The sequence below is a fragment of the Thamnophis sirtalis genome, unplaced genomic scaffold (genome assembly GCF_051295495.1).
Source record: "Thamnophis sirtalis isolate CommonGarterSnake01/CBP01778 unplaced genomic scaffold, rThaSir2_p1.2 scaffold_12, whole genome shotgun sequence".
Lineage (NCBI taxonomy): Eukaryota > Metazoa > Chordata > Lepidosauria > Squamata > Natricidae > Thamnophis > Thamnophis sirtalis.
Genome location: NW_028261392.1, coordinates 57,257,932 through 57,330,020, shown reverse-complemented (window position 1 = coordinate 57,330,020; position 72,089 = coordinate 57,257,932). Strand labels below are relative to the sequence as shown.

Genomic DNA, 72,089 nt, shown 5'->3' with positions numbered 1-72,089 from the left:
ATAATCTGCATGAATTCTTGAAGAAAAATGTATTCCTACTCCATCCACTTCAAAGCTTGCTTATTCAATTTCATATTCAAATTTCCCCATGTTCCAGGTTGGAGTGAATTTCACAATTGGCTTAAAATAAAATAAAAAATCTTGCTTTTGCTGTTTTCACAGCTGAGCAGAAATAGTTTTGGTTCCATCTACGATAGCACATCATGTTGATTTACTTGAGAAGTTGTCCAACAACATATTCTGTCAACCAGAAATCATCCTTGATTTCCTGAAAGAGCCGGGGAAGAAATCATATATCAGATGTTTATAGAACTGCTGATATAGCAATAAATATTAAAAAGAGATAAGAATCAGCATTCAGTATTGAATATTCATATCTTCAGGACTACCTCATTCAACCAGAATTAATCTGTCCAATACAAACTATATTGGGGGGGGGGATCATAGCTCCCTCTATGATCCCTTGGAATGGCTGAGGCTAGGAAGAGATACTTCTCTCTTGGGACAAGCCACAAGAAGACAGCTTGCCCCAAGAGTGCAGATCTTCTAGACCAGGGATGGGTTCCTGCCAGTTCTAACCTCTTCTATAGAAGAGATTCCACAAATCTACCGTGCCGTTTAGAACCGGTTCCAGCTCCCTCCCCCCGCCCGTCCGCACATCATCAAGAAGAAGAGCGAAAGGAGGAATTCTGGGAGTTGAAGTCCACAAGTCTTAAAGCTGTCAAGTTTGAACACCCCTGGGGTTTTTTTTCTAAAGGGTTAGGGGTGCAAGGGTCTTGTAACTTGACAGCTTTAAGACTTGCGTGCTTCAAATGCCAGAGTTTCCGAGCAAACACTTTGGCTGCTAAGCAAGAGCATTGTTAAGTGAGTTTCACCACATTTTACAAGTTGGCCATGCCCACCCAGGTACATGGCTGGCAAGCCACTCCCACCCAATCACATGGCCGGCCAGCCACTCCCACAAAGCAGGCCATACCTACAGAAGAGGTTCTAAAAAAATTTGAAACCCACCACTGTTCTAGACGTTGGTCAAAATCAAACTTTCAGAAAATTTTTGGGTAATTAATTAATATAGTTTCAGTAAAGTGTTTTTAAATAGTTTTTATTACAAGATTTTAAACAGAAAAAAGGAACAAAGTTGTGTGTGAGAGAGAGGGGGGGAGAGGGAGGGAGGGAGGGAGGGAGGGAGAGAGAGAGAGAGAGAGGGGGGGGGGAGGAATTAAATCATCTTCTCAGCAGTTGTACATAGAAATCTAACCAAACCTCTACCCATAAGATTTCATCCTAACTTCCTTCTTTCTATAGCCTTTTTAATCATCAAACCCATAAGCCACAAAATCATTTTCTTTCTTCCACAAAAAGTCTATGGGGGCGGGGGGGTTCCAGGCTATTGATTAATGTCAATAATTAAAGAAGCCAGTTTGTCCATCCCAGTAAATTCTTTCACTTCCACCACTTATTCCTCCATAGTTGGTAATGTCAAATCTTTCCACACAGAATTGCTTTTTTTTATTGAAATCGATGGTAATGGTTTTTATGATTTTACCTTTTTAATTTGTTTTGTTGTATTGCTGACATTTTTAGGTATGTAAACTGTCTTTAAAAAGTTTTTAGAAAGTCAGTGGTTTAAAAATGTGTTAAATAAAATTTTGCACTGTAAGGAAAGAATACAACCAATTCAGAAACTCCCTGAAATGTCTATTTTAAACTCATCAACTTTTTCCCTTTGAAGTTTTCTCTTATTCTCTACACATCTTCCTGCCAGACATATTGCAAGTCTTCTCATTTCTTACAGTATCTTCCACCTTCATCTTTCCTTGCAGGTCTTCCAGAGAAGGCAGAATGGGTTGACTGATTTCTTTCGTAAATGGGCAGACTATCGCATTGGCTTTGGAAACCTGGAGGATGAGTTCTGGCTGGGTAACAAATCACTAACTTCGTTTGCCATTTACAATGCCTGTGGAGAAATTAGATACCTGCTCATCATAGTCACTGAAAACATGGACACATCTTCTCTCTGTGCCCACTTCCAATTGTTTTTTTTAATCATTGTTCTCTCTGCCTCAACAAATAATCTTGTTGATTTAGCAGTTAGACTTATATACCGCTTCATAGGGCTTTCAGCCCCCTCTAAGCGGTTTACAGAGTCAGCGTATTGCCCCCAACAACAATCCGGGTCCTCATTTTACCCACCTCGGAAGGATGGAAGGCTGAGTCAACCCTGAGCCGGTGAGATTTGAACAGCCGAACTGCAGAACTGCAGTCAGCTGAAGTAGCCTGCAGTGCTGCATTTAACCACTGCGCCACCTCGGCTCTGCCAGATTTATTCATTTTTTTTGTTTTTATTTTTATTAATGACAAACCGCATGCTATGAAAACACATAGAATGGCTTCTTCCTTATTTTTTCAGGTAATGTGGCAATCCAAATTGCCCATTTGCTTCCATAGAATGTGTTCATCAAATTCTTTGTTCAGATGACATGGAATCATTGTCTTATGCACGTATGCTTTTCATTATATCACATGCGGTCACACAGCATTATAGTATCTGTTGAAAGAAAAAGCCTACGCCAAGGCATTATTGTGCATTGTGTTTATATTCCTTCCAACCGGCAATGTAGAGGAAGCACAATATACTTCCTAGCCCTAGGTCAAAGGTAAAGGTTCCCCTCACACTTATGTGCTAGTCGTTCCCGACTCTAGGGTACGGTGCTCATCTCCGTTTCAAAGCCGAAGAGCCAGCGCTGTCCGAAGACGTCTCCGTGGTCACGGGACCAGCATGACTAGATGCCAAAGGTGCCCGGAATGGTGTTACCTTCCCACCAAAGGTGGTCCCGATTTTTCTACTTGCATTTTTTATGTGCTTTCAGAATGCTAGGTTGGCAGAATTCCTAGCCTTACCTTAGTGTATTATAAGGAAATATCAAAGGGCATAATTAAAGGGCATCCTTTACTATAGAGAATTCTATTCTTCTGTGACAGACTTTGAATTTGAATTTAATTTGAATTTACTTTATTTGTATGCCGCCCTTTTCCCTGAGGGGACTCAGGGCAGCTCACAATTCAAGGGAAGGGAACAAAACAAACAAAATTACAAAACATAAAGACCATACACAGCTAAAAAACACAACAATCATACCATTCGGAGTGGGGCTGCAAGTCTTTAGCCCCAGGCCTGTCAGAACAGCCAGGTTTTAAGGGCTTTGCGGAAGGCCTGGAGGGTGGTGAGGGTACGAATCTCCATGGGGAGTTCGTTCCAGAGGGTCGGAGCAGCCACAGAGAAGGCCCTCCTCCGGGTAGTCGCCAGTCGACACTGGGCGGCTGATGGAATTCGGAGGAGGCCTAGTCTGTGGGATCTTATTGGTCTAGTGGAGGTAATTGGCAGTAGGCGGTCTCTCAAGTACCCAGATCCAATACCATGAAGGGCTTTGTACTACATTAAACACAACACAACACAACATGCCCCCCAAAAAAGTCTGTGTTGAGAAGATTCTAATCCCTAATCTAGCTCACTCTGTAAAAGTAAAGATTTTCTCAAACTGAGTCTGACTCAAGGTAGTTACACAAATATGACTATATAAATTTCTGGTCAGTAATGCACAAGCGCCCCCCGCCTTCCCAAATTCCCAGTCTACCCTGCAGCCTTTGGATGTCCTAGTGATTTCCTTTTCAGGTCTTAAACCAACTGCCTTAGAAACAATCAAGATCAAGTAGATGCTGCCATCTACTGCACACAAATGTTCAGTTTCAATTTAGCCTAATACATATGCCTGGATATACAGAGGAGAATTTAAGACTATTCCTCTTCCATAAAACAAAAGAATCAATTTGGGAAACTTATTTAATCATGAAAGGTAGCCCTAACTCTCCTTTTTACCAACAATCATAATTTTTAAATTATGACCACTGTATTCTGGATGGGCATTTTGGTAAAAAATTGAACTTCATTTTTCATTTCATTGTCTCCTTTAGACCTGTAGAAGGAAATTATTAAGGAGTTGAATTATTCCTTTTCTATGCCTAGAACAGCGGAAAAGAGATTTTGCTGATTGCGTTTCTACCTTTAGTTGAGGTAGCAGGGTTTTGGTCTTTAATTTACTATCAAATTTCTTTGTTTCTCCCTAGAAGATTAAAACACATGGCTCTTTGACCTCTCCCTCACCATATCTCATCCATTCCCAGAAAAAAAAAACATCATCTGGAAATCCATCTGAGAGGGAAAACATTGGGAGAGAGATTAATAGCCTCTGTCTATTCCTTTAAGGGGCAGGATGCGAGAATCACTAAATAATTTTTCAGGATAGTCGTGAATTTTAGTGAGGGAAACATACAAAACAGATTATTGGAATAAAATGGTTCAAGATAAGTGTGATGATGTTCATTAAATAGTCTCTGCACCCAGTGGTGGGATTCAGCCAGTTCGCACCAGTTTTTTATTTTTTCATTTTCATAACATATAACCACATGCATACTATTACATAGCCAACATCGTATTATATTATTAAATGTTTACATCAATTCGTCTTACCATCAACTCCCCAAAACAATTAAACAATTATTGGCTCTTCTGCTCTCCACACACCATATTTGTACCTTATCCATCACTTTCTTCTCCCTCTCTCCTCCCCCTCCCTACCTCCTTTCTTCCCTTTGTCACCCTTCTTTCTCTACTTCCCCTTCCTCTCTCCTTCTCCTCTCTCCCCTTTCCATTCCTTCTTTCCCTCCTCCTCTTCCCCCCCCTCTCCTATCCCTCTCTTCTTCCCTTACCTCTCTCCTCTACTTCGCACTCTTCATCTCATTGACTTGGTGTATTTCAGCCTCTGAGCGAGCTCTATTTTATGTTGGTGGTATTTATAAATCCTTTTCAATATACATATTTAATTTTAACATTTATCTTCCTCCTTTTTTAAAAGAGAAGAAAAAAAGTACATATATAGTAATTGTGTTTTTAAACCACCATCCCCAGCCTATTTTTGGCCGAGATATAGACCTGGTTACAATTCCCAGCTATTCTCATCATTATATTTATATAATTATGCATCCTTACACGCCCCAAATTTGTGATTCTGTCTTTAAATCTCAATAATTTCCCATTGTAAGTATATTTCATGTTCCCTCTCCATTTTTCCATATCTTGGCTTAGGTTACCCGTAATTGTCTTTAAATAGCAATCCTTGCTGTTCAATGTTCATTACAATTCCCTTAATCTACTATATAGAATAATAAGCAGTACACATCTCACTTTGTTCATCATCTTAGAAGTTGTATATATGTCCATGTTTTGTATATTTTAACCCATGCTTAATTGTCCTTCCATTGTTATATTCAATCAATTAGCAACTAAGTTTAATTATCATGTATAAACGTGCATCACAAACCTCTGCTTTACAATCTCCCCATAACAGTTTCATATTTTTCCATATTCCATATATTTTAACCTTTATTTAATTATCTTTCCATTATCTTATTCAAACCATTAGCAACTCAATTTTATTGTCATGTTTCGGAGTAAACCACATATCTCAGCTTTATATTTCCCCATATAATAATTTATAATTGTCTGGTTTTTCCCTAGAAAGTCTTTTGTCCCACTTCTCTATTACTGTCTTCTCCCTTTTCTTTGTTTTGACACATCCACCCTCTTCAATTTTCCCCAAGCCACTGTCAGACCCAAATAAATCTTTTATATTTTCCTTTGTTGGGGTGAAACCCCCTTCTTCAGTTTTCCCTATGCCACCGTCAACCTCCGTAAGATCTTTTGTCTGCTTTTTATTTCCTTTTGATGGGATACATCCCCCCTTTTCAATTTTGCCTGTCGAACCCAATGAAGTTTTTTGTCTGCTTTTTATTTCCCACCATTTCTACCCCTTCATTATCCCTCCCCACTTCTTCCTTCACTTCTTCCTTCAGTTTCTGCTTCTCTGAGTTCAGAATTCTATTTGGTTTCTGCATATTTTTTTATAATTTCACGTAGTTCTTCAAATTCCCACCTTTTCATAATGTCCAGTTCCAAATGTACAGTTTAATTATACAGTTCTTATTTCAGAGTTCTGGTCTACCTTAAATTTAGCTAGTTCAACTGATGTGGAGAAGAGCAGCGGGAACCATCTTAGTCTTTTGTTTTTTCTTAATGTCCAGTTCCAAAATTGCAGTTAGTTATACAGTTCTTATTTCAAAGTTCTGGTCCACCTTAAATTTAGCTAATTCAGCTAATGTGAAGCGGAAGAGAAGTGAGAGCCATCTTAATCTTTTGCAAAGAAAAAAAAACTTCGCATTTTCCCAGTTCTTGATTTTATTATTTTTTTCCCTTGTTACTTCTCATTGGTTATAGTTTCTCAGAATATATTAATTGGAACAAACTTGCATACATTCAAACACGGGTATGTTTCTCTTCGCCTTCTTTTCCAAGTTCTGATTTATAGCAATTGGTTAATTAAAACTTATCACACTGGCAAGATTAGTTTAACAATTATGAATGAGAAAATAGTTTTTTCTTGATTTTTTTCCCCTTGTTACATTCCACCTCTCATTAATTAGAGTTACTTAAGATATATTAGAAGAAATTCAGACAAAGCAAATCTCCTCGATATGTTTCTATTTCAAATCCAAAACCAAATTTAGAGTTTGTATTTGAGTGGGTTTGTCACTTCTCTACTTTCTCCTTTTCTGTCCAAAATGTTTCAAGCAAATGGCTTTTTTGAGGCTAGTGATTCAACCCTCCATTTTTCCCTTTCTTTCTTTCTTTCTTTCTTTCTTTCTTTTTGCCAAAATCCAGATCTGTCCATTAATATTATTTATACTCTCAAGATTCTCTGCCTTTTCCAAGTTTTGATTTATGACTGTGGGTTAATTAGATCTTCTTACCAGTCTTTCATCTCGTCCCTGTACGCTCCTGCTCAGTTGCTTTGGCTGGAAGCCAGCTTCTTGTGCAGCCATGTTGCCATGCTGCTGCCTCTACTCTGATTCAGAGGGCAAATCTCCAACCTGCGAGGAAACTGTTGCCTCCCTCTGGGTCTGATGAGACGCTGCCCCTTCTTTGCCCCCCCTCTCGGAATAGGTTTGTCAGACAGGGTTCATGTGAGGCTCTTCAGAGCTCAAACCCCCCATGTCTGTTCAGCTGGAAAATTTCTGGTCGACTCCAGTTGTTGGAAGAAGTTATTAAGACAGAGAACCGGTTGTTAAATTGTTTGAATCCCACCACTGCCTGCACCCCAAGGATTTCATGATCTTGGAAAATTCCTGGATATGCATGCTGATCAGTTCCCCATATAAGATGAGGATACCAATAGTAGTTGGGTGAAAACAGCTTGACAGCCAGCATAAAGCGCTTTCCATAATCATCGTAAAAGGTTTCTGGCTAAAGAAATATCCTATCCCTTCCTCAAAAGGCTAGGTAGGACAATGGATCAGTGTTGTTGTTGTTTTTAATAGTCATTCTATTGTAAATGCAGCCTTCACACCCATACAGCAAGTTCATCTAGTTGTCTTTGGAAGAAAAGGCTTCCAAATCAGATAGTCAACATAGTAACCTGCTATAAAAATATTGTAGAGACTTATTTGGATCTTTCAAAGGAAACTAGTATCTTTAGCACAACCAATGAAATATGTTTACATTTTATTGGTTTTTATTTTTATAAATTCTTTCCTGAATACAATATAATAAATGGGTAAGATGAGCCGAGGTGGCGCAGTGGTTAGAGTGCAGCACTGCAGGCTACTTCAGCTGACTGCAGTTCTGCAGTTCGGCTGTTCAAATCTCACTGGCTCAAGGTTGACTCAGCCTTCCATCCTTCCGAGGTGGGTAAAATGAGGACCCGGATTGTTGTTGGGGGCAATATGCTGACTCTGTAAACCGCTTAGAGAGGGCTGAAAGCCCTATGAAGCGGTATATAAGTCTAACTGCTATTGCTATTGCTATAAAATATAGCCAAATAGACAGAAATAACTGCAGTGAAAAGCCAAGACTACATTTGAGGATGTTTCAAAGGGGAGGAATAATTTCTGAGGTCCATTATTTAGAACCTTCCATCATATGGCTATAATCACCCAAAATTGGAACAGTGGAGAATGGAGAGATTTCTTTTTTACAAGTATGCCTAGGGTAGATATCCATTCTACTCTCAATCCAAATTCCATGCCACCTGAAATATGAATTCCATTATTCATTGTTTGAAGAGACACGGTGGCTCAGTAGCTAAAATGCTGAGCTTGTTGATCAGAAAGGTCAGCAGTTCAGCAGTTCGAATCCCTAGTGCCACGTAATGGAGTGAGCTCCTGTTACTTGTCCCAGCTTCTGCCAACCTAGCAGTTCGAAAGCATGTAAAAATACAAGTAGAAAAATAGGGACCACTTTGGTGGGAAGGTAACATTGTTCTGTGCACCTTCGGCATTTAGTCATGCCGGCCACATGACCACAGAGACGTCTTCAGACAGCACTGGCTCTTCAGCTTTGAAACGGAGATGAGCACCACCACCCTAGAGTCAGAATGACTAGCACATATGTGCGTGGGGAACAGTCACCTTGTTATTCATTATTTACAGATTTCTAGATACAAGATCTTATAAAATCTCTGTTTATGTTCTGTTTGTATTCCCTGCAGGGCTAGATAACATGCACAAGATTACATCACAAGGGCGCTATGAACTGCGGATAGATATGAAAGATGGTCAAGTAGCCACGTATGCCTATTATGACAAGTTTTCCATTGGAGATGCCAGGAGTCTCTACAAGCTCCGGATAGGGGACTATAATGGCACTGCTGGTATGTTTTTAAGAATTACTCCTCCCCTCCCAGGCTATCTCAACAGATCTTCTTCTCATAGAGCAGGGAGAATGAAGGCTGGGGGAGAGATGATGGAACCAATCCATGTGCTTTCACCCTTAGAACCATTTCCTTGACATCCCTCCCAGTTATTCCCCTCTTCGGAATAACAGAATGACACAGTTGGAATGGACTTTGGAAGTCTTCTAGTCCAATCCCCTACTCAAGCAGGAAACCCTACAGCAGTGTTTCTCAACCTTGGCTACTTGAAGATGTCTGGACTTCAATTCCCAGAATTCCCCAGCCAGCATTCCCAGAATTCTGGGAGTTGAAGTCCAGACATCTTCAAGTGGCCAAGTTTGAGAAACACTGCCCTATAGCATTTCAAACAAAGACTATCCAATCTCCTCTTTAAAATCTCTAGTGTTTGAAGCACCCACAACTTATGGAGGCAAATCGTTCCACTGATTAATTGTCCTATCTATCAGGAAATTTGGGTTTTAGTTCCCATCCATTGCTTTTCCTTCTCCCTTCAGGTGCTTTGGAGAATAGGTTGAACCCCCCGGTCTTCTGTGTGGCAGCCCCTTAGTTATTGGAACACTGATATCATGTCACCTTTAGTTCTTCTTTTCTCTAGACTACGCATACCCAATTCCTGCAACTGTTCTTCATATGTTTTAGTCGCCCTTAATCATCTTTGTTGCTCTTCTCTTTAAAAAAAAAAACAGGCTTGGGGGGAAAGGGGAAGGGCAGATTTGGAGCTGAGACTGAGAGAGTGGGGAAGGGGGGAATTGGGGAGAGGAAAAGCAGATGCACTGGTGGTCACCCTGAAGGATGCTGCTGTCAACCCCCTTTTTTTCCTGCTTTCAACTCCTTATGGTGGAGTGGGAGCAAATGGGCCGATCCCAGGAATCCCCAAGGAATCCTTCATTGACCAGGCAGGAAAATGCCACTAGACCAACTAGGAATTATTTCTGGCTGAGTAAATATCCCTAGATAAATTTGCAACCCCTTTTGAAATGAAGCCACCAAAGAGCCTCAAGCCCATCGATTCTCCTTCCAGCCCATTTGACAAGGCCGGAGGTGCAGGACCAGTACCTGGATGTCAGTAGAGCAACTGGTCCTTGCAGGTTCCACCACAAAACCGCGTTCGACTAAAGCGCGCTTGACGAAACCGCGTAGCTGACGTCATCACAGGGCGACAACAGCACGGAGACAGAAGCACGCTGTAAACGCTAAACCTAAAATTAACCCCTAAACCTAAACCTAACCCCCCTAAACCTAATCCTAAACCTAACCCTTAACCTAACCCTTAACCTAACCCTAAACCTAACCCTAAACCTAACCCTTAACCTAACCCTAAACCTAATCCTAACCCTTAACCTAACCCTAAACCTAACCCTAACCCTAACCCTTAACCTAACCCTAAACCTAACCCTAACCCTTAACCTAACCCTAAACCTAACCCTAACCCTTAACCTAACCCTAAACCTAACCCTAAAGCTAACCCTACACCTAACCCTTATCTTAAGTTGAATCGGCTTGCTTTCAAAACGCTATTTAAAACGCCCTTCTTTCTCCGCGCTCGCTGTTGTCGCCCTGTTGATGACGTCAGTGATGCGGTTTAATTGGGCGCGCTTTAGTCGAGTGCGGTTTTGTCGTGCCACGGTCCTTGAAATGGGCATGCCTGGAAGAAATGGCAGCAGTGACAGGCCTTCTCTTATCCCGCTTTTGGCCTGGATCCATGAAGGGAGTACCAGGTGTGTCAGGTTGGCCAATGGGCTGCTGCTCAGTTCAGCCTCAAGGACTTCTAATTTGAGAAGATTCAAACTGTTTAGTCCTCGCGGCTACGACTGACAGCCAGCAACAGCCAGTCCGCGCCTGATTGGCTAAGGCGCAGCATGGCTGAGCATGGGCTGTCAGACGCGTACCTATTGGCCTCCCTGCTTGACACTCCGTATAAATAGCTGTCAAGCAGGGCGGAGTCCCGATCTACCGCTAGCCTGTCTACTGTTCGGAACTGTTTAATAAAGAGCTGTTAACTTTACCTCAGGAGCCTCCTGCCTCGTTCTTCCTCGGTCCACTTCACAAACTTAAAGCCTTTTGCAGTAAGGCCCGCTGCAATTCTCTTGTCCCTCGGTTGTCCTGTGTTGAACTGTCCTGCAGCAAGTTGTCCTAGGATAGCCAATAGTTGTACTGGATAGCCAGGATGCAGAAGTTGTCTGCATATAAAATTGATTCCATAATCAATTTCTATAAAACAAATTCTATAGAAACTAATAGAGAATTTTTTAGTTTTCAAAAGTTTAATCAGTTGTTCTAGTATCTCAGTTGTCTCAAAAGCTGAAAATGCTATTCATTTAACAGTGCAGTCCTTTGGGATTCTGAAAACCAGCATAAAATATGCATACGTATTGGAGCAAGGCGTGTATGGGAGGATGTAGCCACCAACTCTGAAAACTATTGTTTTATGTCAAAATGTTCGGCTGTCCTCTCTTCCTACAAAAATAAATAGCCAAGTGTTTTCTGTTTACAGTACAGCCCTTTTTACATGCAACAGTTCATTCTTAAGATCCTGATGTTGCCACATCAGGATCAATTTCCACAGCTGCACAGAGGATCAACCCTGTTTATATGGGCTGATACTCTGTTCATCATAGTACAATACCTGAGCCATATAACAATCTGATTTCAGCTGCCAAGAGGCAGAAAAACTATTTAGCATAGAAATAGTTGTGACACAGAAGGATAAGAAAGGTATAGAGTTAGAGTATGTTCCCAGGAGATTTAAGAAGCTCCATTTTGTCCTCTTTGATGTAAATGTTTTGTAAAACTTGGCAGTCATTTCTAACTGTGTTATGTCACCCTTCAAAATATTACAGTCATCTCTAGTCTTCTTAAGACTTATATGCATACAGAAAATGATAAAAATATATTAGCTGTACTTATTATTGTATGATTCACACATATAAGTACATCACTTAGCAAACATGGTTTGATGATGGTCACCTGAGCACATGAAACAAAACAGTGCAGTGAAGACATTTAAATTCTTAGCTCCGGAATCAGAGCTTTCTTATAGTTCTTGGATATGATTGTAGTTCTCAGGAAACCAGCATGAGTATATCAATCTTTTGTTGTCTCCTAAAGAGAAAGATGGGAAAAATTAAAGTAATGCCTTATTTTGCAGGGGATTCACTCAGCTATCATCAGGGACGTCCATTTTCCACCAAAGACAGGGACAATGATGTTGCCGTTACAAACTGTGCTATGTCATACAAAGGGGCCTGGTGGTACAAAAACTGTCATCGAACTAACCTCAATGGTAAATATGGTGAATCCCGACACAGCCAGGTAAGAGCAGGATCGATACAGTACTGTTTGCAAGAAATCGCCTATTCTTCTGGAAAGAGTATACGAGTGAGTGAGAAGCCAGATAATTCGTCATGTAGATATGACTAGTTCCAGGGATCAACTAGTAGCCAAACTAGTAGTTACCTAGTTTGGGTAATGAAACATCAGCAAGAAAACAAGCTCAGAGATCACCAAGAACCCCACATAACTAATAACAAATGGCAGCTTACATTTTCACCAAATGCCAAAAGCTTTTTAAACAACAACAACAATAATAGCAGATAATCTCTACGGGGAAGAGAGAGACACATCTGGATCTCACCCCGGTCTACATAATTTTCTTCCAGCCCAAATATCTACTGATGGTGCCACTGCAGCAAAGTATATTTTTATAGGCTACTTAACAGTTTGAAAGCAACATGGCATAAAGTTCAAACCCCAGTGTGGAAAAAAATGCTTAGTATGGTCAGGGTTCATCTTTTCCCCATGCCTGGGATTTGTTACTAATACTATTGTTGTTGCTATACTTATTCCCTAAACGTTACATAAGGTTTTATATTTAGAGCTTTAGGAAACTATTTTAAAATAAAACAGAAAAGATTATACTTTAAAAACAGAGAATGAGGCAACAGTTTGGAAGAGTTAGAATTCTGCACTACATTAAACCAGAGTCCAGGTAAAATATAAATTTGAATATTCAAAACCTTTTTGCCATAAAAGGATATCCCTTGTAGAAAATTAAACACAGCAGGGGGAAAAAGTCTCACTGTTTTAAATGCAGCATTAGTCTGCATGTTGATGAGATTTATATGGAGATAAAAATTAGAAAGTTTAGTGTTTCAAGATTAAATGTGATTATGGCTAGAATGTTTATAACTTGTTTTGCTTACTTAATTCCGGTTCTTGCAAAATAATACAATTATATTCATTCTGGAGTGCAACTAAAATATCAAGCCCAAATTATATTTTATCCACCTCAGATAGCTATCCTTATTTTCTACTGACCGAGAGATTATATACAATAAATGAAAATATAATCTCTTTATCTGCAGCTTTTGTTTAACACCTCATTGTTCACAATATTTATTTCCAAATGTTAGATACTACATAAGTGGTGCTACCACAGCCATAAGGTTAAGGATAGCTAGACAAGTTTGATAAAAGTTTTGTTATTATTATAAACTGTTCCCACTCAAATTATTGGGACATTTTGGCTTGAAAGTGTGTGATATATTGGCATCTCATAACTGGAAAGAAATGCTGTGCAAATGGTTCCAAGCATATTGATCCCTTTTATTCTCTTTGGCCTTCAGGGAATTAACTGGTACCATTGGAAAGGACATGAGTTCTCCATCCCTTTTGTGGAAATGAAGATGCGGCCGTATAACCATCGCAACTCCCTGGGGAGGAAACGTCGATCAGTACAACTGTGAAATGGCAGGAATCCTTGTGGACATGCCGTCCTTTTTCTGTCACGCATTTGCATTTTATAATATGAAAAGAGCAAAAGTAAAACTGAGGTAGAAGCCCGCTCCATGCTGAGGGCTGAGGAACACCATGATACCCCAGAGGGCTGACTAACTTTGATAAAAAGAACAACCATAATGCTTGCTATCATTCCTAGGAACCTATTGGGCTCCTGCCCAGCCCCACTTCTTTGGGTTTTCATTCCATTCCTTCTTGAAATTATTAGTCAATGGCTTCATTTAAGGTCTTTGTCTTAACCCAATTTCTGCTGTTGGTTATGGCCGCTAGTTCTGAGCAGCAAAAATTCAAGTGACCACTAGATGGCAGAAAGAATTAGCATTTTCTCTCCGTCTTTTTTTTTTTTTGTCACCCAGATTTTTGCAATCTAGATCTGTTGGCCCAGTTCAGCCCTGTTATAGATGCTTTCTTTTATATGCCAACCTGTTTTACTGGAGGATACTGAGGGGGAGGAGCTTTTAAAGAGATTTGGACCCATGCAGCTATATGATTGAAGCCTGTAGAGTCAGAATAAGGCCATCTGCCAGGAAGAGAAGACAAATTATAGCTATTTATTTCAACTCTTATCGATCCCATCTTGCACTGAGCAGGTAACAAGGCAGTGGTGGGTTTCAAAAATTGTTCGAACCTACTCTGTGGGTGTGGCCTCCTTTGTGGGAGTGGCTTGCCGCCCATGTGACCGGATGGGAGTGGCTTGCCGCCCATGTGACCGGATAGGAAGATGCCGACGACACTTGTCAGAACCACCTTAAATTACCTCACACACAGCACTGGCATGCATAAGAATAGGATGCAAACTTGTTTTTTAAAAGGCATCTTTGGTTTGCGTTAAAACAACTTCAACACACGCAATATTCTGATTGCACCACAAACGCAGTAGTCATCCTTACCTTTCACAGAGGCACTGAGTTTTATAAATACGAGCATGATAGTGTAGAATAATCATATTCAAGGATCAGTGGTGGGTTTCAAAAAATTTTGGAACCTTTTCTGTAGGTGTGGCCTACTTTCCGGGTCCACTGGTGGAACCTCTTCTAACCGGTTCGGTAGATTTGACGAACCGGTTCTACCGAATAGGTGCGAACTGGTAGGAACTCACCTCTGCAACAAGGATATGCATACAGCCCCATACACACACATACATACTCAAACAAACATATGCATATACATGTACACAAACATATATATACATACACATAAACAAACATATATAATTCCTAAAACAGTAATCTTCACATTCACAAATTAGCTTATAGATGCGAATGCTGCAGACATACACACTCTGAACTCTATTTGGAAGCAAAGTCCTCACTTCTAGACTATTCTCCCTCCATATTGTTTTGCCTTATTTATGGGAGTAAAGTTAAGGAAAGGGATTGGTGGATTACCCTGTCTTTGTTTCCCTTCCCACCCAATGTCATCACCAATTAATCTTCCTAGAAAGGATGGAATGGATTGGGGCAATTTTAGATGGATGCCTAAAACAGTATGTTGAGCCATCAATCAAGTTCTCTGCCTATCAAATGGTTGGTGTTAAAGAGACTGGAATGGGGTAAAGCAGACAGGTGTTTTCCCGGTGTTCCTCATAACTCCCTCCTCTGTGTCTACGAAATGTGGCATTTCTAGTTCTAGAACGCAAGTCTAGCACTCTTCTGAAAGAGCCCTAACCCATGCTCAAAAATAGCCCAGCTGATGCATTAAAAAGCAAAATAGCAATAGCAATAGCAGTTAGACTTATATACCGCTTCATGGGGCTTTCAGCCCTCTCTAAGCAGTTTACAGAGTCAGCATTTTGCCCCCAACAATCCGGGTCCTCATTTTACCCACCTCGGAAGGATGGAAGGCTGAGTCAACCTTGACCCTGGTGAGATCTGAACAGCCGAACTGCAGAACTGCAGTCAGCTGAAGTAGCCTGCAGTGCTGCACAAAAGGGGCAGTGCTGGCAGCGCATGGCCAATACGTACACTTTTGGCATCATGGCAGGCACTGAAAACCAGGTGGTAGTTGGGCCTACAGAGGACACGCAACTGGAATTGACCCACATATAAATAACAGCACGTAACCCAGCACTGCCAAATCAGGAATGGAGTGGGCAGAATTACACAGCCATCCCCCACTGCCACCAAGAGTTACTGCAGTGGAATGTTGCACACATGGCTACAAGAATTGCAACTGCGCTATATTAGTCCTCAAAGGGCGTGGCAACAAGTGTAGCACGTGTGCAAGCCCTCAGAAATAATAAAAGTAGCAAATAAATAAATAAATAAATAAATAAATAAGTGTAGCAGGTGTGCAAGTCCTCAGAAATTAAAAAAAAGTAGCAAACTGTAAAATACACAATCACTTTAAATCTCTTTTTTTTTTTTGTAGATTCAAGGGGGAAAGTCTGTAATGTATCCAGTGGTGACCATTGCTAGCAGAAATCTGTTTCCCACTTTATGCTGATCTTCTATGCGGCACAGGACTAATTTTCACCCAAGAGACCCATGCTATAAAAGAGGCTCAGCACTCTTGCAGATAAGCACCAAACCATATTTACAAGGAGCCACTTGGCCAGCACTATAGAAAGTGCCAAAATGACACTATGGAAGGATGTTAGCACTGGAGCCAAACTGGCCATAGATGGCAGTGCTAAGCAACTATAAAAGAAGGGCATTGCTCACAGCAGCCTATAGTGATTAGTAGGGGTTGGAGTGATCCCATCTCTTGATCTCAGTAACCAAATGGTCAGTGAAGGATGCCAGTGGGTACCCATGACAGAAACTGTTAGGAGAACAGAGAGGTCTACTTTAACACCAGACGGGCAAAATAAGGCAGAAAAAAATGGAGAAGCTAAGGTATGTGCATGTGATGACTAGGAGGAAATAGCAATAGCAATAGCAATAGCAGTTAGACTTATATACCGCTTCATAGGGCTTTCAGCCCTCTCTAAGCGGTTTACAGAGTCGGCATATCGCCCCCACAATCCAGGTCCTCATTTTACCCACCTCGGAAGGATGGAAGGCTGAGTCAACCCTGAGCCGGTGAGATTTGAACCGCCGAGCTGCAGAACTAGCAGTCAGCTGAAGTGGCTGCAGTACTGCACCCCCTAACCACTGCGCCACCTCGGATGGCAGGACTTAAGAAGGCAAATTCTTTATATAATTACTTCCAACTATTATAATTACACCACATGATCACCAAAAGACAAATGTTGTCCTCCTTTGTTGGGGAATATTGTTCACCCTTGAGAATAATCTCTGGAACCCAAATGTAGCTGTGTTTTGTTTTTTTCTTTAAGAAAGATCAGCAAGTGGAAATAGGAGTTAAGAGTTTATCGGAACCAGCTTTCCAAGTCAAACGTTTCCAAGTCAAGTCTCTCTAGGCTTCATTCAGCCCATGGCAGTTGCAGCCTCAGTCACAAAAAAAAACCCCTCCATTTTGTGTTTTTCTAAAAAATAATAATAATAATAATTCCCATACTATAAATAATAAAAATCTTAACATAGATGTCTATATTTTCTATCATGGTCCCCAACCTGTCTTCCTTCATAACACCAAGTTGGGGCGGGGGGGGGGGGAGAATCCACACATGTATGTGTTACACAGAAAACAAGCATGATGAATTGGAGCTTATCTTGCCCCAGAGCCTTGGGTATGTATGAGTTCTGTGGGTTGGTTAGGCATGAAGGCACATTCAAGCGAAACCATGTTTGTAGGTTGTACAAGTTTCAATAAAACATAAGTCTAATTAGATGGGCAGACCTTAATCTACTTACTCTTCTATCTGCATGTGCTGACCAGTTCCCTGAATTGATTCTTGCCCCTACACTTAACAAGTTACTATATCTCCTCCATAACTGCAAAAGTGATCGATTAGCTCACAAACCATTGTATAAATCACTGTGTATGTAAACCCAAACAGAAGTATCTGATCCCTCTTAACAGGAGTTTGTACTAAAGATCGTAACTGCAGAGTGAACCAACACAAGTTAGTGACATTTTCAGGAAAAAAATTAACAGAATATGCATCTATAGATGATCTTTAGAAATCAAATAACAGGATTTTAATTAAATAAATAAGCAGGGACATGGGAAACATTTAAATTAACAGCAAAGACACTGAAGGTTAGTGAATGGATATGTTATTTTGATTTGACTGTGAGTTTATTACTGTTGGGAAACAGCAGAGCAGGTAAAAAAAGTCTCTATTGGGGAAGAAAGGAAAGAAGGAAGGAAGGAAGGAAGGAAGGAAGGAAGGAAGGAAGGAAGGAAGGAAGGAAGGAAGGAAGGAAGGAAGGAGTGGTGGGTTTCAAAAATTGTTGGAACCTACTCTGTGGGTGTGGCCTCCTTTGTGGGAGTGGCTTGCCGCCCATGTGACTGGATATGAAATTATGAATTAGTACTTAGATCGGTCCAAGTAGCTATTCAGAAACTCTGGCATTGAAGCATGCAAGTCTTAAAGCTGTCAAGTTACAAGATCCTTGCCAGTGGTGGGTTTCAAAAAAATTTGGAACCTCTTCTGTAGGTGTGGCCTGCTTTCCGGGTCCACTGGTGGAACCTCTTCTAACCGGTTCGGTAGATTTGATGAATCGGTTCTACCGAATAGGTGCGAACTGGTAGGAACCCACCTCTGGAAGGAAGGATCTTTTAAAAGAATAGAATAACACACAACAACTATCTAGTGATACAATCAAGGATATGGCATGGAATCAAGGAAGGAACTTTAGATTAGCCAACCTACTTTATGAGTCACTAGGTTTGCATAACTGACAATAAACAAGGAAGAACAGTGAATCTATCATACACATTGTTTTAGGGACATTTGTTCTAAAGTGAAGAAAAAAAATAGAAACATAATCTAATTTACAGAAAGTTTTTAAGTATCCTGTCTGCCCAGCAAGTTTTAGATTTCGATGGAATATTGTATTCCTTTGGGGTATGTTGTCACATTCTTCTTCTTTCTCCTCCTCTCCCTCCTCTATTAAATCAATAAGTATGATTAGACTGGATTCTTTCCAATGGTTAGGTTTTACCAAGAGCTAGAAATCTTAGAAGTGTAGTCATAGTATGTAGAAAGTTCCCAGCAAGGGTTTTTGTTTGTTCGTTTGTTTTGCCAAAGTCAATACTATTAAGTCTTATAAATTTAAAACTTTCACATATTTGGTGAAATCTTTAATACGGCTCCAACACGTTGGTGTTAAAGGATTTTTTTTTCCTTCCAAAGTCATTCACTGTAATTTGCATATTATAATATTTTGCCACTTTTTCCATTTGTTTTTCAAATTTGTTCAACTATCTCCTTGGATTGCTACATTTATAGAGTATTTATTCTTCTTAATAATAATAGTGTGCTGCCTTTCAAGAATGTACTGGTCCGTATTTTCAAATTCACACAATCCTGTCTTCATTTTCTAAGGCTTTTTCAAGTTTTTGATCCCATAGCTTTTGTGAAACCAAATGCTTTACCTAAATTCCAATGCCAATTTTTTTGCCACTAATAAGATATTCTTTGATCTTACATAGTTAGTATTTGTTACCATTTGAAATATGTTCAGTTTTGGCATTAATGTTTGCTTGTATACTTTGTTTTTGAGCTGCCATGATTATTGTTCAATTTCTTTTTAATAGCTGTAGCAATAGCAGTTAGACTTATATACCGCTTCATAGGGCTTTCAGCCCTCTCTAAGCGGTTTACAGAGTCAGCATATCGCCCCCAACAACAATCCGGGTCCTCATTTTACCCACCTCAGAAGGATGGAAGGCTGAGTCAACCCTGAGCCGGTGAGATTTGAACAGCCGAACTGCAGAACTGCAGTCAGCTGAAGTAGCCTGCAGTGCTGCATTTAACCACTGCGCCACCTGTGCCCTTTAAGGATTTTAGGCACTCCCAAATCAAATTTTGGTTTTATTTTCTTTTAGCATCATATTGAGTATGAAGAGGTTTACATTTCCAGGCATTAATTAGGTTTTACAAACTTCTACCAGTAGTGCTTTCTTTTTGTGCCTATTATAGTCATCCAGGCCGTATTTCTCTTCTATCCTTGCATGCTTGACTTGGAATAATTCTCTCCCACTTTTACTTCTGGTGAAGTAGAACCTACCAATTTCACCTCCTGGGTGGAAAGCATGGTCATTAATTTCTTGGTTTGTTTTTTTTATCAAGTATGTCTAATTCAGCTTGGGCCCAATCAATGATACCCACACTATATTGAATAACAGGAACAGCCCAAGTGTTTATGGCTTTAATTATATTCCCCACGCTTAATTTTGTTTTCCATTTTTAAAATTGGTTTGATATAATCAAAATTGGTATTCTTTTTTAACTTGCTCATGTAGTAAGTCGGAAGCTTCCCATTAATCCTTAATAAACCTTCTTCTGGTATCAATTGTTCCATGGCATTTCATTCATTAGCTGTAATCAGTCTTCTTTAACTATTTTGCCACAATCCTGGGAAAGGTGAGAATAATAAGAAAAGAAGAACCATCAGCAAGATGAATGGACTTGATTTCAGTGACAGTGTGTGAGACCTTGAAAGGCTAAACTGGGTCCATCTATGTGGTTGCTAATAATTGGCACTAAGTTAATGGTACATTATCAATTATTCAGTTTTAACTTTGCCAGTAAACTTCGCTGTTGGCTACTCAATTTATTTCATGCATTCATCAAGATTTTAATGTTTTACTAATCCCAAAAATTTCTAGGCATTTTCTAGTCCACGTACATGGAAGTGAGCCAAGTGCTTTTTCATAGTCTAACCAAGCAATAAAAAAAACTTCTTCTCTTTTAAGTTTTTAATTAATCATCTTGTCAATTAATCTTTGGTCTTGCATGCCTTGTGAATTTTTAAAAGTCCTATTTTGCTCAAAAGATACAGCGCAACTTAAATCTCCTGGAAGCAAGTGATAGGCCTGTAGTGGTCAGATTTAGTGCCTTTCACTTTAGTTTTCCTCACATTAGAAAGATTCTTCTCACTGTCATCTATTCTTCATTCTTTACAGAAGCTTATTTAGTTAGCTATGTTGCTAATCTGGAATGTAGGTTTGCAAGGTATTTAATCCCAAAACTGTATTTATCCCTCCCTGGATTCACTCTGAATTTCTATTATTTTAGTTTGCCGTTAAAGAATTCAGTTATATAATGCCATCTTTCATTTGTTTTCCTTCAAATGTGTTCTTCATTTTTTATTACTCCTTCTGCCTTATTATATTCTGCTGTATTTCCCCATGAAACTTTCCTAAACAAAATAGCTTTCCAGCTGAACCAGTCTTGTAGTTGTTTCAAATTTTTGCCCAATCACTATCAAGATTTTTTTTTCAAAATAAATAAAAATTCTTTCAAACAAAACATTTTGCTTGAACTGTTTAATTCTATTTTATAATGCTCACTTTTCTGAGCTATTGCCATAATTTGTTTCTTCACTTCTAAAACTTCTATAATGGTCTCAAGACCAATATTTTACTGCTCTAGAGGATTATGGTTTTTTAAGGCTGCACTATTTCAAATTCGTCAAGTGACTTAAATCTCTTTTTTTTGTATATGTTTTATTTGCAGTTTTCCTTTAACAACCAACATATTTTGTGGACAGTGTAATGACTGGGTCAATATATTTCTACACCAGTGGTGGGATTCAGCCAGTTCGCACCTATTCGGGAGAACCGGTTCTTAACTTTCTAAGAAGTTCAGAGAACCAGTTTTTGGAAGAAATCTTCTTTTGTTTTGTTTTTTCGCTTTATAGGGCTAATCCTGTAAGGAAGGCAGGAAGGAAACATTCTGGTGTTGTTTCTAGCTTAATCTTTATTCCCCTGTTTACAGAAACTGCCTCTCTGGTTAACCCTTATTATATTGTCATAGCTAAGGCGAAGCACCCATCAACCTGAGTAATGTTGAGTTAGCTACGCCCACTCAGTCACATGACCACTAAGCCCCACCTACCCACCTGGTCATTAGGACAAAGAACTGGTTGTTAAATTATTTGAATCCCACCACTGTTCTACACAGTGCTAACCATAATAATACATTTGCATATACATAGCTTTTATCTTCCAATTTCTAACCCTAATATGCTCATTATAATTATAATATATTCTTTTATTTATCAATATGTATAATACTATTTTCCCAATTTGTACTCCCCCTCCCCACTTGTTGGGGTTCTTCCATATCTCTCAATTTCAAATAGCCTTCAAGGTGTTGTTTGCTTTCTCTCCTTTCATCCCTTTCACTCAGATTTCCTACATTGCATTAATCTTCTTCCTCCAGTAGATGGCTCCCCTGCTCCCAATTCCGGCATTTAACAAACTGTAAAAGTCAAAACAGCTGACTGTCAACCATTCAGGGAAGTTAAAAATAGAGTTTAGAAAAGCAATTTCTCCCAATAATCACTTTTCACAATGTTATTCAACTTTTTCCAGCTTTTCTGTGTTTTAAAACATCATTTAATTATTTATTTTGGTCTGAATCTTTAATCTTTAGTCTTTCTCTTTAATTTTTAGTCTTTAATCCAATCGCCACTTTCTTACTATTTGGAGATTGTTTTTTTGTTATTTTTAACTTGGGTTAAATCTTTGGGGTAGAAGTTGGAAGCTATCTCACCCGGTTTCACTGCTCTGTCTATGCACTGCTTCAGCACAAGATCTTAGTGTCCCAGTTGTCCCAGCTTGTGACAGACCAAAATGGCCGTCATTCCTGCTGCCATTCGGGAGAGCTTTCTTCAGATCAACAAGGAAATTGTGGTTTCCTCGTGATCGATGAACCGCCTCTCCTTTTTTCACCACCCCTCCAGGGCGGCTTGATCCTGTAGGGCCTCCCAGCAAGCAGTTGTCAGCTGCATTTCACAGAGACTGATGAAACGGCGCTATTTTCCAGCTGTTCCCGCCGCTACGTCAACCGGAAGTCCCCAAGTGACTTAAATCTTCTGAAATTTTGTTTTATTTTTCTTTACTTTTTGTTCAAGTCAGATTTTCCTTTTTAATTTCCTTCACTAAATATCCTGGTTTATGGAATTCTGGAATAATGTCAGTTTATTTTTCTCTGTCATACTTTATGCTTGAATCATATTGCTTAGAGCAAGAGCCAAGGTGGCGCAGTGGTTAAATGCAGCACTGCAGGCTACTGCTAGATCAGCAGGTCAGCGGTTCAAATCTCACCGGCTCAGGGTTGACTCAGCCTTCCATCCTTCCGAGGTGGGTAAAATGAGGACCCAGATTGTTGGGGGCAATATGCTGACTCTCTGTAAACCGCTTAGAGAGGCCTGAAAGGCCTATGAAGCGGTATATAAGTCTACTGCTATTACCATTATCTTATAAAATAAAGTGAAATCATTCCTTTTTATTTGCATTCAATGTGAAAATTGTTTTTTTTTTTTTATTCTCACCAATTCATTCAGTTAAGTAAAATCCTTCCAATTGTTCAATTATTTAGTGTACTTCTCGGTCAAAGTATTCTTCTAAATTTTCTTCAACTGAATTTTCTATCATGCCTTCGGAGAATAAATTTGCCACTCTGTGGTTTTCATTCAGTTCCACAAAAATTTTCTTTATTATCTGCTCAATTGCTCCTAGTTCTACTTCTGAGACAAGTTTGCTCTAAAAGTTTGCTTTTAATAAATGATCACCTAATGGTATTGATCCATTGTTTTTGTTCCGTTTTATTTGAATTCAGGAATCGTTGCTTCCACAGTTCAACTATTCACTTTAGGAATGTTTAATAGTTAACTTTGAAAAGTAATAATATTCCATGATGAACTGGTATTCCCATTTATCTCTGTTTTTCTTTTGCCATCCAATTGCATTCCATTCCCGTATTTTAATAGCAATAGCAATAGCAATAGCAGTTAGACTTATATACCGCTTCATAGGGCTTTCAGCCCTCTCTAAGCGGTTTACAGAGTCAGCATATCGCCCCCACAGTCTGGGTCCTCATTTCACCCACCTCGGAAGGCTGAGTCAACCTTGAGCCGGTGAGATTAGAACCGCTGAACTGCAGATAACAGTCAGCTGAAGTGGCCTACAGTACTGCACCCTAACCACTGCGCCACCTCGGCTCCTCCTAATGCCCTAGAAGAGTGGACAAGTCCCCTAGCACATTTAACAGTGGACTCCCAAGAGCCTTAATGGCCAGCACAGTCTTTTTTGACCTGGGTGATGACAAACTAGCACAGAAATCAGTTTCTCTTGTTTTTAACTTTATTAATGGGTTTTGAAGATACTTAGTCAGGTTTCTTAAATCATAACTCTCTGGCTTGTTTGAAAATTATGGCAGCACAGCTACCTTTAGCATAGTCTTCGGCATCAAAGCATGTAACATCCCCACTGTGAGAAGGTGACTTCCAGGGGGGCTTACTACTACTACTACTACTACTACTACTACTACTACTACTACTACTACTACTACTACTTACAGACTATGCATAGAACATCGAGAGGAATCACTAGAGCAATGAGGATTAATAATTTCACCCATCTTCCCATAAAAGTACCCAATGACAAAAGACGACCAAAGCTTTGTATCCTTAATAGTTGTGTAAAACTAGGAATTACAGCAGTCCTCAATTTATCTAAAATTCTATCTTCAGCACAATTCTTTAAGGTCCAGAGAGCCAGTCATGTCTTGCATCAGACCCCTCCCATTTCAGTTGTTTCTTGAAGTGAGACATACTTCTATTATTTCAGCTGAGGCAGATGTTGGATATAACATCAAATTCCACACAAAGGAAAACATGTATGACACAAAGGAGATGAGACACAATGCTTTAGGTTGTTTGTACTAATTTTGCTTGCGATAGTACATGAAACTGGCATCCACTAGTATCCTAAGGCAGTGGTCTCCAACCTTGGCAACTTTAAGACCCGTGGACTTCAACTCCCAGAGTTCCTCAGCCAGCAGCTGGCTGAGGAACTCTGGGAGTTGAAGTCCACAGTTCTTAAAGTTGCCAAGGTTGGAGACCACTGTCCTAAGGCGCACCCATAATATCACTCCATAGTCCATACAGATTACTTTCCTCTTAAAGACACAAGTTTGCTTAATTGATCCTTCTTTGTACACGTTAATCCGGTAGCGCTGGCTTGGATAAGGAGGATTTTTTAATAAAGAAAAAAAAAACCCTTCTAAATGCATGTTTATGTATAAAATGAAGGAGTGTGACTTTTATAAAAGTCCTTGCAATAAGCTGTAGGTGGATCGTATCTTTTCCTATTCTTTATTCCTCAACCTCCTAACAGGCAGAATGGGCCAAAATTATTAAATTAAGAAATGCCCTCTTCTAGCCAAAAAGGAACTCTTTGTGATAAACCACTGTGGCTTTGGAGTTTTCTGAGAATGCTGAAAACGATACCCCCTTTTCATTTTTGTGTCCCTGCCTTGGCATTTCCCCCTTTTTTTCCCCCTGTTCAGGGATTCCATTAGGTGTTCTGCTGGTGATTTTCTTTCACCCTTAGATCCACATGCCATGTAATCCAGTAATACTGCCTAAAAGGAGGATGAGTGCAACATTGGTTCAGGTATTGTTGTGTCTGCGAGGAAAGATAGATGGGATGGGAGGAAGATGGGGGAACTAGGATTGGATCCGGCTGAGATACTGAACTGTCTAACGGTTCTTATATTTGGGCTAGCACCTCTCGCCAGAAGAGTTTTAAAAAGATTTTTAAAACATGGGCCCTCTCCTCGTGACCCGTCAAAACCGCGGACCACAAAAGCGCGATCGACAAAATCGCGCATTTGACGTCATCACAGCGCGACGAAAAAGATCGAAAAATTGAAATAAAAATTAATAAAAATTAAATTACAGCAAGCCGATTCACATAAAGGTAAGGGTTAGGTTTAGGTTTAGGGTTAGGTTAAGAGTTAGGGTTACCTTTAGAGCGTTAGCGTTACGTTTAGCGTTAGGTTTAGGGTTAGGTTTAGGGTTAGGTTTAGGGTTAGGTTAAGGGTTAGGCTTAGGGTTAGGTTTAGGGTTAGGTTTGGGGGGGGTTAGGGTAAGGTTTTCGCTTTATTTTTACATTTTTCGATCTTTTTCGTCGCGCTGTGATGACGTCACATACGCGCTTTTGTCGACCACGATTTTGTCATCCACGGTTTTGTGGTGGAACCCCTCTCCTTGGTATATGTGTAATTCTAGAACTGAACTTATTCTCTGACAGAAGAAGAAAGTGAGGTGAAAGCTCCCTCAGAAACATCACAATGTTCAAAAAAAATGATAATAAAGGTTATCTTATATTGCAATCTGGAAAATAAAAAGAGTAAGAGCAAAATGTCACAAACCTCACACTTTGCCGGATGCTTTTACAACAATATTATGAGTGGCTTGGAGTCAAACGGAGTCACAGGATAGTACGCAAAGGCTACAAATAAATCAGAAAAGCATTGGAGATGTGGGGAGGGGGGGAACAATGCCACTTTTAAAATCCTAAATAACCTACAGAAAATAATAATTTCAGAAGTAGACAAGATCAGGAAAATTAGAGAGGAACCGACTAGCCCAACTAAATTGTCTTGGTTAAATGTTCATGATTTTTTTTTACTTTTTAACTTTGTTCTGAGATACTGAACTGTCTAACAGTTCTTATATTTCGGCTAGCATCTCTTGCCAGAAGAGTTTTAAAAAGATTTTTAAAACATGGGCCCTCTCCTTGGCATGTATGTGTAATTCTAAAACTGAACTTATTCTCTGACAGAAGAAGAAAATGAGGTGAAAAGCTCCCTCAGAAAGACCCCAAAGACTAAACCTTACCTGTGAAAAAGAATGAGGGGGAAGAGGGGAAAAAAGCAATTGCCGTCCCAATGATCCCATAACGGAACCGTAGCTTACAGAATGGGATATATACGCTTGTTAACCACTGTTAACTAGTATTTTTAGTCCTGATTGCTCTTAGGCTCTGTATAGTTCCTTTTTTAATGCATTTTCTATTCGTTAATAAAAGATTCCAAAGGAGAAACTTTGGCGTGTTCTCATTAATGTGTTTGGTCTGATGGTGGGAAAGGGTGGTCCTCTGAGCTTGCTCAATTTTAATTCAGGTCACTTCAGTAAGTGTAGTCAGTACTGAGGGACGTAGGTTGCAGTCACAGCTTCTAGAGAGCTGCACACTAGCAACCTATTTCTATATGAAATTAATTTGCTCACGATCGCTAGACCATAGCAAAAAGTTAGGGACTTCTATATCTCTCTGCTGCCATCTTGTAGTTAGCTAGATTTTTGCAATCCAGATCTGGTAGCAAGAGCTCATACAACACCTCACTTTCTTTCTCATCACTACTATCACTACTTGTGACCCAGTGGTGGGATTCAAATAATTTAACAACCGGTTCTCTGCCCTAATGACTATCTGGGTAGGTGGCGCTCGGTGGTCATGTGACTGGGTGGGCGTGGCCAACTCAAGGTCACTCAGGTCGATGGGCGCTTCGCCTTAGCTGTTACAATGTCATAAGGGTTAACCGGAGAAACAGTTTCTGTAAGCAGGACAATAAAGATTAGGCTAGAAACAACACCAGAATGTTTCCTTCCTGCCTTCCTTACAGGATTAGCCCTGTAAAGTGGGAAAAAACAAAAGGAGATTTCTTCCAACAATCGGTTCTCTGAACTACTTAGAAAGTTACCAACCGGTTCTCTCGAATAGGTGCGAACTGGCTGAATCCCACCACTGTTGTGACCAAAAAAAACTCAGTATACATCAAGAGCATAGTCTTGCATGGAAGATGACCAGTGTGTGAGCCTTTGAATCTCAATATATCAATCTTATATATCAAACTTAAGAAATTTACTGTGTTACTTGACCACAAATCTTTATGAGAAGAAAGCACCAGTAAAATAAAATATGAAGATATTGTCCATATTTTTGAGATACTGAAGACCCAGTGTTCTCTGTAAATCAAGATACAACAAAGAAAATAGGAAAGTTAGAGCAAACAAATTCAAAGTAAGAGCAAATTCAGAACAATAGCAAAATCAGAACCAAGCTTTACAAATTTTCAGCAGGGAAGAGAACCAAAAGATTTTAATTCTTACTTGTTCATCATAATGTTCAAAAAAATGATAATAAAGGTTATCTCACATTACAATCTGGGAAACAAAAAGAGTAAGATCAAAATGCCACAAACCTCACACTTTGCCGGATGCTTTTGCAACAATATTATGAGTGGCTTGGAGTCAAATGGAGTCATAGGATACTACACAAAGACTACAAATAAATCAGAAAAGCATTGTAGATGTGGGGAGGGGGGGTGACAATGCCACTTTTAAAATCCTAAATAACCTACAGAAAATAATAATTTCAGAAGTAGACAAGATCAGGAAAATTAGAGGGCCCAACTAAATTGTCTTGGTTAAGTGTTCATGATTTTTCACTTTTTAACTTTGATCTGAGACCAAAGAGCCAGAAATATTTGCAAAGAGCCAGAAATATTTGCAAAGAATATGGCTAAAGAAGCAGCATTTGTCAGATATCTAAAATAATTGTAAGCAGATAATTTTGGGGGTGGAACATACCCTGTGAAATGGAAATTGCCTAAAAAACTACAATAGTTCCTTCTCGGAATTTCACAGATCTCTCTGTGAAATATGGCAGCAAAGGTAAGGATTTGACCTAAAATGTAGCTTTGAGCCATAGGGAGGACTTGGATTCAGAAAGAGTTATGCCAGCTAGCACACTATGCTAGGCATACCTCGCTGCAGCTGGTGCAGCCAGAGCATGTTTTCAGTAGCGCCTCTCGGTTTTATTTTATCAATTTTTAGTACTCCCATTGGATCCATTTTTTATTTATTTAACATTTTTCGGTGGAAATAACAGCGTAGACCATAACACAGACAAAAGTTTTTGTTGCTGCTGAGGATTAAAAAGGCATGGGAAAAAGAAAGAAACGCCATGGCACCAGCCCAGGATCTTTCCCTCCAGTGAAAACAGCAAAACAACCAAGAATTGAGGAGCGCTTTGTTGGCAAGAGATCTGTAAGTAAAACTAACCCCCCCCCCGGCCGCCCCTCCCCGATTTCCAACAATCTGGGGAGATTAGAATGAGACCTGCAAAAAGATTTGGCAAAAGAGCAGATACTAGACTTTCCCGATCTGGTGGGTGGGGGGGAGAACAAACTGAAAGCCAGCTCTTCTCACAAACAACTAGTCCAATTACATCATAAATGGAGTCTGAGTTAAAGGCTAAAAAGGTAAAGAACAACAGATAATTCAGAGTACAGAGAGTTTACCTTGGGAAAATTCAACGGAGTAACAGCACACCTCAGAAGAAGCACAGATCAACCCAACAAACACTCAAGCCCAGAAGCTGAATTCAAGTAAATATAGGGCACCATTTAAGTACCAACATAAAATAATAGATGCAAGCAACTAGATACATACTTGTTGTGGCCCAGCAGGAGCCGTTGGAGATGCCACCAGATTCCGACAGCGAGTGGCTCTGAGTCGGCTCTGGAGGATGTGGAGGACTCTGGATAGGGTTCCAACTCCGAGCAGGGCGCAGAGAGGCTGGTTGGCCACCAGGAGGTGCCTGAGCCTTGGACCAGTGGGGAGGAGACAAGGGAGTGTGATTCGGGCGTCATGCATTGGAGTAGTGGGGAGGAGGAGCCAAGGGAGTTGTTCCTGGATGCCCAGCACTGAAGAGCTAATAGCCGTAAGGAACAGTTGCACAGTTACAGGAGATAATTGCACTCAGCTGGTGGTAATTAGGCTCCTCTCAAGTCTATAAAAGGAATGATTGTGCACACGCCCTTTTGCAGGAGTCAACGTATTCACTTGAACTGGAGAACTCTTGGGGCTAGCTTGGCAGGCTGGATTGCTGCCAAGACCTGACTGTGCTGGATTGCTGCCAAGGCCTGGACTGTGCTGGATTGCTGCCAAGGTCCTGTCTGTGTGTCAATAAATCCTTGCAGTATCTTTGTCTCGGCGTGCTTTGGTGTAGGACGAGGGGGGTCAGAACACATACTGTACACATGTATAACTGGACTCAGATTGTTTCATTGAAAGCGGTGGAGAATCTTATCTCCATGCAACAAGGTGTTATGAAATGGGATCTAATCCAGGAGTAGCAAGTCAATGAGCCAACACTTTACATGGCAAGGAGAGGCCTATGAAAAGAAGCAGGAATTAGCAAAGAGAAGAGATGATGGACTATCACCTCTTCAAGGACTATAAACAAATGGGTTTCTATAAATAACCATTACTGTTTAACTGAATGTCTCCACTCAGTTTGTACTGAATAAACAGTATAACATTATAAGCATCACCCAGTTTGGAGTTTTGGAAATACTTGAATGTAAAATATAAGCCAAACTCGATTCTGAAGCATACGAGTTTGAGCTTAAGATGCTTCCACATCCCGCCAAAAATATTTCTAAAGCCGACTTTTAGCAAGTCTGTTGAATGGCTTTCTAATATAGAATAGGATGGTTATAATGCAGTAGGACAGCTGAGATTGTCAGGCTGGTACCTCCTCTCTTAGAACAGTGGTCTCCAACCTTGGCAACTTTAAGACTTGTGGACTTCAACTCCCAGAGTTCCTCAGCCAGCTGGCTGAGGAACTCTGGGAGTTGAAGTCCACAAGTCTTAAAGTTGCCAAGGTTGGAGACCACTGTCTTAGAAGACTCTGTGTCTTCATACCTTGGCCTGCCTCCTGCTTTGGGTTAGTGCAGTGGTGGGTTTCAAAAATAGTTCGAACCTAATCTGTGGGTGTGGCCTCCTTTGTGGGAGTGGCTTGCCACCCATGTGACCGGATGGGAGTGGCTTGCCGCCCATGTGACCGGATATGAAGATGCCGATAATACTTGTCAGAACCACCTCAAATTACCTCACACACAGCACTGGCATGCATAAGAATATGATGTAAACTTGTTTTTTAAAAGGCATCTTTGGTTTGCGTAAAAACAACTTCAACACACGCAATGTTCTGATTGCACCACAAACGCAGTAGTCATCCTTACCTTTCACAGAGGCACTGAGTTTTATAAATATGAGCATGATAGTGCAGAATAATCATATCCAAGGACCAGTGGTGGGTTTCATAAAATGTTGGGACCTCTTCTGTAGGTGTGGCCTGCTTTCCGGGTCCACTGGTGGAACCTCTTCTAACCGGTTCGGTAGATTTGACGAACCGGTTCTACCGAATAGGTGCGAACTGGTAGGAACCAATCTCTGCCATAATTATAACCACAATTCTGTGTTCAATTAGAATCATAAATTGAGGATTATCTGTACAGAAAAGTACAGTATTTTATTCCCAATACTAGTTTTTCTAGTTTTTTGCTGTTTGAAGTTGGTAACTCTAATTTCAAAGGAAGCAACCATAGAAATAAGTGGAAGCTTTTATTTTAGAGCTAATATCAGATTTGAAGGAATAAGAAAGAAAGGGTTTAACCTCAATTGTGATTGGATGGTCTTTTTTTCTCCCTTTCCCCTTAATCAGCTGGGAGGTAAACAATGATTATTTCTCAGGACTTTGAAACCTCCAGAAGTTGGCACAGTCTGGTTTCAGAATGCTTTCTGAGGAGATTGGGGCAGAGAAACATTGTGGTCTGGAAATATCTTTACTACACATATCTAAATCAGTATGTACGCTATTGGGTGGTCCTGTAACAATATCATTTGGGATCATTCTTAGCAAGTTGTACAGATACCATCAATTATTTAGAATAACTCTCACAATAAATAAATCAGTGAATCCCATTTCCAGCAGAGTTAAAGATGTAGGTTGTGTGGATTTGACATAGCACCTCTTCACTAAACTTTTATTGATAATCTTGGATGACATAAATATATTGAAGGCCAATGGCTAAGCACAACTGTAGAACCATTTGGCTATTACACAAATGAGGTTTTGTGAAGGCCTCTCATAGCATTCACAGACTGGACTGTGGAGCATCTGTTAAACAGACATTTTTTGGGAGCAGTATGAAACACTGAAAAAATGAGAATTTAATTGTGTGCATACTTGAAGTTGCCTTACTTTTATTGCAAAGAGGAGCTGAACATATTGCTAAAGTCCTAATTGGCTTCCCTATTTCCCAGAGGAGTTGTAAATTCTAGGAACATCTTTCCTTGTTGAGAGGTTCTTTTAATAATATACAGTATTTGGCTCAAGTTGTCCTGATTGTCAGAAGAATAAGTAAACTTCGGGTTTCTTCTTCATAATTTCTCCTCCTTGCACCATGGTTTGAAATGGAAAAGTGAAATTCCCATCTGCTAATTAAACTCTTTTCTTTAAAAAAATCTGGGTGTATGTGAGAGAAATGTGGGCAAATGGCCCAGAGATCTCCTGAAATAGGGACAGCACAAGATAGCTTTGCAATGTGCCAATCTTTTAAGCAATCTCTTGTGGTTTTATTTATGTCTTATTGTTTTTAATTGTGATTTAATATGTGTTTTATTGTCTTGTTTTATTGCATGCTACCCAGAGTTGCAATTGGGAGATAGGCAGCTAAATAAATTTGATAAATAAATACATGGGAATTTCTTGGGAGGATGCTCAGAAGGATTGGTGTGGAACAACCACTTTGATGAGTGGACATTATGATGCTTTGATGAAAGAAATGTCCTTCTGGGTTCGGCTCCAAGTGGGGGAAAAGACACTGGAGACATGGAGGCTGCTTGGAAAGATGGTTTATTGGTGGACAGGACCACATGGCTTGAGCCTTGAACAGAAAAGGGGATCACATGCTTCAATGTTGGTGGAGAAGAGAAGGGCTGAAGGAGGGGCTTGCTAGGCTTTTTATACCCTGTTTAGTCCACCTCTCTGTTTCCTGTTCCTGTGTAAGAAATGTATTCTGATTGGTTGTCAGACTCCCAGAGGCTACTCTCTAGGCTGTAATGAGTTCTTAGATGCCTTGTGGTCAGTTGAGTAAAGTTCCAATATTATCATGCCTTTCTGCTGTAGCTACTGGTGAAGTCTTTATTATGTAAAGTGACTAGCCTGGCCGTGTCAATGGCCCATTAACAAAGTGGGGATGGGCAGGAAGCTACAGGGAACTATTCTGTCTTTTAAAACATGCTTCTTTTCACATCCAGAGAAACATTCTGCCTTTTCAATATTTCCTAGGATATTTCATTTTTCTGGGAGTGGGCTGGATGATAACTTCCCATAGCTTATTGGGGCAGTCATTTTGTGAATGAACAAGCCCAGCCCTTCGACCACGCTAGGAGTGTGCTTATGACATACTCTTAAAATAGAAAAACTTCTGTTGTTTAAAAGGATGCCTGGTTTCTGCAAAAAAAGAAAAAAAAGGATTCCACTCTTCAGTGTCATCTTATCTTTTTGTATGTATACATATATACGTGTGTGTGTGTGTGTGTGTGTGTGTGTGTGTGTGTGTAAACCAACATGTTTGAATCACAGTATTACTTTATATTTTGCATGTTGATTGGGGAACCTGTAGCGGAAAATTTGAGTAGTTCGGAGAAGCGGAAAATACCTCCTCTGGACTGGCCCCAGAGTGAGGTGGGAATGGAGATTTTGCAGTATCCTTCCCCTACTATGCCCACCAAGCCACGCCCACAGAACTGGTAGTAAAATAAAATTGAATTTCACCTCTGGTCTTGATCAACAAACATGTTTTCAATACCTATTCTGAAAGTTAAGTTGCTATGCTGTCCATTTGCTTCAGCGAGTAGGCAGGAACAAGAAGTAAAGAGGAGTAGGACCAAATAGTGAAAAGCAGGAGCTTGAAGTACACACTCTGAAGACAACATTCACCAAACAGTTGCCATCCAAATAGGTTCAGGTCTAAGGGCACCAGATCAGGATTGGCTTGAGTAGTGGCGTTATAGTCTGCGGTTCCCTCTAAGTTATAAAGGACATGGTTCTTTTTGCTACTAGGAAAAAAAAAACCAGAGATAAATTGGTAAACTCCTGGTGCCAGATAAAAAAATATTCTAATATTACTCAATATTTATATACCACTTTCAGGCAACCTTCTGGTCTTTTCTCAAAGGTCAACACAATTTTTCTTAATAATCACTGCAAGAAAAAGTTTGGTATACATAACATCACTGGTGTTAATTATTTTTGTCTTTTGCCTCTTGAGTCATGGAAATGGCTGAAAAGTCCCTGCAGTTTTCTTGGTAAAAATCTTACCAAGAAGGTAAGATTTTGCCTTCTTTCTAGGACTGAGAGAGTAACTGGCTCTAGGTTATCTAGCTGGCTTTGTGCCTGTCTGTCTCTGTCTCTGTCTCTCCACCACCACCACCCCGCCCCTTCTGTGTAAATTGGAAAGAAGTACCTGCTTGCCTGAATGGCTGGATGAAGACCAAGAAACTAAACAATAGCAATAGCAATAGCAGTTAGACTTATGTACCGCTTCATAGGGCTTTCAGCCCTTTCTAAGCGGTTTACAGAGTCAGCATATCGCCCCCAACAGCATGCCAGTGCTGTGTGTGAGGTAATTTAAGGTGGTTCTGACAAGTGTCGTCGGCATCTTCATATCCGCGGCAAGCCACTCCCATCCGGTCACATGGGCGGCAAGCCACTCCCACAAAGGAGGCCACACCCACAGAGTAGGTTCGAACAATTTTTGAAACCCACCACTGAATTATGGACATACGTTGAAGCATCATGTGACCAGACCCAATTTGTAAATATTTTTTACAGCAATCATTAAGTGATTGCCATGCTCTTTAAGTGAATCAATTTTCCCCAACTGGCATTTTTTTTTTGCAAGAACTAGAAGTAAAAGCAAAAGCAAAAAAGTCACAAATCACAGTTACATGACCGTGGAACATTGCAAATCACCGTAACGGTAAGCTGGTTACCAAATGCCCAAAATGCTATCAAGAATCCACATCGGAGGGGATGGCCATCATAACTTTGAAAATAGATCATAAATAGTTTGTGAGGGACCACATAACTTTGAATGATCATTAAGCTCATTCTCACAAGGTCTAAAACCCTCAAATCTCATGAGTTCCATCCATAAATTTGCCCCAATTCAAACATTTTAAGTAAAACAAACCCCCTGTATTCTGCATTTCTATACTGCAAAGTGTGTGTGTATGTGTTTGTCTGTTTGTGTTTGCCTGTTTGTCTGTGTGTGTGTGTGTGTGTCCTGCTTTTTCTTTTTTTTTTAACTAAACTCCCAATTCCCAATATTTTCTTTCTTGTTTGAAAAAATAGCACTGGGGAAAGTTATTCAGAACCGCAGTTCTTTATAATAATATCATGTTAGTTTACATGATTTTAAAAAAATTGTTTCTCTGTGGTATTTTCTGCCATGACTTCAAAGAGAAAGACAGGAAGCAGTTTTCATACTTTATAAGGAGTTGTATCCTGTATTTTGTAATGGTTACTCTTGGTTGCTAGCTGCAGTATTTGTTTTTGTTCTTCTGAAAAGTTACGTTAACTTTCCCCGGAAATATCTTCCTTTTCTGTGACCAGAAGCTGCCCTTTATTTAAAGGAAGAGCATGTGTGAATACTTTTCTGCAACAAGGAAGCCTGAAGCAACTCCGGGGGATGCTTTCTGCTTTCCCATTGACTACGGGGTGATTCCTAGTCACCCTTCCTCACTTCCACTTCTGATTCTCCAGAAGTTCTTTGCCTACAGGCCTTTTTTTGCCAGCCCTGATATCCTCATCAAAAAAGCAGGGCCTGGAGGATTTCCTCAGGAAGGAATTATGTAGCTGAGCCAAGAAATTATAAAGGGAAGATTACACCATAGAAGCTACTGAAAGTAACTCCAGTGTCCTAAAGCACCAAGATTGCTCAGGCAAAATAAATACTAAGAGCAAGAGAAGAGAAAGCAAATGAAAGCAATGGGGGCCACTACTTGGATCTCCTTTCCACCAAGTGTCAGTCACATCCCCCATCTAGAGTTCGGCCCTGGTGTCTTGACTGAAGATCCAGTTGCCAAAAATTTCTAAGGAATTGGAAAATTGAGGAGGAGGAACAAGATAGAAACCTGTTTTGACCCCCCTCGTCCCACACCAAAGCACGCCAAGACAAAGATACTTCAAGAATTTATTAACACAGAGACAGGACCTTGGCCGCAATCCAGCACAGACTAACCTTGGCAGCAATTCAGCCTGCCAAGCTAGCCACGAGAGTTCTCCAACTTGAGTGAATATGTTGACTCCTGCAAAGGGCATGTGCACAACTATTCCTTTTATAGTCTTGAGAAGAGCCTAATTACCACCAGCTGAGTGCAATTATCTCGTGTAACTGCATAACTGCTCCTTACGCGTATTAACTCTTCGTTGCCGGGCATCCAGGAACAACTCCCTTGGCTCCTCCCCACTGCTCCAATGCAGGACATCAGGATCACACTCCCTTGTCTCTTCCCAACTGGTCCAAGGCTCAGGAGCCTCCTGGTGGCCAACCAGGCTCTCTGCGCTTTGCTCGGAGTCGGTACCCTGTCCAGGGTCCTCCACCTCCTCCAGAGCCGACTCATAGGGCCCCTCGCTGTCGGAGTCTGTTGGCAGCTGAAAGCCTTATGAAGCGGTATATAAGTCTAACTGCTATTGCTATTGCTATAAAATCAAATAGGGCAATTTTAGTGGACCTTTCACACTGCAGTTAGTGAGAACTTGAATCTTAAAATTTAGGAAAGAGGAGAGAAGGATTTTAAGTTCCTCCTCCATCCCCTTCACTTTCCATAGAAATTCCAAGCCTCCAAATCAATGGTTCCCAACCTTTTTTTTGGCAACGTCCCACCTAAGCATCTCTAAAATCCTGCCCCCCCAACATAATTCTTACTTTACTCAAAAAGTGAACTCTACTCATGCGGAGGAAGCCTAAAAGGCCATTAACTTGGTTTAAACAAGGTTGAAATTGCCTCCATTAACAACCAAATTGCCCCCTTGTGGGGCCTGAGCCCCACATTGGGAACACTGCTGTATATCCTTTGCAGAGGTGGGTTCCTACCAGTTCGCACCTATTCGGTAGAACCGGTTCGTCAAATCTACCGGACCGGTTAGAAGAGGTTCCACCAGTGGACCCGGAAAGCAGGCCACACCTACAGAAGAGCTTCCAAAAATATTTGAAACCCAGCACTGCTAAAGGGTGAGGGGTGCAAGGATCTTGTAACTTGACAGCTTTAAGACTTGCATGCTTCAATGCCAGAGTTTCTGAATAGCTACTTGGACCGACCTAAGTACTAATTCATAATTTCATATCCGGTCACATGGGTGGCAAGCCACTCCCACAAAGGAGGCCACACCCACAGAGTAGGTTCGAACAATTTTTGAAACCCACCACTGATCCTTTGGCACAAACGACATCCTTTTTGCTTTCTGTCTCTCCCACACCCCCACCCGTGCAAAGAAGAAAAAAACCCTATCCACAGGAATCCCACATATTCCCATATTCCCTATTTGGAATGAGACTTTATAATAGCAGAATGGGCTCCAGCTGCCTGGTATTCTTCTGACATTCTTCCCTCCAGAGTGTGTAATAGCAATAGCAGTTAGACTTATATACCGCTTCATAGGGCTTTCAGCCCTCTCTAAGCGGTTTACAGAGTCAGCATATCGCCCCCCACAGTCTGGGTCCTCATTTCACCCACCTCGGAAGGATGGAAGGCTGAGTCAACCTTGAGCCGGTGAGATTAGAACCGCTGAACTGCAGATAACAGTCAGCTGAAGTGGCCTGCAGTACTGCACCCTAACCACTGTGCCACCTCGGCTCAGATCTGTATACTTTACACTTTACAGATCTTGGGGGGGAAAATGAATGCCCATAGCTAGCTGTGGCTCAGAGTCTAAATATATTAGGGCATTGAGGGTTATTTTTTCTGTTGCTGTTGTTGTCAAGACACTTTCTTTTTTTATTTCTCTGGGCTCTCAGCCTGGCCTGTCATTTTGTGCCAGCTGCAGCTGGCAGATGTGTGCTGTGCCTTCCAATAGTGGCCTCATATGCAGCCAGTGGCCAAGACGGGGAGTTCCATAGGAAGTTGGGAATTCTGGCAAGTCAAAATTTCAACACACCTGACGAGTCTCTAAAGGGTTTAGAAAAGCAGGTCTAGACTTAGCAAAGGGATCCTAATATTATTACAATTCCTTACCCAAATTCTAGGGATAGCAGGGAAATTGTTAATCGGACACAGCTCCGTTTATATTCGCTAGTCCCAAATTAGAGTATTCTGCCCAGTCAGACTAATCAATAGCAGGCCACACCTACAGAAGAGGTTCCAAAAATTTTTGAAACCCACCACTCTCTCTCTCTCTCACACACACACACAGAGACAGACCCACAGAGAGGGGGAGGGAGGGAGGGAGGGAGGGAGGAGGAAGGAAGGAAGGAAGGAAGAAAGAAAGAAAGAAAGAAGGAAAGAGAGAGAGAGAGAGAGAGAAATGAAAGAAAAAAGGAAAAAGGGACAGAGACAAAAGGAAGGAGAGAGAGAGAGAAAGAGAGAGAGAGAAAGGAAGAAAGAAATAAAGAAAAAAGAAAAAAGAAAGAAAAAGTGAGAGATGAAAGAAAAAAGGAAAAAGGGACAGAGAGACAAAAGGAAGGAGGGAGAGAGAGAAAGAGAGAGAGAGAAAGGAAGAAAGAAATAAAGAAATAAAGAAAAAATGAAAAAAGAAAAAGTGAGAGAGATGAAAGAAAAAAAGGAAAAAGGACAGAGAGACAAAAGGAAGGAAAGAGAGAGAGAGAGAGAACACATGGCTGGCAAGCCACTCCCACAAAGGAGGACACACCCACAGAGTAGGTTCGAAAATTTTTTGAAACCCACCACTGATACAGGAGCCCAGGGATCTCAAGGTGGCACTGGGTTGATCCCTAGATTGAGCATAGAGGTCACCCAGGTACTTGGTTATTGTGTGTTTGCTTCCCTTTTGCCTGGGTGTAAGCCAGGCAGGGTGGGAGTATAAGTGTGGTTCCCTCACTGACTGGAAGTGGGAGAAACCGTCTTGTGGGGAGAGGGTATATTTCGTAACTCTGGGAGTGGTAGAGAGGGAGGAATCTGGGTGGCACCGAAAGCTACTTCAGCTTGGTGAGTCACTGGCATCCTGCCATCAACTGCTGGGGCTAGGAGAAGAAGAAGTAGGCAATTGGCATATACAGGATAGAGATGACTGGGGAGGGAGGATATTTGACAGAAACTAGAGGTGTGACAACCAGCCTCTTCCAGTCTTCAAGACCACGAAGCCTGAGAAAGGAATATGGATTGCACCAAACGTCCAAGCAGTTCCCAAAACACTTAAGCAGCACATAATTAATCGAAGACATATCAGTCAAGGGAAGTGGGCTGGGATGAAGGAGAAAGGTTTGTAACCTTTTGCACGGGAACTTTAATTCTAGCCTACTTTTGCTTCAACCACTGATTCTTAGTAAAATAACAAATGGAATTGAGAGTCTTTCTTTCCAGGAACCTAGCTGGAGCAAGCATGACAGCTACAGCTGAAGTGCCATAGGAGTATTCCTCCTCCCATTACCCATTGAATGGTTGGATAAATTGGTATTACTGGTAGAATGGCAGGGTCTACTGGTGTGTATGGGGGAGATCAGAATTGAGGGTAAAATTCCACCTTATTGGATGTGGGGGTAAACCAATTAATGTGGTTATAGGTAGGGGTAGAAACAGGAGCAAGAGGGTAGGTCCCAGATACTTAATACTGGTGGTATTGAGCTCATGTTCATACCTTGCACAGCAGACACTCAGAGACCTGGGCCTTTGACTGCTGCTAATGTATACCAGGTTAGTCAACAAGACACTCCTCTGTTGTGTCCCAGCAGGAGCCGTTGGAGCTGCAAACAGACTCCGCCAGCGAGGGGCCTTATGAGTCGGCTCTAGAAGAGGTGGAGGACCCTGGGCAGGGTTCCGACTCCGAGCAGGGCGCAGAGAGGCTGGTTGGCCACCAGGAGGCGCCTGAGGCATGGAGCAGCGGCGAGAGCCGAAGGGAGTGTGCTCCTGACGCCATGCCTTGGAGTAGTGATGAGGAGACAAGGGAGGTGGTCCTGGATGCCCGGCAACGCCAGGCAGATCGACGTAGAGAGCAGCTACGCAGTTACAAAAGATAATTGGACCCAGGTGATTGTAATTAGGCTCCTCTCAAAATTGTATTTAAGGAGAGACTGGGAGGAGTCTGGTTTTGCAGGATTCAACGTCATTCCTAACACTGGAGAAGCTGTTATCTGTCGAAGTCTGAGTTGCTGCCAAGGGTCTTATCTGTTTGTTATGCTTGGCTTTCAGCCACCGAGGGTTTGGTTTCTTGCTAATAAAGTGCTGTGAAATTCCAGTTAAGCTTGTCTCGGCATTCGCTACTGGACGGAGGAGGAGGGTCAGAATACTCCTCATTTGTGACCTTATTGGAGAAGAACAAGTGTACCCGGCATCATCGCTGATACCTGACTGACACCAGGGAAGGGGTGTTCCCCTCAGAAATGTATCCGACTGGATTTAGGGTTTGCCACCAGCCAGGCCCCAGGATAAGGTAGCAGGGTATAGCAATAATCATTTGGCAATGTCTTTGGGCCTAGGGACTATACTCCCCAAGTTTCCAGATGTTAGATTCTGTTCCTGAAGTTTGGTTTGGAGGATCCGTTGGGTTGCATTCCTCCTGCATAGTATCTGAATGCCTGAATTACTGGAGGTCATCTTAGAGTTGGTAGTGGAGCTCCACAGGCTTAGATTCTGGGGAACGTCCATCTTTCCAAGCTTATTGGTCTGTAGTTCCTGGGTTCATTTCCCCCCCACTTTTTTTTTGAAGATTAGAACCACATCAGTTCTTTTCCAGTTGTCTAATAGTTTCCTGATGCTCCAGGAATTTTGAAAGATATGGTCCAGTGGTTCTGAAATCACATCTGCCAGCTCCTTCAAAACCCCAGAAAATAATCCATCTGGTCCTGGTGATTTAAATTCATCTAGATTGGATAGGTGTTGTAGTGACATTTTCTTGTCTATTTTGAGTTGTATTCATAATATGCTTTTAGAGCTGAGGTGGCGCAGTGGTTAGAGTGCAGTACTGCAGGCCACTTCAGCTGACTGTTATCTGCAGTTCAGCGGTTCTAATCTCACCGACTCAAGGTTGACTCAGCCTTCCATCCTTCCGAGGTGGGTCAAATGAGGACCCAGACTGTGGAGGTGATATGCTGACTCTGTAAACCGCTTAGAGAGGGCTGAAAACCCTATAAAGCGGTATATAAGTCTAACTGCTATTGCTATTTTATAGTACTATTTTTGTTAGGTTGGACTATTTTTTCCTTTTGCATAAAGAAAGATGCAAAGAATGAGTTCAATTTTCTCTTTGCTGTCCATTACCTGTTTACTATTTTCTCTCATTAGTAGACCGGTTAATTCCTTGATTTTTTTTTCCTTTTATTTTTTTTAATTTTCTTTGTGTTTTCTTTCTTTGTTTGTTTTTTAGAAAAAAATATAGCCATTTTTCCACCCGCATATTTTCTAGTCCACTTCTCTTATTGATGTCTTTCAAAATTTTCTCCATTTATCGGGTGTTGCTCTGAGGCAGTGTTTTCAAACTTGGCAACTTTAAAATGTGTGGACTTCAACTCACAGAATTCCCCAGCCAGCCTCTCCATTATTTCTAAACATTGAGTTACAACCTATACAGGAAATACTACATAATGCAACTTTTAAAAACCGCAGAAACAAGGAACTGTGCCTATTGCCTGAAGATGTATACTGTGGAGCAAGAACTTGGGGGCATGAAAATGTGTTCCATTTTGACGCAAAAGGCATGTGGCAGAACCAGTTATTTGGCATACTATTCACAGGATGTAAAAGTAACCAAAGGATTAACTTCTCAATTCAAACTTTTGAGTTGTAAGTTGTTGTTATATGTATGATAATGGTTTGATTCCACTTTACAGCATTATTTGAAGGTCCTTTATGTAACAGCTATCGAGTCTTGTATGTGAGCATGCTCATGTGCCTTCAAGTCAGTGTTGACTATTAGCCAAGCCCTGCAGTTTTATTGTTTGTATATTACAGCATTTTTTTTCAAATAACTCAAGGCAGTGAACATATCCAACACACTTGCTTCCTCCTATTTTTCCCACAACAACAACCCTGTGAGGTGGGTTGGGCTGAGAGAGAGAGTAACTGGCCCAAGATCATCCAACTGGATTTTATGGCTAAGGCAAAACTAGAACTCAGGTCCCCAGCTTTCCAGCTTGGTGCCTTAACAACTGAGAAAACTGACTCTCATCTATTAGTATATAGTATGACTTAGGGATTCAAGATATACACCTGAGCAGCTCTGGGTACCCTATAAACGTCATGTGTCATAAATCAATTCATGTCAGCTTGATTTATCAAAAATCAAGAGCCAAGGTGGCGCAGTGGTTAGGGTGCAGTACTGCAGGCCACTTCAGCTGACTGTTATCTGCAGTTCAGCGGTTCTAATCTCACCGGCTCAAGGTTGACTCAGCCTTCCATCCTTCCGAGGTGGGTGAAATGAGGACTCAGACTGTGGGGGCGATATGCTGACTCTGTAAACCGCTTAGAGAGGGCTGAAAGCCCTATGAAGCGGTATATAAGTCTAACTGCTATTGCTATTGCTAAAATCAGGGGTGGGATTCAGCCTGTTTGGACTGGTTCAGGCAAACCGGTAGTTCCGACAATCAGCTGGTGAGCGAACCGGTTCACTCCAACATCCAGGTGAGCCTGCCCTCCCCCCCCCCCCCCGCGCTTTACTTACCTATATCCTGACAAATGATTGATATCTTGAATAGCTTTGCATTTCCATTTACCCATAGGTATGGGGAGAATAGCATGATATTTTGGTTTTGGAATATACTGTAATGTACTAATACTCAAAGAATTACAATTATTGTGTCCTAGCAAAACTTTGATTCAACAGAGGGCCATAATCGGAACAGAGTTACATCGAGAACAAAAAGCTGCATGAACAAGACAATTGCAGAAAACCATATACTGTATCTAGCTACCTTTGTATAAGAATTAAAACAGTGGTCAGTTTAATCCATGTATGTTACTGAAACACATTGCCTGTACTTTAATTTTTTTTTACACTGTAGATTCTCCTTATCAGTCCTATTACGGTATGTGTCATAATGGTAATATAGTAACCATATACACAGTGAAACTATTTCATGCATGAAAGATTTTGATAGCAGTACGTTTCCAAAACGTAATTGGTGGCCAGTAAATAAACTACAATAAACTACTCTGCAAACGAACGTATCTTGAAACTATACAGAAGTAGTAAAAGAATATCAGATAAATCTGAAAGCGATTGCATAACACGGTCCAATTACCACCATGTATGTTTTCTTAATATCCATATCCTCTCTATTTTTTAAATTTGTTTAATGTTTGTATTTATTAATCAACCTATTAATTTAGTTTATTAATTAATCAAGTTTATTAAATTAATAAATATGACTTTATCGATTATTAATTTATTAATCACATTCTGCAGCAATCCCAGGATTCTTTGCCATACACAAAACAAGAATATACATAAAATATAAAATCTAAACATGGAACAAATAAAACCTCCAAACACAGGGCCTAGCATCCAGCCCCAAAAGTATTTTTTAGAATGCAGACTATGCTGGTAATCCTTCACATGTATTTCCACACAAGTTGCAGCCCCACATTAGGATGTAGGACAGGGGTGGGTTTCTCGCCCCGTTCCAACCGGTTCGGTTGGAACGGGGCCGGCGGCGTCCTTGTGCACACGCGTGGTGCACGGATGCGTACTAGCGTCTGTGCGACGCTCCAGCTGCTCCTGGACGATCGCGCAGGCGCTGTATGCGTCCTGCGCATGCGTGGAAGCGCAGAACTTGTCAAAACCGGGTAAGGACCGTGGGCGGGCGGGCGCACCCTTCGCCGTTCCCGGAAGTTACTTACTTCCGGGTTCGGCGACCAACCGGTTCGCAGGGACCGCCGCGAACCGGTTGAAACCCACCCCTGATGTAGGAGCACAAAGAATTGAATGTACATACTATACAACCATGTATCGAAAGGTTCTGCTCCTGTGTTGAATCACTCTGTGCACATAACTGCACTCAGGAGAAGTATGTCATTTGAATGATATTAAGGAGGGGCAGAAATTTTACCCAGAGTTCAAAGAAGATCAATTGGATTGCGCATGTTTGCACTTTGGAGGGAACATAAATTATCTATAAAGGACCCTTTGCAGTTTTTGTAATAGTCAAGAAAAAATAATCTTGGACTGAAGCTGAAAAACCTTGAATAACTCCTAGCTTATAAAATGTCACTGGTGAATGATTCCATTGGAAATGTTTGCTCGTTTCTCTGTTTTGCCAAATATTGGTTCAGAACACGGTAGATTTACACCAGAAAGAATGAGCTGTATTTCTTGAAAGGGTAAAGTTGTCCACACCCAATTTGCCTCTTTCGTTTTTTAAGTACACAACGGAGCTGCAGTGATAAATTTTAAAAGGACAACTTAAATAAATTTTTTGGTCTATTTTTAGCCAATCTACATCTGGCCAAGTTTATTTTTAGAATTTAACTGGACTAATTGGAGGAGGTGGAGATAGGGATGGGAATGTGAAGGAGGCATTTCTAGAAAATATTCTAAAGGAATGCTTTTAAGAGAAAATATTTTCCATTACATATTTTAACTTCAGTTAAAAAGGCGAGAGTGGAAAAGAACACTGGTATGAAAACATGAGAATGCCTTTTCCCATCCTTTCTAGCATAGATTTTAAAATCTTCAGAATAAAAAATATTTTTCTTAAGAATAATTTTATGCTACAAAAATAGAGTAGAATAGAATAACGGCAGCAAGACTGTTGGTGGCGCAATACTGGAAGAAGGAAGACTTGCCTACAACTCAAGAATGGACATTGAAAGTTACAAACTTAGCCGAGATGGCTAAAATATCGGCATATCTTAAAGATCACTCAAATGAGAGATATAAATGAGACTGGGAAAAATGGATTGACTATATACAAAATAAATACGGGACCAAGAAATTCCAGTTAGCCTATGCTTAAGATCAGAAATGATTTAAATTGTTTAAAGTTAGCTCAGCAAGAAGAAGCTAAGATCAATGTAGAGATTTCATTAATTTCTTTATCTCTTTTTTCTCAATAGATTTTACACTGTGTTTGTTAAAAATCCATACCGTGTACGGGTTCTGGGAAGTTGGGGGGGGGAGGAGGAGGGGGATTGGGGGGGAGGGGGGAGGGAGGGGTATACATTAGGCTAGACAAGAATTTGGTGGTACTATTTTGACACACAAAAAATTGTACTTCGACGTCTTACTGATTGAGGAATGATGAAATGTTTGTTTTAAAAGAAATAAAACTTTTGAACCACAAAAAAAAAATAGAGTTTTGTGTCAGACAAAACTTAGCACAACAGCTGAACTTAGAAATTGTACTTATGATCTGGCAGAAAGGCCACTTTATAAAGAGCTTGCTCTACTTGGATAATATAAAGGATCATTTCAAATTAGGACATTATATGGGAGGAATATGTTAACTATATATAGCTCTATTAAGTAATTAACCATGTATCAAAGTATTAATGTAAGTATATTGCCAAATATATAATCCAATTATCATTTAATGCCATGATAAAATGATGTATCGTTTTGTGTCATATATTTGTGTCTGAAAAGTGCAGTTTGAGAAATAGGCCTAAAGATTCAGGAAGATCTTCAAGAAAGCAGTGTGTAAAAATAGCAGAAAGAATGTTATTAATAAGCTGTCAGATGGTTCTCAAAAGTATGTGAAATCATTGAGGTTAATGGTACTTTGATAGAAATACATGTATCAGGCGCATGAAAACTGGCCTGGTGGAATTGGACAAGCTTCCGTTACTCATGAAACGTATGGGAACATTTATTCTTGGGAATTATCACAGAGATTGACCTCCACTTTAGGTTTTCTAAAATATAAAACTAGCTAATTCATGACAGTGACTGCCACAACACTGACCGGGTCAACAGATTCCACCCACCCTATGTTTTTGTGCTTTCTCAAAAGTATAACAATGATAGTTATTTCACCACCAAATAATTCCAGAGGGTTCAGTGGTTTATTTAAGATTGTTTTTCCCCCCTGGGATGGGTGAAGTGAAGGCAATATTGTGTGGCCAAAGGGGAAAATTAGGAATGTTCGGGTATGATGGGGCTGTTGCAAGCTACAAGTGAGATTTGGGCTAGAGTTCTGTTCAGAGACCAAAGCCTCTTTAAACTAACACAAAGATTAAAAAGACTTTGCCTTTAGCCAAAACACATGTGCTATAATTAATCTCACAGTTATAGCAAAGGAAGCCACTAGTAAGGTATACTCCTTCCCCTATTTCCTGTTTTCTTTCAGAATCATTTGGTATCATTCTTATTATACACTATATAGTCACTGTTTTAGACCACGTGTGAAAAAATCTCTCTCTTTTCTCTGCTCTTTCTTTTTCATCCAGCTTCTGATCTCCAACTCCCTTTGTCAGGTTTCTACTCTCTACGATTCCACTCTGAATGTTCTTCCAACCCAGATTTCTTCCCTTAGATTTATCTTTCTGCCCTTCCTCAAATTTAACCAAACATATACTTTTGCCTATGTCTAAGAAAGTCTTTGGTGATATATCAAACAGAAGAGAAAATCAAACTCAGACTCTACTGCGGATCCATTCATTCCAAGGAACCTTAACTATTCATACGTTAAGGCAGCAGATCACAAAAACAATTCTAGAGGATAAGTTGATCACAGACACAGTCTGACTTTCTCATTAGGTAAAACCCTCCCATTTCTGGGTGGATCATTATTACCAAAATGAAAAAAAATATATTGATAACTTCATAATCCAGAGAAAATTTTATTTTGCAAACAGCTCTAACATTTGTACTGGATATCTTACTGATAAATCAGCGTGACCCGACAAATGCGCGCCCGACAACAGCGTGCCCAACAAAACCGCGGTGATAAAACCGCGATGTCGACAGCACGCCCACAAAGGCGCGTCGACAAAAGAGCGCCGACAGAAGCGCGATTATGGTTAAGGTAAGGGTTAGGGTTAGGGTTAGGGTTAGGGTTAGGGTTAGGGTTAGGGTTAGGGTTAGGGTTAGGGTTAGGGTTAGGGTTAGGGTTAGGGTTAGGGTTAGAGCATGCTTCTGTCGGCGCGCTGTTGTCGGCCCACTTCTGCGCTCATTCATCGGCATGATTTCAAACTTGCGCTTTTTTCCCAGCGGTTTTGTTGGCGCATTTTTGACAAGGGCGCATTTGTCGATGGACCATAAATCAGAACATAAAGCGGCAAATGCTGTTCAAAGAATCCATTTCCTTTAAAGTAAATATAGAGGTTTTATGAGGGGAAATGGAAAGCTTTCTCTGCTTTCCATTTTGATCGCCCCCAGGTGCAGAAAAAACTTACATTGGGGCAAGAGTATACATGTTGTATGGATCTCTTTGTATTTTTATCAGGAACAAAAAAAGTGCTCCAGAGGTAATTAGATTCTGGGAAATGGGGAGAGGAGAATATTATCAGGGAAAAAATAGCTCCAGGTCTCTACAAATGTTAGCATCATAAAAGTATGCACTGAGTATCAAAAGATTAGATATTCTTAGCTGCCTTCAGTGAAAACCTTCTTAAATAACAATTACCACATTCATAGTAACCAAAATCCAGCAGGAGAGTTTTTGCAGGACCACTTAAGTATGACTAAATTGATAGTAATCTTGAAATTTCCCCTTTTGATCTGTGTATCAGGTAATTCAAGGACATGGAAGCAAGTGAGTCACACAGGTGGAATTTGGAGTACAGTCTAGACTAGCATCTACCACAAATGTCCTTTTAGCCAGAGATGTTCTAAAAATATGTTTTCTTGTTGCCATTACATGCCCCTACCACACTACGATGAGTGAAGTAGTGTACCGGGTGGAGCCTGGCCAGATGCAAAAGAAGATCAGCATTCTATAAATTAAATGAGATTCTGATCAGATCCTAGGTCGTTCTCAAACGTGACCCGTCAAAACCGCGGTCCACAAAAGCGCGCTCGACGAAAGCGCGCATTTCACGTCATCACAGCACGACGAAAAAAATTAAAAATTGAAATAAAAATAAAATTAAAGCAAGCCGATTCACATAAAGGTAAGGGTTAGGTTTAGGGTTAGGGTTAGGTTAAGGGTTAGGGTTAGGTTTAGAGCGTTAGGGTTACGTTTAGCGTTAGGTTAAGGGTTAGCGTTAGGTTTAGCGTTAGGTTTAGGGTTAGGTTTAGGGTTAGATTTAGGGTTAGGTTAAGGGTTAGGTTTAGGGTTAGGTTTAGGGTTAGGTTTGGGGGGGTTAGGGTAAGGTTTTCGCTTTATTTTTACATTTATCGATCACAGCGCGATGTTTTCGTCGCTCTGTGATGACATCACATACGCGCTTTCTTCGAGCGCGCTTTTGTCTACTGCAGTTTTGTGGTGGAACCGTTCTCAAAGCATCAGGTTTGAAGCAACTGTTATAAACCCCCAAACCCTTGTCCTTTCACATAGGCCAAATCATAGTCCCACAATCCCTACATTTGTGCATGCACGCACGTAAAATTGGGAAGCTTGCAAACTCAGGATGTTCTAGATGTGCGAGCCTAAATACAAACGCATTGCATTTAAGCCAGTGTTTCTCAACCTTGGCAACTTGAAGATGTCCGGACTTCAACTCCCAGAATTCCCCAGCCAGCGAATGCCTCTACCCTCCAACTCAATCTAGCACAGTGTTTCTCAACCTTGGCAACTTGAAGATGTCCGGACTTCAACTCCCAGAATTCCCCAGCCAGCGAATGCCTCTACCCTCCAACTCAATCTAGCACAGTGTTTCTCAACCTTGGCAACTTGAAGATGTCCGGACTTCAACTCCCAGAATTCCCCAGCCAGCGAATGCCTCTACCCTCCAACTCAATCTAGCACAGTGTTTCTCAACCTTGGCAACTTGAAGATATCCGGACTTCAACTCCCAGAATTCCCCAGCCAGCGAATGCCTCTACCCTCCAACTCAATCTAGCACAGTGTTTCTCAACCTTGGCAACTTGAAGATATCCGGACTTCAACTCCCAGAATTCCCCAGCCAGCGAATGCCTCTACCCTCCAACTCAATCTAGCACAGTGTTTCTCAACCTTGGCAACTTGAAGATGTCCGGACTTCAACTCCCAGAATTCCCCAGCCAGCGAATGCCTCTACCCTCCAACTCAATCTAGCACAGTGTTTCTCAACCTTGGCAACTTGAAGATGTCCGGACTTCAACTCCCAGAATTCCCCAGCCAGCGAATGCCTCTACCCTCCAACTCAATCTAGCACAGTGTTTCTCAACCTTGGCAACTTGAAGATATCCGGACTTCAACTCCCAGAATTCCCCAGCCAGCGAATGCCTCTACCCTCCAACTCAATCTAGCACAGTGTTTCTCAACCTTGGCAACTTGAAGATATCCGGACTTCAACTCCCAGAATTCCCCAGCCAGCGAATGCCTCTACCCTCCAACTCAATCTAGCACAGTGTTTCTCAACCTTGGCAACTTGAAGATGTCCGGACTTCAACTCCCAGAATTCCCCAGCCAGCGAATGCCTCTACCCTCCAACTCAATCTAGCACAGTGTTTCTCAACCTTGGCAACTTGAAGATATCCGGACTTCAACTCCCAGAATTCCCCAGCCAGCGAATGCCTCTACCCTCCAACTCAATCTAGCACAGTGTTTCTCAACCTTGGCAACTTGAAGATGTCCGGACTTCAACTCCCAGAATTCCCCAGCCAGCGAATGCCTCTACCCTCCAACTCAATCTAGCACAGTGTTTCTCAACCTTGGCAACTTGAAGATGTCCGGACTTCAACTCCCAGAATTCCCCAGCCAGCGAATGCCTCTACCCTCCAACTCAATCTAGCACAGTGTTTCTCAACCTTGGCAACTTGAAGATGTCCGGACTTCAACTCCCAGAATTCCCCAGCCAGCGAATGCCTCTACCCTCCAACTCAATCTAGCACAGTGTTTCTCAACCTTGGCAACTTGAAGATATCCGGACTTCAACTCCCAGAATTCCCCAGCCAGCGAATGCCTCTACCCTCCAACTCAATCTAGCACAGTGTTTCTCAACCTTGGCAACTTGAAGATGTCCGGACTTCAACTCCCAGAATTCCCCAGCCAGCGAATGCCTCTACCCTCCAACTCAATCTAGCACAGTATTTCTCAACCTGGGCAACTTGAAGATGTCCAGACTTCAACTCCCAGAATTCCCCAGCCAGCGAATGCCTCTACCCTCCAACTCAATCTAGCACAGTGTTTCTCAACCTTGGCAACTTGAAGATGTCCGGACTTCAACTCCCAGAATTCCCCAGCCAGCGAATGCCTCTACCCTCCAACTCAATCTAGCACAGTGTTTCTCAACCTTGGCAACTTGAAGATGTCCGGACTTCAACTCCCAGAATTCCCCAGCCAGCGAATGCCTCTACCCTCCAACTCAATCTAGCACAGTGTTTCTCAACCTTGGCAACTTGAAGATGTCCGGACTTCAACTCCCAGAATTCCCCAGCCAGCGAATGCCTCTACCCTCCAACTCAATCTAGCACAGTGTTTCTCAACCTTGGCAACTTGAAGATGTCCGGACTTCAACTCCCAGAATTCCCCAGCCAGCGAATGCTGGCTGGGGAATTCTGGGAGTTGAAGTCCGGACATCTTCAAGTTGCCAAGGTTGAGAAACACAGATTTAAGCACTCCATCCTTACTTTTCAGAAGTGAGCCTTTTACGAGGGTTTTTGGGGGGGGAAAGGGGAATGCCTTTCGTTTTGTGACGCGCTCTTCACGACTAGTTTGCCTTCCCCTTCATAACTGGGCTGCTGAGTGGGGTAACGGGGAAACGGATGGCAGGAGGGGGGCAAAGCACATTTGCAAGCACACGAGCCTGGGCATCCTGCTCGGCTGAAAAGCGGCCACGCCACCCTGCGCCAGGCACGAAGAAGGCGCTTGCTCTCTTCGGGGACGGGCTCCAGAGCCGGGAGGGGAGGAAGCGTCGCCCCAGGAGCCCCGGTCCCGCCCAGGTACAGCCAACCAAAGGGGCGTGGAGGGGCCCAGGCGGCTGACAGCCCGCGGAAATGCGGAGGCTCCCGTGGCCGTGGTATGCGGAGCAGCTTCCCCCATTGCTTTTTGCCGGAAGATTAGAAGTGTATTAACCGGCTGGAGAAATGGAGACGCCGCTCAGCGTGAGCTAAGAGGTAGCCGGTAAGTTTTGCTTGCCGTTCTCGCCCGCTTTCCTTTGCCCTCCTTAAACTAGAGTTAAAATCCGTAGGAATCTGGACTTCAGCCGGTTCAAGCAGACCAATCTCTCCTTTCTTTCTCTTAGGCACTTTCTCCCCGTTCATTCCGACCGAAGCGTCTAGCGGGACGTTCCTAAAACGCAACTTATTTGGAAACAACTCCGACTTGCTCGATTTACGCGAACTAAATTCGTTTTGTAAAAGTCCAATCCGTGCATTCGGATCGGAGGAGCCGCTGGGACGTCTGAACCGGTTGGGGTTTCGCCTGCCTAGTGCGCTGCCCACAGCTGGATTCGGGTTCCCGGAAATCCCAGCGCGCCTCGGCGGCAGAGAGTCCTTTACTGGATGTCGATTTCTCCACAGCGGGAGGAGGAGGAGGAAATCTTGTGCCGGTAATTAATTACGAAACAAGGTCACTATGATCCCTTGAGGTAAGTGGATTTAATTTTAATAGCAATAGCAGTAGACTTATATACCGCTTCATAGGGCTTTCAGCCCTCTCTAAGCGGTTTACAGAGAGTCAGCATATTGCCCCCAACAACAATCTGGGTCCTCATTTTAAGCACTCATTTAAAGAATCAAAAACGTTGCCAACCCAGCTGGTAGATGCCACCCTCCAGGAACAGACACTTTGCTACCGAGCAGAGAGAAGTGTTGCCTTCACCCCAATTGTTGGGTCTTCTATCAGTTCACTTGTTTAGCAGCTGTTGGAAAGCAGATGCTGGACAAGTGAGTTGTTAGCGCTGTTAAGCAAAGCAATAGCAATAGCAATAGTTAGGCTTATATACCGCTTCATAGGGCTTTCAGCCCTCTCTAAGCGGTTTACAGAGTCAGCGCTATTAAGCAAAGCAATAGCAATAGCAATAGTTAGGCTTATATACCGCTTCATAGTGCTTTCAGCCCTCTCTAAGCGGTTTACAGAGTCAGCGCTATTAAGCAAAGCAATAGCAATAGCAATAGTTAGGCTTATATACCGCTTCATAGTGCTTTCAGCCCTCTCTAAGCGGTTTACAGAGTCAGCATATTGCCCCCAACAACAATCCGGGTCCTCATTTTACCCACCTCGGAAGGATGGAAGGCTGAGTCAACCCTGAGCCGGTGAGATTTGAACAGCCGAACTGCAGAACTGCAGTCAGTTGAAGTGGCCTGCAGTGCTGCATTTAACCACTGCGCCACCTTGGCGCAAGGTCACTATGATCCCCTGAGGTAAGTGGATTCAATTTTAAAACATCAAAAACCCAGCTGGCAGAAGCCACCTTCCACGAAGAGACAGTTTGCTACCGAGCAGAGAGAAGTGTTGCCTTCACCCCAACGGTTGGGTCTTCTATCAGTTTACTTGTTTAGCAGCTGTTGGAAAGCAGATGCTGGACAAGTGAGCTGTTAGTGCTGTTAAGCAAAGCGGTTCTTGTGGCTTTGAAAAGTTATATAGCTTTAAGCAATGGTATTGAAACCTCAAGGCGAGGACAAGGAACGAAGACCATCTGTGACTATTTCTGTGTAGAAAGCAAATATGCGCTGCAGAGGTCCACTTAGCTAGGCTGTGCCAGGCCCAGAAAGAGCAAGAATTCCCAGGGCTTTTCCTGGAGTCCTGAAACAAAGTCTACTTGACTTGGTGACTACAGTAAACAAGGTTAAAATGTAAATATTAAAATAAAATAGTGTATTGTTTTTCCGTGGTTAGGAAGCGAGACTGGTCCTTTTTTTTAATCCTAGGCAATATCAGTTTGTCCTGCCTTAGTTGCAAATCCCCATTTTATCTAGAAACGTATTTTCTTTGTAAACCTACAATAAATGAAAAAGCACCAACATAACTTCTGTTTCATCCCCACTGCATTTGTAATATATTATAATGCAATAGCAACAGCAGTTAGACTTATATACCGCTTCATGGGGCTTTCAGCCCTCTCTAAGCGGTTTACAGAGTCAGCATATTGCCCCCCAACAACAATCCGGGTCCTCATTTTACCCACCTCGGAAGGATGGAAAGCTGAGTCAACCCTGAGCCGGTGAGATTTGAACAGCCGAACTGCAGAACTGCAGTCAGCTGAAGTAGCCTGCAGTGCTGCATTTAACCACTGCGCCACCTGGGCTCCAAATTATTTCTGATAACCTGGGCAAGGTGTGACAGGTTCCCCACTCAGAATCTTTTTGGTGGCAACAGGACAGATATGAGATTTTGGTGAGTTCTAGCAGTGGTGGGTTTCAAAAAAGTTTCAAAATTTTTTAGAACCTCTTCTGTGGGTGTGGCCTACTTTGTGGGAGTGGCTTGCCGGCCATGTGACTGGGTGGGAGTGGCTTGCCAACCATGTGACTGGGTGGGCATGGCCAACTTGTGAAATGTGGTGGGAACTCACTTAACAACGCTCTTGCTTAGCAACCAAAATGTTGGCTCAGAAACTCTGGCATTTGAAGCACGCAAGTCTTAAAGCTGTCAAGTTACAAGACCCTTGCACCCCTAACCCTTTAGAAAAAAAAATCTCCAGGGGTGTTCAAACTTGACAGCTTTAAGACTTGTGGACTTCAACTCCCAGAATTCCTCTTCCCGCTCTTCATCTTGATGATGTACGGACGGGCAGGGGGAAGGAGCTGGAACCGGTTCTAAACGGCACTGTAGATGTCTGGAACCTCTTCTATAGAAGAGGTTAGAACTGGCAGGAACCCACCCCTGAGTTCTAGAAACTAAAGATGCACAAACTGAATAAGAACTGGGAAACTGTGAATAGGATGAAGAGACACCCAGATCATGTGCACTGAGTGTACACACATCTGATCTTCTAGGTCTGAATTTGCCAGATTAGAACTTTGCAACCTGTGTCCTTCTTGAATATGTTATGTTTATGCCTTCAAGTTCACTCCTGGAAAAGTCTCAGAATTTTCTTGGCAGGAATTTAAAAGTGATTTGCCATTGCCTCCTCCTAGGGCTTAAAGAATGTGTCTGGCCTCCAGTCACCCAACTGCTTTGGGCCTAAAATGGAACTAGAACTCCCAATCTCCCAATTTCTAGCCTGATGTCTTCACCACCACTGTACACCAAATTTGCTTACTGGCTAGATGATTTCAAAATCTTGTGTCACCAATACAAATGGGTGGAGTTTTGATCTCATAAGAGCCGAGGTGGCGCAGTGGTTAGAGTGCAGTACTGCAAGCCACTTCAGCTGACTGCTAGTTCAGCAGTTCAGCGGTTCAAATCTCACCGGCTCAGGGTTGACTCAGCCTTCCATCCTTCCGAGGTGGGTAAAATGAGGACCCGGATTGTTGGGGGCAATATGCTGACTCTGTAAACCGCTTAAAGAGGGCTGAAAGCCCTGTGAAGCGGTATATAAGTCTTAACTGCTATTGCTGCTATGATTGTAGCTATCATCTTGATATATTTCACCCTTCCTCTGCAAACATTCCTGGAAGGAAGAAGTGTTAAAGCATAGAGGAAAGGATGGCCTATGATTTGGCTGTAATTGCTGTTTCATCAATTTGTTCATTTGGAATGTTGCTCTGTTCCCAACAGATTTTCCCTGAGGGAAAATTACCCACCCTGATGCAGAACTCAGAGGAAATACGCTGAAGTTTCCTTGATCATCTGAGAATCCAACAAATTTCCCCATGCTGGGAATTGGGCTGGTTATTTATTTTCCGTGCATCCATGGCTTGGATGCACCAACTTTTATATAAACATTAAATGCATACATGTTTTAAATTGGGACCCAGCATACTTTGGAAATTATTCAGAAATTTGTTGGAAGTTGTATAAGAATAGCGCGTCCCTGCTATTCAAGCAGGCCAACTATGAAGCCCAATTTCTGACTCTTCGTAACTGGATTTCCTAGACTCTATTTCCTCTCGTAATCATAGCTAACATACAAATGCTAATTTGACTGGAGCAATAGTAGTTATAATGTGTTATTTTTTATCATTAAGAATAGGGAGAAACACTCCCATTTTGTCAAACTACTAAACATGCACCAAAAAAAAGGATTAGGGAAAAATGCAGATTTGTGCTCTTATTTCCCCCTCCTCTCACTTCATTTTCCTGGTGGATCTAATAGCTTCAGGTGTAGAACGTTCATTTGGAAAAAGATGCAGAGGGCATAGGGTTAATTTCTTCCTCATAGCTGTTGCCACAAGACAGCTCAAGGGTTCTTAAGTGTTTAAAAAAGGCATCTGCAATAGCAATAGCAATAGCAATAGCAGTAGACTTATATACCGCTTCATAGGGCTTTCAGGCCTCTCTAAGCGGTTTACAGAGAGTCAGCATATTGCCCCCAACAATCTGGGTCCTCATTTTACCCACCTCGGAAGGATGGAAGGCTGAGTCAACCCTGAGCCGGTGAGATTTGAACCGCTGAACTGCTGATCTAGCAGTAGCCTGCAGTGCTGCATTTAACCACTGCGCCACCTCGGCTCCTACAAATCCAATCCAATAGTGTTTAATTTGAGATATTTCAGGGGTGTTCAACAGAAGGGCTCCATCAAAAGATTTTTATTGCTTTTCACATCAGTGGGGAGGAAGGGAAGGGGAAGCCTTCCTCTTGATGCAAATGAATGGAGGTAATACATTGGTCCATGCTTACCTAAACGTACTGTCAGTCTGGATCTTCTAGAGCTATAATGACAAGGTCAGGGTAATTCTGCAGCCACCCCTTCACAAAGGAACTGGAGAATATGAAGCTCACTTGTTGAGGTTAAGCCAAAGGAAAAGGCTTTGAGTGCTCTGATGTTGTTGAGGGGATATTGTCATTTTCTTCTGCTGCAATTTGGAACATGGACAGTAAACAATTCCATTGAAAAATAAAGTTGAAATTAGGAATTAAAGAAGAGCTTGCAAAAGAAGCTTACAAGAAAATGTCAAATTGAGTGGGTTAATATAGGACCTTGATTTTGGATTTTATATTTCTCTAGTTACAGTTCTTTTTAACAAACTGTTCCATTTGTGTTTGGCCTTGGAAGCAAGGGCATGTTTTAAAATCCCTCTTATAAAGGCTGCCATTGGTCTTCTGTTATCTTTGCCCTTTTTTGAGCCATATCCTTTTAACACACTTAATCTCATCTCAAGCCACATTCTTCTTTAAAACGATAAGCAGAAGAGTTAAACTAGATATTTGCATGCAAATAAAATGCACCGCACATTTTAGAATATGTTCCTTTTGAACAGTTTCTCCCCTCAACCCCACACTCACATCCCAGGAAACAAAACCACCTCCTTGTTATTATATTTTTGGAGAACAATGATCACATGTCTCTTCCGAAAGGCATTTGGAAATGAAATCATGCTAACTCGAATTGATTGATTGTCGGATCCTATGAATGACAGACAAGGAGTTGGAAAGCGTGTTTTTGTTTTGATAAAGTTTATGATCTTAGCTTTAGTTCAGTCTATCTCTTAAGATGTAATTATCTGCCCCTACCAAGTATCACTACTGTAAGCTCTGTCTTGCCTACAGTGCTTTTAAAGTATGAATTCAGGTACAATATTATGTATAGAATTAAGGGATCGTGTTTTCTGGATGCTCTTCTATAAAACATAATCTTGATTCCTGTCCCTGCTGGAAACATAAATATTATCCACACATTTTGTACCAGTTGAGAATATTGGTCAATAACCTAGAGGTTTAGGATAGTTCTCTGCCATTAAAGCTAATACTTAATAAGGTAGATTACTAATTTGCAGAGAGAAGACCAAGTATCTACCCCTTAGAGCCTTGGCTATAGAGTTTGTTTGCTTTATGGCAGTCAGCCATGACAAATAGTTCACTGAAGGGTGTAAGCTGTAAATCCTTTCCAACAAAACAATGATAAAAACACCTTTCTGAAAGATAAATATTAAACATTGGCTTTGAGAAATTATTTCAGTTTTCCATTGTTTAAACAAGATTCTAAAGCAAGTGGTATTTTGTCAACTTTTAGCTGTTCTGGAGGTCAGTTAATTATTTCGATTCAAGATGAGCTGACTTTTTTTTTCTGCTGCAAACTTTTTCAACTTCTGGTGGGCTGAAGGAAGCAACAGAAGTAGAAAAATGGAAATAGAATTCGTAGGCCTGGAAGGGACCTTGGAAGTCTTCTAATTCAACCCCTTGTCCAAGGCAGGAGACCTTATTCATCCTTGACAAATAGTTGTCCAGTCTTTTTCTCCACCGATAGAACACCCGCATCAAGCTGTTCCACTGAATAATTGTTCTCACTGTTAAGAAATGACTCCTTAGTTCCAGCTTGGGTCTTCCTCTGATGAGCTTCCAACCATTCCTTCTTGTCATGCTTTGGAGAATAAATTGACCCCTCCTCTTCCCCGCGACAACCCTTAAGTATTGGAAGATAGCAATATGTCACCCAATTAGGCTAGACTTATCTAATTGTTTTTTTTTGCCATACCTCATTCAGTTTAGCTTCCAGACCTTTTATCATCTTTGTTGCTCTCCTGTTTTCTAGCCCTTCAGCATCTTTTTTGTATTGTGGTGACCACAACTGGATGTAGTATTCCCAGTGTGGCCTCACTAGCGCAGTATATAGTGGTCCTATTGCTTCTCATGATCTCGATACGGTTCACCGACAAAAGGGCGAACGACAAAAGCGCGCCCGACTAAAGCATGGTGACAAAACCGCGAGTTCTAAAGCATGCCGACGAATAAGCGGTGAATTGTGCCGACAACACCGCGCCGACAGAAGCACGCTGTAAACCTAACCCTAAACCTAACCCTAAACCTAACCCTTACCTTAACTTAAATCGCGCTTCTGTCTTCGCGCTGTTGTCGCCGCGTTGATGACGTCGCGTTGATGACGTCGCGGTTTTAGTGGCGCGCTTTTGTCGGCGCGCTTTTGTCGTGCGCGCATTTGTCGGGTCACGTCTCGATACTACCCCTCTGTTGTTGCAGCCTAGGAATGCATTGGCTCTTTTGGCAGCCGCAGGACACTGGTGGCTTATAATTAAGCGGTGGTCCAGCAGACACCCCCTCACAGACACAACTATTGAGCCAAATGCTGCCTATTCGGTACCTGTGCGTTTGGTTTTTCCTGCCTAAGTGCAGGACCTTACTTTTCTTACTACTAAACCATTGGATATGCTTGATATGAATGATTTCAGCCCCTGAGTTAAAGCCAAAAATGTGTTGGGACCCCTATTTTTTTAAAAAAAAATATCCCCCCCCCCCAATAGCTTGTTTCTCTCCTAAAAGTGAAAGTAACACAGGAAGGTGACAAACAACTGAAAAATCTAAAGTATTTTCTTACAAAAGGATTTTGAAACTAAGGAAAAAGCTACCTAAACTTGTTCAGGTACCACCTATTGCCTATCCCTATTTAGATCCATTCCAATAGATCTAAAACAGGGAATACTTAAAAACAAAATATTTATAGTTGAAGCCAGACAATTTAAAACACGATCAGCCACAGTTATGTATCCTTTATATAAATAGATTCTTCGGATGCCACTTGGCTTGGTAATTTTCTAAAATGAGATAAATAAAAAAAGGAGTTAAAAGGAAAATCAAGCAGATCAAACCCTTTGCAGACTGCTCATGGGTTAAATCCACTTTAAAAAAAATAAAATAGCTAAAATGTTCAAATCCCACCATGGTCAAAAACATCATCAAGCCAAGGCCCTTCTAAACCTTGGCAAATTCAATGTTATAGTGTAGATTTCATCATTTCTGTGTGAGAAACAATATCCATAAACACAATTTAAGAAAAGTTGAAAAGTTACAAGCTCAAATAGGACAGTTGAGGAGGGTCTATTGGTCTCAGGAAACGTCTACCGTTGGGTGAAAAAAATCATTCAGGCATATCCAGCTATATTCAAATCTTGCCAATGTGACTAGATCACTTCTCCAAACTTGACAACACCTGGGTTTAACTATATCATTAAGCGCAGTGCTTATTCAATCCTCTGCCCTGCATTTCATCTGGCACAAGTGATTTCCCACATACAAAGTTTACTTCTCTGTTAGTGGAATAAAAGATTGAGACATAAATCATCAAGAGCCGTTCAAAAATTGGAAATTGAAAGTTTTTAGGTGGTAGAGCTTTGAGATTGTAGCAGATATTTGGAACAGATAACAGAAAGTCCTCAAATTCCATGAGCAGAATAAGTTATGTAAGCTATGCAATTTTATTTTGCCAAACATATAAAACAACTTAGATCATTGTACAATTCTGAGCCAAGAAAAAAATGGAGTATTAGGAGCAAAACAATTTGGAGCAATAAAATTTTCTGCCTGTTCCATTGAACATGGACATAGCTGGCATTGTCACCTTGAAATACCAACTTCCACCTAAATCAGCTCCTTGGTTTCTCAGGCTACTAGTATAAAAGTCAGGTAAGTAGAAGGCTAGCTTGCAAGAGGAGGAATTCTTGAACATAATAAGTTGGATATAGTATGAGGGATTTTTTAAGATGCATGAGAAATCCTATTTCATGTCAGTAGATGCAGTGAAAACAGTCACTTCGTTGTATATGCACATGATAGCGTGGCATTAATTTTCTACACTGTGCAACATCTACACCAAAAACAGCTAAACAATGAACAGCATTACAAAATATTCTTTGGCACAGAAATACATTATCACGTAATTTTGCCCATTGTTTACTATTTGTGGTGTTTTAAATTCTTTATGCGTAGCAAAACTATGCAACTCAGAGTTGATTGATGATTCTACAGCATGGAAAATAAAAATAAAAATACGTTGCAGGATTGAAATAGGAACAAATAAGTAACTTGATATGAGCATTTTTATCAAACCTTTCGAACAAAGTTGACTGGATTCACTTGACTTGAATTCTACTGCTGGGGCAAATTATAGGGAACTAACTTTGACAAACTGTCATGTTTGTATGAATTATTTTCAGCTTAATATTGATGATCAGGTTATATGAGAAGATGAAGGCCACCAAAAGGAAAATCTGAGAAATTGATCTGGCCATAGATTAAAGTAAATGAACAGAATTGAGTTTAGAATGTGGTCTTGCCTGTTTAAAGAGGTCAGTTATAAAGCTTTTTTGGGAGTGGGTGGGGGGCTGAACATGGAAGTCTTCTATGAGCCGAGGTGGCACAGTGGTTAAATGCAGCACTGCAGGCTACTTCAGCTGACTGCAGTTCTGCAGTTCTGCAGTTCTGCTGTTCAAATCTCACCGGCTCAGGGTTGACTCAGCCTTCCATCCTTCTGAGGTGGGTAAAATGAGGACCCGGATTGTTGGGGGCAATATGCTGACTCTGTAAACCGCTATAGAGAGGGCTGAAACCCCTATGAAGCGGTATATAAGTCTAACTGCTATTGCTATTCTATAATTATATGTATGTGAAAGGCTCCATTTTCCTGTTATCGTAGAGACAGCAGCCAGACTGGGTATGCTCCGTCCGTTAACCAGTCGGACTGAGTCTACACTTATGATATCATCGGGCCCTTGTGGCTCCTCCCCAGTTTCAGACTCAGTCCAACCTGGACTGGCTGTGAGAATTGATCTCGCCTCCAAATTATTTAATTATATCTTTAATTGGTGAATTTTGCCCCAAAAAATTTGTTGTTCCTTTAAATTGGTTCCTTAAATAATCCTTTATTCTACAAATTGGAGGGAAATTCGAAACTGATCTCTGGCTGCCTCTCCTCAGCCGTCTGATTGCCTGCGGCCACGAGTTCACTCAGGAAGCCTGCCTTGCAATCAGATCATCCAGCTCACGAGCTACAGCTCCACGGCTGTTTCCCCGTGGCGCTCCTGGTTTCTGGGCACTTGGAAGGACGCGCGACCGCCCATTTTGTGCGCAGCGGTTCCAGGCGAGTCCAGTGGCCATTCTGCAGATCGCCTGGCCACACTTAGTATCGGCAGCCATTTTGCGGGTCGGAAAAGCTCAAGAAGATAGCAGTGGCCATTTTGAGGGTCAGAAAAGCCTCCGAGGAAAAAAGTCGCCCATTTTGGGCACTCTAAAAAAGGCACGAACTCTACAGCAGCCGTTTGGAGTGCCCAGCAATGCGGGATCACCCCAGGTGGACCGGATCAGGAGCACCTGGCCAGCAAACGGGTGAGACCGTTGCCTATCTGATTGGGGTATTGATTTATGTTTGGGGAAATGACTGATCCAGATATGGATACGAATGCAGGATTAGAGGAGGCAGGGCCATCAGGGGCAAAGATCTCCACCTGTCTTGCCTCCCATGGGCCCTGACTACCCCACCCCCATGGCCTATTCAGAAGGGGAATTGTCTTCTTCGGAGTCCTCGTCTTCGATGGAACCTGACAACAGAGGCAATTTCTTTGATGTCCCTCTCAATAAGGAGCGCACCTTTGAACAGGCTTCCCTCCTGGTTACACATGGTTCTAGGAGGCCCCACACCATGTACACCTCTCCTGCTGATATGGAACCATCATTGCTGAAATCATTAAACAGGTCATGGCTGCTAGCCTACAACAGCAACCTCAACCTGCTCCATCACATGGCCATAAGCATAAATCTTCTTCTGCAGCTCAGCAACCTGATCCCTCTGCCTCTACTTCTCAGGCTTCAATTGGCGGGGAGAAAGATAACCTACAGGACTCAGACCTGTCTGATGACGAGGTGGTCACCCCAGACACCCCTGTCTTTATCGGATTATTCAAAACTGGTCGATTCAAGTCCCTTCTACTTAAGACCATTAAAGCTGCTAACTTACCATCTTCTGCTTCAGCTTCTACTTCACAGGATAAACCAGCAGAACCGGCTTCAACTGAGGGTCCCAGTACCCCATTCATCTAACCCACGGTGGGAAAAGAGGTGATCCCTGTTCCCAAGATATTCCTGAACTACATCCAGAAGCAGTGGGAGTCTCCAGGCATGGGCCCACAGCCGACCAATCTTGACAAATGTCTCTACAACATTTCACCAGACCTCACCAAGTTCTTTGAGACTCCCCCAGTGGACGCACCTGTTGCAGCCCTGTCTTCACCTACTGTGGTCTCTGGAGCCCCTGAGGAAGTTCTCAAGCCTGAGGAGAAAAGGTCTGGGCTGTTAGGACCTCTACGGCCACTTCCTTTTTCTCCAGGGCAGCCCTGGTTTGGATTGAACAGCTTCAGGAGCGCATCACTCTTACTGACACTAGATCACATAGGGATCTCAACAAGATCAGGGCAGTGGTTGAATTTGCGGCTGATTCTTCCCTTAATGCTGCTAGATTCGCTTCTAAAGCCATGCCCTCTTCAGTCATGGCCAGGCGTCTGCTTTGGCTCAAGTCATGGCAGGCGGATGTCAGTACCAAGTAGTGCCTAACAGCCTCCCCATTCAGTGGCACCCAATTATTTGGTAATCCCTTAGACCCGTACTTCATGAAATCTAAAGACAGGCACAAGGTCCTTTCATCCATCTACAAGAAACAGGACAGTCGGCCTGCTCCCTTCTATAGGAGGTTGCCCTTTTGGCCGGCAGATGGGGGACCTTCCTTCCCCAGTCCACAATGCCAACCCGGCACTCCCAGACAGGGATCTCACCAGGACAGGTCCAATAGAAACAGACAGCGTTTCCCCTCCAAGAAATCTTACGGTGGAGGAGGCAACTGCCATTTTTCACATAGGAAATTACTATCTGGACTCTCTTCAGATCGGAGTCTGCCTGGCGTTCTTTGCCCACTGCTGGGAGGAGACCACAACAGACAATTGGGTACTCAAAACTGTCAAATTTGGTCTCATGCTAGAATTCCTCTTCATCCCCCAGGAACACTTCATGCCATGCCTGGTCTCTCAATACCCTTGCAAGAGGGCACTGATGGAACAGGCCATTCAACATCTGTTGGAGATCCGAGCCATCCAACCGGTTCCTCTCCATCAGGAAGGGCAGGGTTTTTATTTATTTTATTTATGGTATTGGACCTAGGTACTTGAGAGACTGCCTGCTGCCAATTACCTCCAATAGACCGATCAGATCCCACAGATTAGGCCTCCTCCGAATTCCATCCGCTGGCCAATGCCGACTGGTGACTACCCGGAGGAGGGCCTTCTCTGTGGCTGCTCCGACCCTCTGGAACGAGCTCCCCGTGGAGATTCGAACCCTCACCACCCTCCAGGCCTTCCGCAAAGCCCTTAAAACCTGGCTGTTCTGACAGGCCTGGGGCTAAAGAGCTTTTGCCCCCCCCCCTCGAATGGTATGGTTGTTGTGTGCTTTTAAATTGTGTATTGTTCTGTTCGTCTTTTTTTCCCTTATCTGTACCCCCTTCCCTGACTTGGATTGTGAGCCGCCCTGAGTCCCCTTCGGGGAAAAGGGCGGCATATAAATGCAATAAATGCAATAAATTCAAATTTATTCCCGCCTGTTTGTGGTACTGAAGAATTCTGGGGGATGGAGAGCAATATTAGATCTAAAAACATTGAACCGCCACATTGTCTATCGGCGGTTCAAAATGCATTCTCTGCACACCATCCTCCAGGCGTCAGGAAAGGCGACTTCCTCATGTCGGTAGACTTGACCGAAGCTTACCTTCATATCCCCATCTTCATAGACCACCAAAAATATCTCCACTTCTCCTGTGGGGGGGAGGCACTTCCAGTACCGAGCTCTTCCGTTCGGTCTATCCTCTACCGACCAGGGTATTCACAAAAGTACTGGCCGCCCACATCAGGTCATCCCCAGTTTGGATTCTCTGTTACCTGGATGACATCTTCTTGTTGTCCAGGTCTCCGATTCAGGCAGAAAGAGATCTCGCCCTCACCATTCATACCTTGCGGAATCACGGGTTCGGGGTGAATCTGCGTCCCCTTGCCATACATAGATATCTGACTTGGGACTTACCTCGTGTCCTAGAGGCTTTGACTTCCGCGCCCTTTGAATCTATGAGATCCACTTCTTTGAAACTGTTGTCCTTTAAAACGCTGTTTTTGGTGGATGTAACTTCAGCCAGACGTATTTCTGATTTGGCTGCTCTATCAATCAGGCATGACTTGTGGGTGTTCCATCCAGACAGAGTTGTCTTAAGACTGGACCCGACATTCATACCAAAGGTCAATAGCTGTTTCCACCGAGGTCAGGAGTTGACCTTACCTGATTTCTGTTCGTCTCCCCGTCACAAGAGGAAGCGCATGTGGCACATTCTTGACATACATCGTGCCCTCAAGATCTACATCGACCGCACGGCCTCGTTCCGCCACTCGGAAGTTCTCTTCATCTCCTTTCGCCAAGCCTCCTTGGGTACCAAGGCTTCATCGTCTAGTCTGGGGCGCTGGATAAGAGCCTGAATTAAACTGTCTTACGAACTTCAATCCATACAGATCCCTGCAAACATTACAGCTCACTCTACACGCAGCACTGCGACATCTGCGGCTTGGTCCACTCAAGCCACCTTGGAAGAGGTCTGCCAGGCGACCACCTGGGCATCTCCCATGGTCTTCATACATCATCACAAGTTGGACATGTATGCGTCGGCCCTAATGGACCTTCTTTACAATTTCCCACCCTAGTGGACATCCCAGTCTTTGGTACGTCCCAGTCTGGTTGCTGTCTCTGCGATAACAGGAAAATGGGCATTGGTCCTTGCCTGATACACTCATTTTCTGGTAGAATAGAGATAGCAGCCAGCCCCGCAGTGGTATGGGTCACGCGAGGGGATTCCTTGTGTGGAGGAGAGAGAGAGAGAGAGAGAGATACAGTGACTATGGACTTTCACTTTTTGCTCACAATTCTCACTTGAGTCTACAGTTTTCCTTCATCTGAAACTGGGGAGGAGCCACAAGGGCCCGATGACATCATAAGTGTAGACTCAGTCCATGGACGGAGCATACCCAGTCTGGCTGCTGTCTCTCCTCTACCAAAAAATGAGCATATCAGGTAAGGACTAACGCCCATTCTGGGTAAGGTTATCCTGGTAGCTTTGCTGCTATAAATGCATTTAAATGAAAGTGATTATCTGGAGCCATTTCAGTTTAGAGTTTCATCTTGGATACACTCCTGAGACAGCTTGAGCTAACTTAAGACTTATGCTGGAAATTAGAAGATGGGAGTATATAATTGTTATTCTTCCAGGTCGTTCCCAGATCTTTCATTGGTTTTCAGTATCACTGTTCATTGTATTGTTCTGGATCACCTGGAGGAGTTGGTTCTTGAAGGCAATTTTTCAAGGTTTCCCTTCTTCTATTCAGGGTGTGCCTGGAAGGTTGCTGACCTGTGTGTCTCAGAGGGTTCTACCCTATCATCCAGTAATTTGATAGTTTACATGGAACAAATTGAAATTAATATTTACTGTTTATGGGCAATTGTTTACAGATTCAGAATAAAAAAAATGTATCTGTATATTACAATTCTACATTTTTCCTTTTATTGTAAAGTCATTAATAAGGTGATTGACACATCAGATCTACAGCAAACTAGGTAGGTAAACGCATGCTGTGATCCAACTATGAGAAATATTGGTCAGAATATTTCCTTAAATTAAGATTTAAATGTTTGGCTGTGAGATATCTGGTGAGAGGAAAGAAATAGAATGAAGCTAACATTTGGCTGAACAAGGATAACTAGAAGGAAGTCAGAATGCTCCTTCTCCATATTCTTTGAATGATTTTCCCAACTTTCCCTTCTAAGCAACAGTTTCTAAACTTGTTTTGCCTTGGCAAGAGATATAAGAAACATACCCCCACTTTATTTTTCCTTTGGCATTTCCGAATGAGCTGAAGAAGCAATTTAGGTTAGAGAAGGAGGCTGTTGTGCTTCAGGCAAAGAAAACATTCAAGACACAACGGGAAGAGGTTCCGTTCTTGGCTTTGCCTAAAACTTCCTGAGCAACCTCAAGAAACTCACATGTTCTCTATGCCTTGACTCCCAGCTGCATTGGGGGGGGGGGGTTAGTATTGACTGGATGCGATGAGGCTTCCTTTGTCTATTTAGATAGTCATGCAATTCTTAATGACCTCAAGTAACATCGAGTTTCAGAACAGGATGATCAGGCCAGTGATTTAGGCTAACTCTTCTCCTCTCTCCTGATTGCCACCAACAATTGTCCTAAAGGAACTTCCTAGAATGATTTTTTTTTAAAATGATTTGTTGTGATTTTTGTGTTGCTCCTTAGCTGCTTTGATGGAGTTTGTATCCTAAACACTGAAAAACACATCAAAGCCACCGCATGTGGCTGGCCACACTGTTGTTCAAAAACCAAAGAAACCTCCAAACCATTTCTAATCCAAATATCAGTATATGGTATAGTGACACCTACTTTAGGGCTTTCAATTCCTTTAAAATATTGAATATAGCACTTTACAAGCCAAAGGCCATATCTGTCTGTTTCGATTTTGTTTTTCAGCTTTAAGCATGCAGAAAACTATCCTGTATATTTTGCAGGGGAAGCTGGCTATACATAGTACTGTCTTGAGAACTATTCGTGTACATGTTTTTGCTCTTCCTGAATATGCTTTTCCAGGATTTTTTAGGATTTACTCTGCTTTTTAAAAGAGGGGGGGGGATGGAAATGGTGACAGAATAAAATGCTGTTCTTAGAGCAGCAGGCAAATAAATTAAATTTAAATGCGATAAGACTGCCGAAAGCAAGAAGACTCTAAAACAGTGTTTCTCAACCTTGGCAACTTGAAGATGTCCGGACTTCAACTCCCAGAATTCCCTGGCTGGGGAATTCTGGGAGTTGAAGTCCGGACATCTTCAAGTTGCCAAGGTTGAGAACCACTGCTCTAAAAGTATAGTTTGAATCGCTAGACCCACCAATGTATTGTGGAGTTAGGGGCTCTAAAGTTCGGCTGCAGTTGGGAGAATAAAGAAAGACTGGTGTATTTCTATTTCTTATAAGTCGAACCATACTCTAAAAAGAGGGGGGGAAAGGAAAAGCTTCCCTTATTCCATAATTTAGCATTTCCAAGCCTATTCTGCCTTCCTTTTTGCCCATCTCAAGTTACTGGCTTGTAGAACTGCATATATTAAACATTAATCAAGGAAGTTTCAATTCCCCTGAGAGAGAAACCCACTTTTTCTAAATTGTAAATTGTGGCCCATTTTACTCCTGCGTGCCAAAATATTTGTTCTATTATACACAGTCAGATAAACCTTCCTTTCATACTTCAGCCTGGCTTGTATGAGGCATGTCCAAGAGTTAAATCATGGAACAGCTGCCATCTCTGAGGCTGAGTAATTATTTAATTTCCCTCCTCCTTTTCATTGCTAGCATCTCCAATGCAGCTAATAGTTGGAGGGAAATTAAACAAAGCACAATAGAAGTAATTATTGTTCCTTTGACAAACAATAAGGCCACTAAACTTGAAGTAGAGCCCAGATATTTTCTTCAAGTACAGCAGATTTCAACTGTTTCTCAGCTCCTTTCTACTACCTGGAAGATACCAGTTTTCTAAATTGTACCAGGCTGATCACTTCATGGATTGCCAGCTACAGTTAAACCATCTCCTGTCTTTAGATCCTTTTAACAAAACATTTGATTATCACCTTAACTGTCAATATTGAGAATAGCATGGACTTGCTATTCTAAAGTAGCTCATTTTTAGCAAGTTTAAATCTTAATTCTGACGAGTTATAACAGCACTGCCAATGATACCTATGTAAATACTGCAGCTAAGTTTCTGGTGCTGGACTATCAGGAAGATCATCATATTTCACAAGATTGACATCATCATTGTGGTTGGACTATCAATGAAGATTAGAGGGGAAATATTCTTGTGTCCTGAATGGGGTGATTAAAAAAAGATAAGTAAAATCAGAGACTTGTTTGCTGAAAAGGTGGAGCAGTCAGTATCATCAATAGATCCAGAAGTTTGCTTTAGAATCACCTTAGAAAAAAACTTTGGATTGTGCAGAGATGGACAAATTAGCACTGAAATTAAAAGATAAAGAAGAGTCGGAATATTATGAAATTTGGAACAATTGGTACAAATGGCTGCAAAACAGGAACAAAATTAATTAAGCCAAAAAAACTATATATAAATATATATAGAACTGTGTATAAAAGTGTGTAAATATAGAAGTGAAATATTATATACATGTACAGGTATGATGACATAACAATGTTTTTTTTTATAAATGTGTTTTTATTTTCCATTTTCATTTTTGTACAGTCACATATATACTGTGCACAACCGGGGCCATATAACATTAAACAATAAACACAGCCATTCCTCTTGTCAATAAAACCCCCAAAAATAGAAACCCAATGTACCTCTTCGACCCTCCATACACCCTTTCTTTCGCCCCCCCCTCCAACTTTCCATCTTCCCTCCATCATTCCCCTCTACCCTACTTCCCCTCCCCCTCTACCACTCCTCTCTCCCGATACACTCCCTCCCTTCCTTCTCACCCTCCCTCCAATCCTCTCTCCCACCCTCTCTACCCCTCTTTCTTCTATCCCTCTACTCCTCCCTTAGGTATATTTCTACTATCTATTAATATATTCGGCTTGTCCTATTGGGGTGGGTGGGACATAACAATGTTGATGTAATGACTGTAAGGTGTTGTAGAAGGGAAAAAATAATTTTAAAAAATCTGCTAAAAAAAAAAGAATCAGCTTAGATCAGAGGTGAAATTCAGCAGGTTCTGAAATTTTGAGTAGTTTGGAGAACCGGCAAATACCACCTCTGGCTGGCCCCAGAGTGGGGTTCGGAATGGAGATTTTGCAGTATCCTTCCGCTGCCATGCCCACAGAACCAGTAGTAAAAAAAAATTGAATTTCACCACTGCCATAGGTGCAGGTAGGTGAAGTATCTCAGATGGCAGGAAGGCCTTTTGTGTTGTGTCATTCTACAAATTAGAAATAATTCAGAGTTGCCATCTTTAAACATATTGCCATTTTAAAAAGAAAAATAGAGGCTTTGCACACAGGATGAACTAGCAACCAAACATCAATTTCAGCATTCCTCAATAACTCTTTTTTTGTTGTTGACAAGAGTAGATTTAAACTACTGAATGTTTATGCCAGATGCTTAACCTATCCATTTCAGTCTTTCGCCTCTGTAGATTTGCTGATGGGCTAGATCGATATTGACTATTGATTTGATATTGACAAACAAGGGCCAAATAAAAAGAAATGCCTCTGCCTCCACAACTTTATTTTAAATAAGATAGTTTAATGTTCTGGCCCCGTCCTCCGTCCAGTAACGAATGCCGAGACAAGCTTAACTGGAATGTCCTTTAATAGCAAGACACCAAAACCTCGGTGGCTGAAAGCCAAGCAAAACAAACAGATAAGGACCTTGGCAGCAACTCAGACAAACTCAGGCAGCAATAAACACAGATAAGGCTTGGCAGCAATCCAGCCTGCCAAGCTCCCAGTACTGTCCTCTGACATTCAATCCTGCGTTGACTTCTGCAAAGAGGGCCGTGTGCACCAGTAGCTTTTTATAGTCTGGAGAGGAGCCTAATGACCACCAGCTGAGTACAATCACCTCCTGTAATTGCGTAATTGTTCCTGACGCCTAGTAGCTCTTCGATGGTGTGCATCCAGGAACAACTCACTACTGGCCTCTGGCTTACTCTCCCTTGTCTCCTCCCCACTAGTCCAAGGGTCAGGTGCCTCCTGGTGGCCAACCAGCCTCTCTGCGCCCTGCTCAGAGTCGGAACCCTGTCCAAGGTCCTCCACATCCTCCAGAGCTGACTCATTGGGCCCCTCGCTGTCGGAGTCTGGTGGCAGCTCCAACGGCACCTGCTGGGCCACAGCAGTTTAATATATGAGAAAGGAAAATAATCTTTGAATAGAACATTTTTGTTACCTATATTTACCTCTCCACATAATTATCACTATTCATCACACATTTCCGCCAGCAGTGAATGAACTTCTTAAAACCATCATGAAAAAAGTACTATACTTTGTCTGCTCAAGCAGGTCATTTCCACGTGTTCCAAATCTGTTACTTGAAACAGCAGTTAAGAGTTCAGAAGCACAAAAAGGAACTTCTGCTTCTTCTGAGGGGCCCTATGAGTCGGCTCTGGAAGAGATGGAGGACCCTGGACAGGGTTCCGACTCCGAGCAGGGTGCAGAGAGGCTGGTTGGCCACCAGGAGGCACCTGAGCCTTGGACCAGTGGGGAGGAGACAAGGGAGAGTGAGCAGAGGCCAGTAGTGAGTTGTTCCTGGATGCACGCCATCGAAGAGCTACTAGGCATCAGGAACAATTACGCAATAACTTTTCTAACATCCTCATGAACATTTCGTTGATAATAATATGATGGTTAGAATGTTGATTGGGGACAACGTGGATTCAAGGATGGATGGGTTCACATTCAGTTGTAAGTATCTCTTGATCTCTTCTATCCTACTTCATTAGAATATTGAGAGAATAATATGGAAAAGCTTAAGGTCTTTAGCAAATAAATAATTTGGATCACAGATTATATATTTTGTCTTTACCAGCAGGTGCATTAACTGAAACATTTGACCTTACTCATTTGACCCATTTTTATGTTTCATCTTCCACTTTTGCAGAGATTGAAAACTGAAGACATTTGCATAACTTCAAAGACAAAATCCACAGAATTCCCATCCAAGGCGGAGGAGGGAAAGGTCAAGGAAAGAAACTTTAATATTCTATCAGACCTGTTTCCAGTCTACAAAAGTTGCTATGGAGCAGATCAGCAATTTTTTCCATTCCATCGGGTCTTTTATCTTCTTAAAACACCAGGAGGGCATCTATAACACAATCTGTCTTGCTGTTTTAATGGGGTTACCTGTTCTTGTCCTCCTTGTTGGAATCTTCATCTGTTGCCATTGTTGTTTTTGTGGCCAGCAGCAAAGGGACAAAAATAGCCACAGCAGCAGTGTTCCAATCCAAGGGAAAAGAAGGCATAATATTATGAAGAAGAAGAAAAAGAAAGAAGAAGATCTGTGGATTTCAGCCCAGCCCAAAGTGTTCCTGCTGGCAAAAAGGCCATCATCATTGGTTTAGAGGATTGCAGGCGGACAAAAGTTACTTTCCTTTTGTATACAGGAGTATTCCTATTCCTATCTCATAATGTGTTCAGCTCCATGTCATAAATCTGAGAACATGCCATTCTGTCTTACTTCCACATGAAGGAAGCTACTTTTTCCATGGCACGACAAAACCGCGGTCCACTAAAGCGCGCCCGATTAAAGCGCGTACCTGACGTCATCAGCGCGACAAATACGACCGCTGAGAAAAAAGGGCGCTTTAAAAAGAGCTTTTAAAGCAAGCCGATTCACGTTAAGGTAAGGGTTAGGGTTAGGGTTAGGGTTAGGTTAAGGGTTAGGTTTAGGGTTAGGTTAAGCGTTAGGGTTAGGTTTAGGGTTAGGTTAAGGGTTAGTGTTAGGTTTAGCGTTAGGTTAAGGGTTAGGTTTAGGGTTAGGTTTAGGGTTAGGTTTCGGGGGGTTAGGTTTAGGTTTACGCGTTAATTTTAGCTTTACCGCTCACAGCGTGCTTTTTTCGTCGTGCTGTGATGACGTCAGGTACGCGGTTTCGTCGAGCGCGCTTTAGTCGACCGCGGTTTTGTGGTGGAACCACTTTTTCAGCTTAGGAATGTAGCAGTGGTGGGATTCAGCCAGTTCGCACCACTTCGGGAGAACCGGTTGTTAACTTTCTGAGCAATTTGGTTAACTGGCTGTTGGAAAAAATCATTGGAGCAGAGAAGCGGTTGTTAAATTATTTGAATCCCACCACTGGAACGTAGCTACATTTTCAAGTTGAACAACCTTACACCAATGCAGAATGAGTGAGTGTTGTGAATCCACTGAATGCATATCATTTCAGTGTACACCAAAGGTATATGCTTACATGAACTCAGTAGCAAATTGTATTCTACAGATAGGCACTTGTGCCCTTAGGATGTAGAATTCAAACTAGAACTTTTGCTTAGCCTAGCATAGCTTGCACTGAAAACTTATGTGTACTAGCAAGTAAGAAAGTAAGCAAACACTGCTATATATATATCATATAATTACCGTACACATTTACTTCTACAATCTAATTGCACTGATATGTAAGCCAAGGTATTGAATTGGGTGATTTTAAAAAGAAATATCATCATGAATAGCAATAGCAGTAGACTTATATACCGCTTCATAGGGCTTTCAGCCCTCTCTAAGCGGTTTACAGAGAGTCAGCATATTGCCCCCAACAATCCGGGTCCTCATTTTACCCACCTCGGAAGGATGGAAGGCTGAGTCAACCCTGAGCCGGTGAGATTTGAACCGCTGAACTGCTGATCTAGCAGTAGCCTGCAGTGCTGCATTTAACCACTGTGCCACCTTGGCTCATTAGACTAGACTAGAAGGATTAGACTATGACTAATGATTATTTGCTAGTTTTGGAAGAAAATTGTGGAGTTAGTTCAGCCTTTGGTCTGAACATTTGGGCACAAGAAATTGTCTTATTAACAAATGTCTCACATTCTTCTCCATGTTTGAACTAGTCAGAATTTTACAGGTTTTGCATACCAATAATCTCTACTTTCATTCTTTAAAGGGACATCCAGCTATGCTGACAGCTTTGAATGTACCAAATTGGGAAATGGGGTAGG

The 72,089-nt window shown here is 41.8% G+C and overlaps 2 protein-coding genes across 3 annotated transcripts in view; both read left to right on the top strand.

Annotated features, from left to right (window-relative positions):
* Positions 1-14,052, top strand: part of TNR (tenascin R) — a 585,927-nt gene extending 571,875 nt beyond the window's left edge. Inside the window, exons 20-23 of the mRNA XM_087726783.1 lie at positions 1,824-1,920; positions 8,601-8,762; positions 11,953-12,116; positions 13,430-14,052. Coding sequence (XP_087582909.1) covers positions 1,824-1,920; positions 8,601-8,762; positions 11,953-12,116; positions 13,430-13,549 — 543 coding nt within the window. The 3' untranslated portion in view covers positions 13,550-14,052. The remainder of the gene's footprint in view (positions 1-1,823; positions 1,921-8,600; positions 8,763-11,952; positions 12,117-13,429) is intronic.
* Positions 14,053-50,467: 36,415 nt separating this feature from the next.
* KIAA0040 (KIAA0040 ortholog) lies at positions 50,468-70,853 on the top strand. Of its 2 annotated transcripts, XM_087726780.1 has the most exons (3): positions 50,469-50,649; positions 50,771-51,115; positions 70,042-70,853. In XM_087726780.1, the coding sequence occupies exon 3, from the start codon at positions 70,178-70,180 to the stop codon at positions 70,499-70,501; it is 324 nt and encodes a 107-aa protein (XP_087582906.1). In that variant the 5' UTR covers positions 50,469-50,649; positions 50,771-51,115; positions 70,042-70,177; the 3' UTR covers positions 70,502-70,853. The 2 variants fall into 2 exon arrangements, with proteins under 2 accessions (XP_087582908.1, XP_087582906.1); XM_087726782.1 differs by lacking the exon at positions 50,771-51,115 and having other exon boundaries at positions 50,468-50,649.
* Positions 70,854-72,089: the final 1,236 nt, after the last annotated feature.

Bases quoted from the DNA above. Each gene is read 5' to 3' on its own strand.
- KIAA0040 (XM_087726782.1), top strand. From the start codon at position 70,178: ATGGAGCAGATCAGCAATTTTTTCCATTCCATCGGGTCTTTTATCTTC.